This window comes from Mesocricetus auratus, unplaced genomic scaffold (genome assembly GCF_017639785.1).
Source record: "Mesocricetus auratus isolate SY011 unplaced genomic scaffold, BCM_Maur_2.0 Super-Scaffold_100014, whole genome shotgun sequence".
Classification (NCBI taxonomy): Eukaryota; Metazoa; Chordata; class Mammalia; order Rodentia; family Cricetidae; genus Mesocricetus; species Mesocricetus auratus.
In genome coordinates, this window is record NW_024429197.1 from 14,126,955 (window position 1) to 14,177,949 (window position 50,995).

At 49.0% G+C, this 50,995-nt stretch overlaps 1 protein-coding gene across 1 annotated transcript; it reads left to right on the forward strand.

The window, feature by feature from the left end:
- Positions 1–5,424: 5,424 nt before the first annotated feature.
- On the forward strand, positions 5,425–32,048 carry Azin2 (antizyme inhibitor 2). The gene is made up of 10 exons (XM_040756587.1): positions 5,425–5,627; positions 6,088–6,281; positions 7,627–7,800; positions 15,408–15,580; positions 16,375–16,509; positions 17,166–17,331; positions 19,157–19,319; positions 20,581–20,693; positions 28,398–28,612; positions 31,554–32,048. Exons 2-10 carry the CDS (start codon positions 6,177–6,179, stop codon positions 31,687–31,689), a joined length of 1,380 nt encoding a protein of 459 aa, XP_040612521.1. The 5' UTR covers positions 5,425–5,627; positions 6,088–6,176; the 3' UTR covers positions 31,690–32,048.
- The last annotated feature ends 18,947 nt before the right edge of the window (positions 32,049–50,995 follow it).

Here is a 50,995-nt window from a genome sequence, read left to right on the forward strand (position 1 = left end):
GGAGTGGGGGGGGGGTGTCTGTGAGCCCAATGCTGGCAAAGCAGAGACAGCAGGGTCCCTGGGGCTTTCCCTCTGGCCAGCCTAATCTTGTTGGATAACATTAGATTTAGTGAGAGTTCCTTTCTTAAAAATAAGATGGAACGTGATCGAGGTAGACACCAGGCCTTGACTTCTTGATTCCACATGTAACACCCCCCCAAATATGCGCATGAACATGCACTCACACACACAAAGTATGTTAAAGTTCTAAGTTTCAGTTGTGTGTTCTTGCCTGGAAAAAAGCACTTGACAGAGGTAGGCAAGTTAAACAGAACACATTATGGTATGTCCTAATCCAATGTAAGGCCAGAACCCATATGGTAAGTCCCAATCCAAAGCAAGGCATGTCCTAAAGGAGAAGTTGGACTTAGAGCCAGTGATGTGAAGACTGAGAGAGAGGAGACAGTAATGTACCGGAGCAGTGGTTCCGCAGGCTGGGAGCCGCTACACACTCTGACGCACCCACAGGCTAAGGAATGCCAAGGATGGCTGCAAACACCAGAAGCTGAGGAGCAAGGGGCGATTCTCTAACTTCTCGACCTGTCAGAGAGAGCCTGGCCCACCAACACCTCCAGAAATGGGGGCTGACACATTTCTGTTGTTTCAGACAACCAACTGCTGGGGCTTTGTTCCCACAGCCATAGGAAATGAACACAGGCACAAATTGGGGGGAAGCCCGAATAAATAAATAAATAAAGGTTTTGCCAGCTTGCTAGCTCTCAAGGGCTTGATGCCCAGCCATCAGGAAGGTCTGATGATTCAGGAAGGAGAGGCAGGCAGAGAGGAGCCCTCGGCTGGGATGCCAGCAGGATGACCAGGCCAGAATTCTCAAACACCACTCGTCATTCAAACAGAAAATTTAGAAGTTAAGGGTGAGGCCCTCTGGAGAAGTCTCCGTCAATAAAGTGCTGGCCTTGCAACATGGGGACCCAAATTAGAACCCCAGAGCCCATGTACAAAGCCAGACATAGCATGTGCTTCTAATCAGGCCTGGGGAGGAGGAGGCATGTAGATCCCTGCTGTTTGCTGACTAGCTGTTTGCTGACTAGCCAGACTAGCCAACTTGGGGGGTATAGACCAGGGAGAGACCCTGTCTCAGAAAAAAAAGATGATGGCTGAGAATTGACATTGGGGCACTCCTCTGCCCTCCATCAGTACATGTACTCATGAGCTTATGTATGTACACACAGTGTATCTGCACACATACCAACACACACATGCATACACACATAATTAAGGGTCGTGCATTTCCTTCTTTCTCCGTCCCTGACCTCCACACCAGATAGGGTTTCACTATGTAACCCTGGCTGTCCTGGAACTCTGTAGACCAAGCTGTCCTCAAACTAAGAGATCCACCTGCCTCTGTCTCCTGAGAGCTGGGATTAAAGGTGTGAGCCACCATCACCTGGCACAGCATTTCTTTTTGAGTGATGTTGGGGAGTGAATCCAGGGCCACTCATGTTTACCACTGAGCCATAATCCCCAGCCACTGGTTTTTTTTTTTTTTGTTGTTTTGTTTTGTTTTATGAGACAGGGTTTCTCTGTATTGTTTTGGAGGCTGTAGGTCCAGCCCAGCCTCGAACTCACAGAGATCTGCCTGCCTCTGCCTCCCGAGTGCTGGGATTAAAGGCGTGTGCCACCACCGCCCAGCTCCCAGCCACTGGTTTTAAAACTAGGCACCACCCTTACTTGCTCTGCTATTCTAGGCAAGTTGTTGAACTTCTCTGGGATTCAGATACCTTGTCTGCAAAATGGGAACAACTAAATAGCTCTCAAGACAATAAGACTGTCATATTGATTCAGTGATGTAATATTTACTTAATAGAGACCAAGAAAAAGACATAGCCTATCTGAACATAGTGCAGGGTGTTAGATTTCCCCCTTTCATTATTAACCCTTGACAGACTACAAAGGGATAGACTAGATTCTGGTTTGTTCATTCCCTGAGGTGCTAAATGTACCTACTAAGTGTCTACTAATGCCAGGCAGACTTAGGCCATGGTACCCAAATGCAGTCAGCTCAATGAGTGCTCAAAATATAGAGCCAAAGTATGATACTGTCAGATTATAAATTAATTTTTTAAAAGTTGGGTGTGCTAGCAGTTGGTGGGCAGGAGTTCAAAGCCATTCTTGGCCATCTGTCTAGTTTGAGGCTAGCATGGGTTACATGAGATCCTGTTGCAGACAAATAAAAAACCAAGACACTCCAAAAAACAAAAATCCAAACCAAACAAATAAATGCTATAATAACAAAAACAGTAGAAGCCAGGTGTGGTGATTGACACCTGTATTCCTGGTCCTTGGGAAGCTAAAAAGCACAAGGATTGCTATGAGTTTGGGGATAGCCTTGACAACATGTGAGTTCTAGGCCAGCCTGAGCTACTAGTGAGTTCTCTTTTCAGAAACAAAACGTAGAGCCCACATTGTTTGTCCCATCCCCCCTCCCGAGCCTCATCTTTTGAGGATTCTGCCATGGCATTCACAGTCTATCCTTTCTGATGCTTGTTCACAGGAGGAGGCCCCTGCAGGGAGGGAGGGAGGGAGGGAAGGAGGGAGGGAGGGAGGGAGGGAGGGAGGGAGAGAGAGGACAGAGATAACTGCTAATCTCTCAAAGCAGGAACTTATTTGTGTAAAGTGGATTCTTCTGTGCACGGAAAGCACAAGGCTTCCAGGCAGAAGGGCAGGAGAACTCATTCTGAAGCCGGATGGTTCACAGGGGTAAAGGAGGCCCAGGAAGGGTGACTCACCCAAGACTCTCAGCTCTCACGTGTGGCCCGGGTAAGGTGAAAATCAGAAAATGGCTTTCCTAGACTCCATGGCCCCGCCTCACTCGAGTACTATAATATGGTTAAGTTGTCAAATATCTCCTGGGGAGATATTGAGGCAGGACAGGAAGTGCCCCTCGCTTCAGAAAGCCTGCAGCCTGGCAGATGCATGGATCCGCATGATAGATCAAGTTCTTGGCTCCACCAATTTGAAATCTGCTTTCACTGTATAGCAAGCTCTCCCTTCCATATGATGATTCTCTTTGTCTTTTGCTGCCCCAGAACCACACCATTTTAAAGACTGTAACTAAATAAAATGTTTTGTGATATCTGGAGGAGGAAGTCCTTCTTTTGGGTGGATGGGGATGCAAATGGGGTCCCATCCTTGTAAGCACAGGCTTTACCATAATCTATACACCAGCTGATTGCTCTTTTCCCAGAGCATCTTGGCTGTTCTTAAACAACTGTTACATATGGGCTGGTGGTTTTGTTTTGCTTTCTTTATTCAGACAAGGTCTCCTGGAGCCCAGGTTGGCTCCAAACTCACCATGTAGCTGATGATGACCTTAAACTTCTGATCTTCCAGTCCCCACTCCCGCTCCTAAGTGCTGGGATTATAGGCATGTACCAACATACCCTGCTTATGTGGTGCACGCTAGGATGCACTTCATCAACTGAGCTACATCCCTGGTCCCAGATACACTTTAACTGAGTGTGAAAAATCAATTGAGATAGCTCACTACCTTTGGACCAGCCCCCAGATACACTTTAAACAATAATTAAAACACAGTTTGTTATTGAAACTACCTACAGATTTCTACCAAATAAAACTTTTAAATATTCTTGGCAAGTCAGTAGCATTTATAGGCCAAGAGTTTTCTTTATTTTATGTGTATGAATGTTTTCCTTGCATGCATATGTGCATATGTGCACCAGAGTGCCTGATGACAAGGGAACTCAGAAGAGAGTGTTAAATATCCTAGAACTGGAGTTATGTGAACAACCACGTAAGTACTGGGAACTGAACCTGGGTCCTCTGCAAGACCAACAAGTGCTCTTAACCTCTTGAGCCATCTCTCCAGCCCTACCAAGGGTTTTCTTAATTTTTTAAAAATTCTTTCTTGCTGCTTGTTAGTTTGCTTTTCGAAACAGTGTTTCTCTGTGTAACAATCTGGCTGTCTTGGAACTTGCTGGGTAGATCAGGCTGGCCTCCAACTCAGAGATTCCCTGGAATTAGAGGCATGTGCCACCATGCCTGGCTTAAAACTTTTTTTAATTTTTTATTTTTGAGACAGGGTTTCTCTGTTGTACCTTTGGAACCTATCCTGGAACTCACTCTGTAGACCAGACTGTCCTCGGACTCACAGAGATCCACCTGCCTCTGCCTCTCAAGAGCTGGAATTAAAGGTGAGCACCACCACCGCCCCACAAAACTTGTAAATTCTTAATGTAATATACATAAAGCATATACAAGGCACTAATCTTATTTGTATAAGTCAGAGGAGCACACACACTCTTCTGTAGCCATCACCAAGCATCCCAAAAGGTTCTGCTAATGTCCTTTCCCAGTCAGTAACTACATGCTCAGAGACAACCAGCATTCTGACTTCTCCCCAGGGAACTCTTGGATTAGCTTCCCAGCAGCACCCTATGCTAAGCACTCCGAGTGGCCCTGCTCTCAGTCTCTGTGCTCGGTGTTCACAAATCCGCTGAGAAGTTTCATCAGACAAAGAAATGGAAAATGGGACCAGGAATCTCAGCAAACGGTCAGAGGAGAGAGGCGTCAAAGACAAGGACTGTGCGTTTCCGAGTCGGAGGAGACTCGGCAGAGGAAGACATTACATTCATTACACTAGAATCTGATGGATGAACAGGAATATATCTATAGAAGAGGAGACACGCTTTGAGTTGAAGCCGCATTTCACCAGAATCTGGCGGATTCTGGAGTACAGGGAGGCATCGCTCTGTACTCGCGAAGCCACAAAAAAAAAACATCTCTCTGAACACATTTGGGCTGGCATTTGAGTTGGGAGCCTAAGACGCCTGGAAAAGGCGATTAAGTAAAACGGGTCGTAGGAAGAGGATATTTGACTGGGGCTCCAACGGAGGAGTCAGAACTTCACCAGGCGAGGAGCCGGGAGCCAACGACTTCAGACAGGGGCAGAAAAGTTTCCCAGAACCACTCTTTGAGACCCAGGACGCAGGACCTGCAGTTCTGACCGCGAAGATGCCTGGGACTCTAAGGATTTCCACGCGTAGACCTGCGCGGACACCGGCCAGGCAGCTGCCTAGTTGCGCAGCTTTGCGGAGCAGCCCCGCAGAGCAGAAGGCTTTATGTCCGAATCGACCAATGGGCCGGCGGCACCCGGTTGCCCGGGTTACGCAGCGGGCAGGGGCGGGGCCGGGGCACTGGGGGGGCGGGGCTCGGGCGGGGCTTATATAAGCGAGCGGCGAGCGCAAGGCGGGGCGTGGGGTCGGTGGCTGCTGGGCGCGCGGGGCGCAGGCCGCGGGGCCGGAGCCGGGGGGAGCGAGCGAGCGGAGGCGCCGAGGATCCGATTCACTCGCTGGGGAGACCTATGGGCCGAAGCCGTGTAAATGCGTTTTAAGGCGAGTGCAGGGGATGGCTGGGGGGAGCCTCGGGGAGCAGGCGCCCTCGGCTTTGGGCGCTGACCTGCTCCCCGGACCCCCTTGCCTCCTCTCAGCAGGGGCCTCGGCTCCGCAACTGCCACTCCTCCTCGGGGTGTTGCACAAGTTTCGAGGTCACCGGCGATCCCCCCTAGCAGCGCGCCTGGCTCTGGCCCCCGCGAAGGAGGACGGGGCTTGGTAAGGAGGCCGGGGCTGGGGTGCGGACCCTCGCCCTGCACTCGCGAGAGGGGTCACGCGGACAGAACCCACGGGTGGCACTTCGAGCATTCTCAGCGTGTCAGAGCCAACCACTTATAAATGGGGAAACTAACCCAAGGTCATGCGGCAGAGAGCAGACTTGAACTAGCTCTTGTTTTTGGCCCTTTAGGAAGGCATCAAGACCTCCCTACCTAGGTTCCTCAGCTCTGTTCCCACGCTCTTTCTTTTCCTTCGAATCTCAAATTTCAGAAAGGCACTCCAAAGCAATCCCATTTAACAGATGGGGTAACTGAGGCTCTAGCAGATGCAACATCACCGTTCCCAGTGAACTTCAGCTTCTTAGGCTTGTGTGACTGGACGGGGAACCCAGGCCTGGGGAGGTGAGGGGTGCAGCAGAGCCTGTTCCCCAGCTGTCTCCTCAACCTCTCTCTCCCCACAGTGTGTTGCATACTTTCTAAGGCGGTGGCCAAGGCAGCCAGCGGCGCTCCAAGGCAGCAGTTCCATCCAGCCCCTGGGCTCCTGCTCAGCATGGCTGGCTACCTGAGTGAATCGGACTTTGTGATGGTGGAGGAGGGCTTCAGCACCCGGGATCTGCTGGAGGAACTCACTCTGGGGGCCTCACAGGCCACCACGGTGAGGGAATGGGAATGGGGTGTGGCATGGCTGGGCTCCCTGTCCTCTCCTCTGGGAGGAAGCCCCCTTCTCTCATTTGGTATTGTGTATTGATATTTACGACACTGGCCCCTCTTATCCACAGTTCTAGGTCCTTGCCCCAACATCTGCCCTCCCTGTGTCCCCTGCCTTGAGAAAAGAACACCATCACCACATACATGGTCTCCTCCAGTTGGGAACCTAGGAGTTCCAACACCCTCGACTCTCCCCTCCTACATCCAGGTCTCCCCCAGGTCTGAAGTTACCCTCTTAGGGCTCTAGGATCTTCGTGGCAGAACCTCATTGGTAGTTAGTCCTCATGTCTCGGAAGCCCCCACGACCTTCTCCTCACCTCCTGCAACTCTCCTCCAAAGTGAATCCTACAGCAGCTCCCCACCCCCACAGGACCCAGCCTGCCTTCACAGCCACACTTCCGGCCTTATCCGCCCAAGCTTCACTCCGTTAGAGTGGGGTGATGCATGGTGCTGTGCCGTCTTGCTATGCCTTCGCTGGGCTTTGCCCTCTGGGGCATCTTTCTCCTCTTTACTCGTCTACTAGTTGCCTTTTTCCTAATCCGCTCCCGCAGGTTTTGTATTTTCTATCTCCATGGCCACTAACCTATTTTGTAGAAAGTCCCATCTAGCGTTTATTGAAGGGACTTGTTAATTACTTAAGGGTTATTTCTCTTCCAGAGCCAAGCCCTTTCAAGGTCCTTGACCTTCTCTGTCCCTTAATTATTGTGTTGGGCACCAAGTGGGTACCCGTTTTAAACAAAGAAGTTGCACGAAAAGGAAAACAAGTCCCAGGGAGGGTTCACCACAGACTCACCCATGTTTGTGAGGGACCAGCCATCTACAAGCATAACTTGCAGAGGGATGAGAACCTGTGTGTCCATGGCAGTGCGTTGTAAGCCTCGCTGTTTGCCTTTTGGGGAGCAGACAGTTGGGTATACAGTTCTGCTGCTTTAAAAGGCCAGAATGCAGCCAGGACGCTAAATGTTACGAATATATATGTGTGTGGGCAGCATTAGGCTGAATGGTGGTAGATTGGGAATTTGCCAAACCCAACAGAGGGCATGGTGGGAACCCAGGCTTGGAGGTGGGGAAGAGATAGTGTATAGAGATGACGTTAGCTGGGCTGAGGGGAGGCCTGGAGCTGGCCACACAGCTTTGAATGTCAGCCTGAGTTTGCCTTCCACCCTGGATGATGTGGGAGCCTTGGAAAGCTGCAGCAGGGTGGGTGTTGGTGGCAAGTCTGTGGAGGGACTGTGGACAGCGCTTACAGGGAGGGAGCCCGGCCTCACATCCATTTGCCTGTTGCTGTGCAGGGCAAGGTGGCTGCCTTCTTCGTGGCCGACCTGGGTGCTGTAGTGAGGAAGCACTTCTGCTTTCTGAAGTACCTGCCTCGCGTCCGGCCCTTTTACTCTGTCAAGTGCAACAGCAGCCTGGGCGTGCTGAAGGTCCTAGCTGAGCTGGGGCTGGGCTTCAGCTGTGCCAACAAGGTGAGCCCCTCCCCTCCGCCCCTACCTGTACTTAACCTTGCTGCTCACCAAAGGCGGCCCTACAGCTCTTGGTAACTCCAGGGACAGGCGTGACCTGTAATTGGCCATGGCCTTCTGGGAAGGTCTGTGAGGGAAGAGGGGGCTCCAGGGAGGAGGGAGGAAGACATGAGCACGGAACTCGTCAGCTCTGGAGTTCCAGATAGGGACCTGAGAGGTCTCTGGGCATATGGGTCACCTTTTCAATGGTTTTGTATTTACCTTTCTGTTTCACTACTTATATATTTTTTCTTTAAGATAGGGATTCATGTAGTCCAGGCTAGCCTCAAACTCCTGAGTCTTCTAGCTTCTACCCTAACAAGTTCTGTGATGTATCACTATACCAGTTTATTTTTCTCTTTTTTAAAAATACCCATATTTTAATTTTTTATTTAGGAAACAGTTTTTAAATTTAATAGCATTTTTTACAATGTCTTGCCTTAGAGTAGTAGGTACTAATCTTGTAATTAAACCAAACAAAAACCACTCTTATGCTGCTGGATTCAATTTTTTTCCTTTATAAGCCTAATGTGTGACTATGTTTTTCAGACTAATCCCCTCAGAGTTTTGCTGCTGTTGCTGCAGGCTGGCTTCCTAATTTGATTTCTGCTCTTTTAATTCCCTCCTGATGGCTTTTGATTGGCTTTGCTTAGAGCCGTCTGTAGTCACGAGCTACAATGGAGTACTGACTGGGTGTGGCTCTCAGTGTGTCACCTCGCTTAAGTCTGTCTCGTTCATTCACTCAGCAAAATGCTATTCTAGGTGGGGGTTCAGCTGTGAAGGAAACAAAGCCCCTGTGGTGCTCTCTAAGAAATTAATAGTGAAAATGTGTGATGTTGGAGGTGGCAGGGAAGTGGGCTGGGAAGGTTGTACTTGGTTTGTTTTGAAGCAGCGTCAGCCCATGGGACACAGGCAAGTCTAGAACTCACTGTTTACCATAGCCTAGCTTCGAACTCTGTCCTCCTCTCTCACCTCTCTGAAAGCTGGGATTCCAGGCAGAGTCACATCGCCACACCTGGTTGGATGGCTCTCTGCTGCCCAAGGAAGGCTTCTCTGCGATTTGAATTCACACCTGAATGAGGCAGGAGATTGAGCCAGATGATTAGAGGAAGGACATTCCAGGCAGAGGTTAGAGCCGGTGCCAAGCCCTGAGCTGAAAGCAAGCCTGCTGGACATCCCTTGTGATGTCAACACCATCATTTTCTTGATGATTGGTAATGACTGTCTTGAAGAGAACGACTGTAAGCCCTGCTCATGTGAATTGAGCCCTAGAAAGAATTCTTGGAGGAGAAAGGCAAGCTAGACTGTCCAAGACTAAGGGGATAGAGTGATTCCAGGAGATGGAGCGGGCAGGTTAACCTTTACTTGAAGGTTAACTCTTGTTCATTCTTTGTGGTTGAGGAGTCTTTGCTTGTTCTGTGTCTGACACGAAGCTCAGTGAGGCAGTAGGCTGTGCTCTCACGGCAGCCTCCGACAGTGTGGCGGCTCTCTATAGAGAAGGGCAGGGCAGGATCCTTTGAGTCCCTTGAGCTAGGGTTGAAAATAGGCCAAAAGCCCATTGACTAGGTCTCTCTGCTTCTAGAAACTTGGGTGAGGTGCTTGGTCCTCTAGCTTCAGGGGGCCTCCAAAGGACAGAGTTGTGGGGTACAGAGGCTTAGAACAATCTTAGAGACAGGAGAAAGGGTGTGCTAAAAGCATCTACCATTTGCGGAGTGCTTCTGTTGAGCCAGGCTCTCTGCCAGGCGTTTTCTGTACATGATGTCATTTTATTCTCGAAACAACTCCGTGAGGTCATGCTTGACTGTGAGGGCATTCTTTTACCGGGATTTTGAGGACAGAATACACATTTAATGTGAGGAAGTGAATCATAGAGGTTGAGCCACCTGGCCAGGATCATGCACTCGGAGGTGCCAGCTTGAGTCTGGCAGTGTGATCCCAGCCTCTACTCGAGTTGTCTTTTCCAAGATGCTTGGAGAGGGTTGTGTGTGTGTGACTGGTGAAAATGGCCTCTCCAGCAGTGGGGTCGCATAGATTGCTTGGTGCATTTCCTTGTGTGGTGGCTGCTGACACTTATAGCCCAGGCTCACCACATGCTAGCAAAAGCTTTATCACTGTTCCCCATCACTGACCACCTCTTCTAAGTGTTTTAAGGTGGAGGCTGCCCTCTCCTGGTGGGTCACAGTAGGTGTCCATGCCCAATGGAATCAGACCTTACTGGACTTAGGCCTGGCATGAAGGAGAGCTGGATGGATAGACAAGCAGTCAGGCCAGAGGCACAGACCACGGCTCCCTAGGTACTCTGACCCTCCTAGCTTCTTTCCCAAGGGACTTGTGTCTTTGATCTTGCCTCCTAGCTTCTTTCCGCATTAACACATCCTCCAGCCCACTCCCGTGCTCCCCCTTGTGGTTGAACTCAGCAGTTTGGATATGCCTAAGAATTTCCTCTAACAAGATACCCAGGGATCAGTGGTGATGCAGTGGCCATCTTATTTTTTATATTTAACAGGATCTTATGCAGCTGAGGCTGATCTTCTTCACTTTCTGAGTGCTGGGATTCCATTCATATACCACCACGTCCAATTAATTTGATTTGCTTCATTTTTATTGATTTATTTACTTTAACAGGGTCCTACTATGTAGCCCAGGCTGGCTTTACACTCGTGGCATCCTCCCTTCCTCAGCCTTCCCAGTGCTGAGATTATAGGCATGGACACCGCACCTAGACTCCTGTGACCGCCTGGTACTTGTTACTATTCAAATAGTGCATTGGTTCATTCACTCAAGGAGAAAATGAGATGTATAGCGTTTAGAAACATGCAAATGGTTGAGCGGAGGCACATTAAGCATCTTGTGGTACAGGAAGAACTCCCGTGGTGTAGGCTGTTCCAGTAGCTTTAGCACAGCAGGCTTCGGGAAGCTTTCAGTGTGAATGTGTTTGGATCTAGTCTGGGATGTCTCTTCTTGATCATCTCTCGCTCTCTTTTGTTTTGTTTTTTCGAGACAGGGATTCTTTGTATTGTTTTGGAGGCTGTCCTGGAACTCTCTCTTGTAGACCAGGCTGCACTTGAACTCACAGAGATCCGCCCGCCTCTGCCTCCCAAGTGCTGGGATTAAAGGCATGTGCCACCACGCCCAGCTCTTTATCATCTCTTAATAGCATTCAGCCCAGCAAGTATTCTTTCTTAGACTTCAAAAGTACACGGCGGGGGGGGGGGGGGGGACAGGGGAGAAGAGAGAATGCTGCTCTGGGCGTGCCTTCATCCTCAGGGTACATTTGATGATTTGTCCTGTGTGTTATCTTCCTCCCCTTCCCCCTCTGCAGGCCCTAGGTGCTGGCCCCTCTGTTGCTTGCTGCCAGGAGTGGTGCAGTCCTCTGCATTGGTCTTAAGCTCTCCACCACTTTAAACACTATCCACTCACGTTTCCTCCCTCCTCGTTTGAGTGGTCACCTTACCCCTGTCTACCCATTGTCCACCCCTCACCCATCATCTCACCAGAACACATCTGTCCTAGAGTGGCTTGGTCATTTCTGGATGGGCCAGTCTCCCCAGAATCCCATGAAGTGGCCAGATTCTTCAAGTGACCAGAATAAGCACTTAGACCTTTTACTTAAAATACAAAACAGACTCATTCCTTCCCTCCTTGCTTCCCTCCCTCCCCTCCTTCCCTTCCACAGGATCTGTAAACGCCTCAACCTCGGCAGTGCTAGTGTTGCAGGTCTGCAGGGGCACATTTGGCTGCCATGCCTCTTGGAACGCTAGAAGATGTTGTTTCTATCACGCAGGATACCCTGTAACCCCACACACTGCTTCCTGGTTCCTCGGCAGGTGGTTCTGCCAACGTCCTCAGCCCTTATCTTCCTCACAGCGCCAAACCCCACCCAGGCCACTCCAGCATCCTCAGCCCCTGGTGGGTCTGCTCCCTCTGCTCCCTCCTGTCATCCCTGACCCATCCAAGGCTCCAGTGGGGGTTCTGCTTTCCCTTCTGACTCCTCAGGCCGTTCTTTGTCCTTCACGCCCAGGGCTCCTCATTCTCTAGCATGCTGTACCTTAAATCCGCCGGCCATTCTGCCTTAGCCTGCACCCATTGTCTGTGCCTCTACGCCCCACCTCCCCTGAAAGCTCCACAGCGTGTGAGAACCTATCTGCTCTATTCACCACTTGTTTTCTTCAACGCTGTCACAGCCCGGCAAATTAATAGATGCTCAAGAGGTGCCTGTCAGTGTAGGTTTATCTCTGACAGTCAAGCTCTGTGACTTTGAATTAATGACTTAGGCTTCCAGACCACATTTCTACCTCATAAGGTGATTCTGGAGATTAAATGAGAATGTATATAAGATTGGAATGCAGTGTCTGACACAGAGCAAGCCTTTCCAGAATGACACTCGTTGTTTAAATATTTATAAGCACACTTGCTTAAACCACAGGTGCCCACAGGGCTACCGTTTCCTCTTTTCACCTTGTATAGGGAGGGACGGAACATTTTCGTATTCACCCAGACTTGGTGTGGTGACATATTTGCATCTGGAATGAGAGCTGTGACAGCCACAAGTCCAGCTCTGGAGTAGGATCTTTGTGTCCCTCAATGTCACTTACTGACCTTTACCATGGGTGGGTAGGCCTCTCTGAACTCAGCTTTCCCCTCTGTGAAATGTGCAGGTTGAATACTGATATTTGATGGTTATTGGTCTTACAGGAATTAATGCATGTAAACAGCTAGTGCTGAAAGCTACTGGGTCAGAGTTAGACTCACAGTGGCTATAAATAGCTCTTATTTCTCCTACCATGTCTCAAGTTGGCTGTCATTGAGAGGCATGACTCTGTTATTTGCTGCATAGCTCTTTAATTTTCCATAACATTTTATTTCTTTTATTTGCATGTGTATGTATGGGTATGTGTGTCGACTCATGTGCTGAGAAATCGCTGGCCTTGGCACAGCTTCTCGTACCCTCTGTGGTCTGGGCTGTAAAGACTGAACAAAACAGTGCCTCTGAGGCAGGTCAGAAAACTGGACAAGTCACCACCATGCTAATTCATTTACCAATTGTCAGTGGCTGCTTTGCTACCACGGTGGCAGTTAGGTAGTCTGTACAGACTCAAGAAACCGAAAACAGTGGCTATAGCAAATGTTTTCTAGCAATCAATGGAAAGCATCTCATTTGGGACCTGGTTGTGGAAGGTGCTCAGTGAACATGGGAACTTAGCTCCACACATTGTCTGCTCCATCATTGCTGCAGCAGGCGTGAGAGCCATGGAAGGAGAGAGCCAACTCCTGAAAGTTGTCTTCTAACCACCACACACGTTCCTCCAAATTAACGAATGTAATTAAAAATAAACGACAGTAACCAAGAAGTAAAGCGGGGAGAGAATGCATTCATTGGCACATCAGCGCAGCACAGGTCTTTGGGCTGGGTGATGTGTGTCAGAAAAACCCATGGCCTTGATGACTATTCTCATGTGTCAGATAACATATGTATGTGTATCACACACACACACATACCACACCACACCAGACAGTGGAATGGCTAAACCAAACTAACTAATTTTTTCTGTGATAAGAATACCTGTGGTCCTATCTCTTGGCAATGTCTAAGTACACAACACATGGTTATTCCACATAGTCATCCTAATGTCCTGTAGACCACCTGAACTTACTCCTTTTAAGTGGAACAGCATCCTTTGACCAACATCCCACTGCTTCTCATCTCCTCAGCCCCTGTATCTTAACTATTCTATCCTCTGCTTTTCTGCCTTTGCCATTTGTAGATTCTGCATAGTTAATGCAGGGTCTGGGGCGATGGCTCATTTGATGCAGTGTTTGCCATGCAAACATGGAGTGGTTGCTATACAAGCGTGAGGACCTGGGTTTGTAAAATGCCAGGTGAATAGCCTATGCTGTGATTTCCCCAGGAAGGCAGAAGACCAGGATATACTGGGACTTGCTCAGTAGACAGTCTAACCCAATCAGTGAGTTTCCAGGTTTCGTGAGGGACTCTGGATAAAAAAGAGAGAGTGGCTCAGGAAGATACCTGATGTAGACCTGTGGCCTCCACATACATGTGCACACACATGCATCTGCACACACACACACACACATTCACCACACATATACCCTACATGAAGTGAATTTATGTATTTTTCTTCTTGTATCTGATTCACTTCACTTGCCACAATGTCCCCCATGTTCATTTATGTTACAAATGCTAGGATTTCCTGCTCTTAAGGGAAAGAATTGTATTCTACCATATCCTCTTTATCTTATCTAGGAACAGATGTTTAAAGCTGATTTTGTGTCCTGTCTGTTGTGACTGATGCTGCATTGAACAGGGGATCATGGCTGTCTCTCTGACTTGAAGTCCTCTGGATGTTACCCATACTGGATTTCTGTATCATATAGTGGGTTTCATGATGACGTTTCATCCATAGCTATAAAGTATTTGATCACATTCATCCTGTTGCCCTCTCTTTCCCCTCTCTCTCTTCCACAGGTCCTTTTCCTCTTTTCAATTAGTCCCTCTTCTACTGTCATTTTTTTTTTGTGAGGGGAGGGCTCACTATGTAGCCCTGACTGGCCTGGCCTCACTATGACCATGCTGGTCTCAGAGATCTGCTGGCCTCTGCTGGGACTAAAGGCTTGTGCCACCACACCTAGCTTTATGTCATTAACTGCCTCAGGCTGGGCGTGGGGCTTCCTAAGCTCCTCCCCACTTCAGAGTAAGATGTTTGTAGTCTCAGGCTTGTAGGTCTCGTGCAGGTAATCACAGTTGCTGTGTGCTTTTCATTATTTGAGGATTCTTCATACTGTTTTCCAAGCAACAGTCATTAAACATCTCAGTTTGTCCAAAGCCTGTGTGCGCTTTTATGCATATGGATGTTTACCTACATATATGTATGTCACCACATGCATGCCTAGTGCATGCTGAGGATCCTCTCTAACCAGAGTTATGGATGGGTGTGATCTGCTACATGGCTGCTGGGAACTGAATCCAGGTCCTCTGCAAAAGCAACAAGTGTGCTAACCACTGAGCCATCTTCAGCCCAGCATGCCTCCCTTTAAAGGCATTTAAGTTTTGGAGTAAATGTATTGATTGCCTTAGAATGAGAGATTTTCCCGCTGACAGGAAGTTAGAATAAATACTCGAGTATGCCTGTCTTTGCTATGAATGGGACCTCCCCCTCCCCAGGATTGTGCAGTGTGCCACCCATGTGTCTGTACGTGACAGCCCTGCCATCAGATGTCTTAAAGAGCTGGCCCACTAGCTTTGGAAAGTGGTGGCGCACACCTTTAATCCCAGCACTCGAGAGGCAGAGGCAGGTGGATCTCTGAGTTCAAGGCCAGCCTGGTTTACAGAGTGAGTTCCAGGACAGCCATAGAGAAACTCTGTCTTGGGAAAGAAACACACACACACACACACACACACACACACACACACACACACACACACAGAGAGAGAGAGAGAGAGAGGAGAAAGGACAGGGCCCAGTGTATAGCTGAGTTTGCCCCTCCTCCCTGGGCTCCACAGGCCAGCAGGCCCTGGGGCCTCCTCACCAATGACCTTTGGAACTTCACAGGCAGAAATGGAGTTGGTCCAGCATATCGGTGTCCCTGCCAGTAAGATCATCTGTGCCAACCCCTGTAAGCAAATTGCACAGATCAAGTATGCTGCCAAGCATGGGGTGAGGCTGCTGAGCTTCGACAATGAAGTGGAGCTGGCCAAGGTGGTCAAGAGCCACCCCAGTGCCAAGTAAGCCAAGGACCACTTCTGCAGGGAGGCTGGGCTGATGGGTGAGGGTGGAGGGGGAAGGAATGGGAGACAGGGGAGAGGTCTCCATCCTGGATCCCACCACACTTATGGGAGGATGGGGTGGTACTCCTGGACAGGACCCAGACTCAGGGCAGAGCTGTTACAGCCCTAGGTAGAAAGGCCCAAGATCTCAACTTCAGGAAAGATGGCATTTGAAGTGGGCCTTGAGGGATGAGTGAAATTCAGGGAGGCAGAAACAGTCAAGGCAAGCAAATATGTTGGTGTTGGGAACAGCGTGGACCATCTGAGGGATGTCCAGAAGTGTTGCTTGAATATACCTAATACAACGGGTGAGGGACACAATAGTATTGGTCATGGCACAGGGGGTCAGTGCACATGGTTTCTGGGAGGGAGCAGGGATAGATGTTCTGCTCTGACTGACTGTTAATAGTCCTTGACACTCAGGGGATCCAGAGTGGTGTCCAAGGGAATAATAGGGGATCCAGGAACCATTCTGGTTCATCCAAAGCACAGCACCCCTCATGTTTCAGGACTGTCCTTAGGAATTTGTTTGACACATGGTTCCCTCTTGCGTGATGTGTCTGCAAACACAGGAAAACTGCCTGGTTGATTGGGAAAACCTGAGTTGCCTGGGTGAGGGCAGGTGACTTAGAGGCCCATTGGCAGTGCAGGGTGACCTAGGAAGGCTGTGAGCTCTGGCCTCTCAGCTATGTGATTCTCTGCTGGTCGTGGCAGGCAGGGTCACTCAGCAGGGATGCTCCGTCTCTCCACAGGATGGTTCTGTGCATTGCTACCCAGGACTCCCACTCTCTGAATCACCTGAGCCTGAGGTTTGGAGCGTCGCTGAAATCCTGCAGACATCTGCTTGAAAACGCCAAGAAGAGCCACGTGGAGGTGGTGGGTGTGAGGTGTGCACTGGGAGCCAGCCATCCTGCCCACCCCAGACCTTTCCGCAGGGAGTAATCACGGGCATCCTGGGCCTCTGTCAGGACTTGCCCCTGGGCCTGGAGTTCTGCCGCTAGTGTCTTCTCTTTAGAAGGAAGAGTTATCAGCACCCCTTCCACAGTCCCCAGAAGGTCTGATCTCAGGAGGTTCCTCCCACAGACAAGGCTTTGAGAATCCTGAATGCTTGTCAGCCGGAGGTTGTAGCCACGCTCTGGAGCTGTTTCTTTCCATGCAGAGATAGGGTACAGTTATGGCCACTTCTCCAGCTGCGCCTATACAGAGCCTCGTGTTTCATGCTGAGTACCTCAGGTTTTATTCCACACCCCGTCAGTAAGGACTTTTCCCCAGTCTTTAGATAGCCAGATTTAACTAGGCAAGCCTAGTAACGCACCCTGGCCACATGATCACTGACAGGTGTATCCTGATCTGGGTACCTTGGGACCTCAACTCTCATCTCAGAAGGTTCCTCTCCAGAGAAGCATCAAGGGGTGGGAGGAGTGCCTAGCTTACCATGTAACCCTGTGTAATCCATTTGATCTTGTGGGTCTCAGTCATTGCATCTGTAGCATGGACACACCTGGACCTTGTGTGTAAGCTGAGGCTCTTCTTCCCTTCCCAGTTTTCACATTGGCGGTGGCTGTCCTGACCCTCGGGCCTACGCCCAGTCCATTGCAGATGCCCGGCTCGTGTTTCAAATGGGTGCCGAGCTGGGCCACACGATGAACATTCTGGACCTTGGTGGCGGTTTTCCTGGCTTAGAGGGAGCCAAAGTGAGATTTGAAGAGGTAATTGTGTGTGGTCAAGGATGGCTTAGAGGCCATTTTGTGGTGGGGGAGGGGCATAGGGAGCCCGCTGTACAGTACATCTGGCCTGTGTGTCACACTGGGCTTAGTGCTTTCCTGGATTTTATTGCTACATATTAACTGTGTTGTGGTTCAGCTGGGCTTGTAGAGTTTATGTCACTTCCGGAGTCCACTGGAACCCTCACTTTGCTTGACGCAAGCCCATGCACTTAGCTAGGCCCCTTAGAGGCTCAGTCAAGGCATATTTACATGCTATGAGCCCTTTGAGTATGTGCGTCTTAGTCACCCTCCAATGGGCTGGTAAGAAACCTGGGGGAAGGAAAACCAGCCTTTGCTCTGCTGTCACTGTATGAGTCAGTCCTTCCACCCGTGAGCCAAGGACAATGCAAACGTGTCACAGTGATTCCCACTCTGATCCCCAGGCCCTCCTCTCTCTCTCTCTCTCTCTCTCTATCTCTATCTCTCATTTGTTTGCTTGTTCATTAATTCATCCAACCATTTATTTATTTATTTATTTATTTTTATTTTTTTTAAAGATTTATTTATCTTTACAGTGTTCTGTCTACATGCCAGAAGAGGGCGCCAGATTGAATTGCAGATGGTTGTGAGCCACCATGTGGTTGCTGGGAATTGAACTCAGGACCTCTGGAAGAGCAGCCAGTGCTCTTAACCTCTGAGCCATCTCTCCAGCCCCTATTTATTTATTTTTGATACAGGGTTTCTCTGCTTAGCCCTGGCTGTCCTGGAACTCACTTCTGTAGACCAGGCTGGCTTCAAACTCAGAGATCTGCCTGCCTCTGCCTCCTGAGTGTTTGGATTAAAGCCATGCACCACATCCACTTGGTTGGGGTGCATCTCTTCAGTAGTACTATACTTCTGTAGCCTCTATCTGTAGGAAGTGACCCTGAGAAGGCTCCAGATGCCCCAGGAATTAGTCTCAAATTGAGAATTGCAGCCTTGCACATAGCAGAAGTCTAGTGGACTTCCTGGTGCTTAGACTGTCTGGAGTGTGTTGAAGACATGTATTCTCATAGGAGGATGTTCAGAGTCTGTTGAGTGTGACAGGTATAAAGCATACATGTGCTGGAGATGGTATTGCATGTCTGTAATCCCAGCACCTGGAAGATGGATGTAGGGAGATCAGAAGTTCAAGGCCAGCCTGGGCCACATGAGGTCCTAGCTCAAATAACCAGTCCTTCTCCATAAAGACAAAACAGCAATGACAAACCCCAAACCCACATAACTGATTTATATGTCATTAAGAATAGTGTTTGCAGGCGGGGCGGTGGTGGTGCACGACTTTAATCCCAGCACTCGGGAGGCAGAGGCAGGCGGATCTCTGTGAGTTCGAGGCCGGGCTGGACCGATAGCTTCCAAAACAATACAGAGAAACCCTGTCTCATAAAAACCAAAAAAAAAAAAATAGTGTTTGCATAAGAATGAAAGGGGCCACTCTAAAAGATCTCAGTGACCAGGCTCACCCATCCCGGATGACAGAGCCAACTCTGCATGCTTGTTTCTTTCTGGGACCTTACCTGCTCTTTAACAAGCTGGTTGTTTATGAAGGGACGATCATGCCAGGGAATCTGGAATCTGAGCAGCAAGCATTACAGGAAAGAATACCCCTCTATGTTGGATTATCTGGGCGAGTAAGCTACAATCACTAGGTCCTCACTCCAGTGTCCTGTGTTACCCCCACCCCAAATGGGCCTTCCTGGCCAACTGTTCACAATTACCAGCTGGGATCTTAGCAACTGCCAAGCTATTCCTGAGATTTCATGGTCCTGCATGAACCCCTCTCTACCAGATTGCCTCTGTGATCAACTCTGCCTTAGACCTGTACTTCCCTGAGGGCTGCGGTGTGGACATCCTTGCTGAGCTGGGACGCTACTATGTGACTTCTGCCTTCACTGTGGCTGTCAGCATTGTTGCCAAGAAGGAGGTTCTTCTGGACCAGCCCAGCAGGGAGGGTAGGTGCCAGGTGGGCAACGGAGCCCAGATCTTCTCTGAAGCTGAGACAGTGGCTGGCTAAGAGGGGTGGGACCTTCTGGAGAATGGGTGTTTGCTGTAGGGAAAGTTGCAGTCAGTTCTCTGACCCCAAAGACAATTTTATTCCTTTATTTCAGTGGCTCTAAACTTTTCTATTGCTTCAACTCATCAATACAGTTCCTCATGTTGGGGGAGGTCTCCAACCATAAATTATTTTCATTGCTATTTCATAACGGTCATTTTGCTACCATTACGAATTGTAGTGTAAATATCTGATATTTGTTATGGTCTTAGGTGACCCCTGTGACACCCAGGTTGAGAACCACTGCTCCAGTCCCTAGTGAGCTTGTATTTTATGTAGATGGAACACAAAGCAACCTCAGGTGAATAGGTATTTAATTGGCCCCACTTTATGGATGAGCAATGGAGTTAAAGAGAATGTAAGTGAATTGCTTAATAGTTAGCTAGAGGTGAGCTTGTGTTTGACCCCATGTCTGTCTCCTCTTCAAAGTATAGGCCCTTGCTCATCCTTCTTACGACTTCATAACTATGTATTTGTTCACGTCTGCTTTACAGGGGACAGGACATAGCCAGGGGTCAGTTAAGTCATTGGTTCATGGGCACAGGGTTGATGAAGGGCGGTGCTGGATTTCAAGTTCAGCTCAGAATGCCTCGGAGCCCCCGTGCCCACACCACCAGCATCGGTACCCTTCTTTGCCCTTCCAGATAGATTAAGCTTCCCAGGTGTCAGTGAATCTGATTTGGGGCTTTGGCCCCTGCTCCAGGAGCCTCAGAGAGAGTTTATTGGCAGCTCGGGGCCCCAGGCAGCAGGGGAAGTTGGTGTGAGTGTTTTCATGTACTCTCCTGGCCTCTTACAGACTTGGGGGAATAGTCTGTCTAGCCCACCTGGTTTCTTACTGTGACGTACCTCCTTCCTGTCGTGTGCATCTGAGCAAGTAGCTCTGAGTTTGGGTGAGCTGCTCTTCTGCTTTTACTTGGGCCTCTAGGGGCTCAGATGCAAACAGGGAAATATGTTCTGGCATTGTGACTCAGCTGCAAGGGGATTCTTCCCAACATGGAAGTGAATCCAATCCACATCACCAGAAAGATGGCTTTCAGTGGTTTCTGTTGCAGGGTCTACCCCTTTACCCCACCCCTTCCTGAGCCCACTGTAGTGCCAGCTTCTGACTCCAGGCCCCTTAAATCCTGCTTGTGTGGCCCTGTTCTCTCCCTTCCTCACAGAGGAAACCAGTTCGGCCCCTAAGACCATCGTGTACCACCTTGATGAGGGAGTTTATGGGATCTTCAACTCACTCCTGTTTGACAACACCTGCCCCACCCCCATCCTGCAGAAGGTGAGTCCATCCCCTGCGAATGTGCCTTCATCCTGTGCCTGTGCTTTTATCTAACTCTTATTTATTTAGCTAGTCTTTGTGGTGCCTGCTGGGGCTCAAACCCAAGGCCTCAGACATCTGAGCCATGCTCTATCACTGAACTGTGTTCTCAGCGGGTAGTGTAGCTCAGTGGTGGAGAACTTGCTAATATGTGGGAAGTCCTGGGTTCAATGCACACTAAAAAATGGTTTTAAAAATAGACAAAAGATCTAGGCATGGTGTGCACTTGGAATCTCAATCCTTGTGATGCTGAGGCAGAAGGATCATGAGTTCAAGGTCAGCCTAGGCTACAGAGAGGGAACCTGTCCAAAAACAGAAAGAAAGAAAGCAAGAAAGAGAGAAAGAAAAGAAAGGAGAAAGAAAAGAAAGGAAGGAAGAAAGAAAGGAAAAGAAAGCAATGGTGAAGAGTGAAGATATTGTTCACAGTCTCGCCATGTGGAATGCTGTATTTCTTTCATTCTTTTAGAAAATGCAAAGTACTCATTTTTGTAACCCTGGGGTCGTGTTGTCTCGTCATCTTCTTCTCATTTATAAGGGTGTAGCTGTTGCTGCACCATCAACTCATCTCACAGTATTTGTGGGTTTTTTTTTTGTGGCTACAAAGTACTTGAACCAATGTTTCCAGCACCGCGTGTCTTGACAGATATCTGTGACTCCCACTCTGCAGTTTGTCTGTCATGGGCTTTCATATGAGCAGGGAATAAGCAATAAAGCACACCCGATCCTCCAGCAGCTCTAGGGGGCGTAGCTGAGTGGGGAAAGAGACAGACATGCTTGCTGGTCTATCCTCACACCTCAGCATCATCTGCCTCCCCACGGTCCTTCCTTCTCCTTATCCCATGGCAGGCAGGGAGAGCCCATCCCGCCTCATTCAGGGACACACACATTGTGTGAGGTCTTGTTCCAAAGTTAAATATGGTTCCCACTTACATCTGCTTATCTGAGGAAGCCTCCCCTGGTTTGTAGAAGAACTCAGATATCCTATTATACAGATTTAGGAACCGGGCTGACCACCTCCAGTTACCATTTTGTACTTTTAAAAATGTTTTATTTATTCTTTGACAATTTCATACATGTAAATCACATGTTGTGATCATGTCTGTTCCTGTTCCCCTACTCTTAACTCTCCCCCTGTCCCCACATCCTACTCCCACTTTCAGATGTCCCCCCCTTTTTATAACCCACTTGTATATACTGCTGGAATCAAACAGACTTTGGAAATGTGTTTAGGCAACTTAAAGTTGAAAGAAAGTTTTCAGACAGGAAAAAAAACTCTGCCCTAATGACCTCTGCTCACCACCCAGGCTCTTCCTATGTTCAAGCTCCTCTTCCACTAAATGCATACAGAGCTCCATTGCTGCCAGAGTCACGCATGCAGTTGAGACCATGTACTTACGACAGTGGGTTCTGTGTTGAGCCTTTTATGTGTCATTACTCTCCTAATTTTTCTAAGAATCCTTTAAGGTGCAAGTCATTGATCTCATTTTATAGAGGAAAAACTGGCCTTGGAGGGGTGGAGTGTCCTAAGATGGGCCCATTCTCTGCAGACTGAGCCCTTGTGGGAAGGGGTCATGGTTTTTTGATTTTTTGTTTTATTTGAGACAGGGTTTCTCTGTGGCTTTGGAGGCTGTCCTGGAACTAGCTCTTGAAGACCAGGCTGGTCTCGAACTCACAGAGATCCACCTGCCTCTGCCTCCCGAGTGTAGGAATTAGAGGTGTGCGTCACCACCGCTCGTCGAGGGGTCATGTTTTATTCATCTGCCTCACGTCGGAAAAAGAGCTCCTGTAAAATGACCGCCTCCCTTCACGATCTCTGCATCACGGCCACTCAGGCACTGAGGAGCTTTTGATACTCCTATTCATGCTTCCTTCTGTGCACAGTCTCTCTGATAGAACGACTCCTGCACGGCTGGCTCATTTGACACTGTTAAGATGGAAGCTCTTTTCAGAATGATATGCTAATGAGTCCCTAAACTCTTACAGGGTTAAAAGACAGGAGCCTTTTTAGGCCCCTTGCTTACATGTTTCCAGGTTCTTTCCCACTATCTTACATGCTGTTGCCATGTATGCCCTTTTCACAGCAAGCGTAGTGGCCTTCTCATCCAAAATGGCATACTTTACTATTGCTCTTATATAAGTATTTTTATTGTGTTTGTTGTTTTATCTCCTTTGGTGCCAGTGCTTTTACAAAGATCTATTTTTATTTTATATGTATGAGTGTTTTCCTATAAGGGTGCCATATGTATGCAGTGCCTGCAGAGGCCAGAAGAGGGCACTGCTTTCCCAGGAACTGGAGTTACAGACTGTTGTGAGCTGCCACAGGGGTGGTAGGAACCAAACCTGGGTCCTCTGGAAGCCTCCAGCTCTGTCAATGACTTTTTAAAAGGAAATGCAAGATTCTCATAAAATCACCATGTACTCCCTCCTCCCACCCAATTGTACTTAGGAAGTACTAGAATAGATGCTATTTTAGACAACTCAATGAATATTTAAGATGTTTATTGTAACAAGCACATCTAGGTATTGTGGGAATAGCTCAGTTGGCAAGCTGCTTGTTACACATGCATGGGACCCTGACCCATTTGAAAAGAAACAACACAAAAGAGGCGTGGTGGTGCACACTTGTAATCCCAGCACTGGGGGCAGTGGAAAGTGGAGTTCTGGGAGCTAATAGCCAGTAAAACTTAGTCTAATTATCAAGCTCCAGTTCCCAGTGAGATACTGCCCTAGTCACTGTTCTGTTGCTGCGAGGAGACCCCATGACCAAGGCAACTCTTACAAAATAAAGCATTTAATTGGGGACTTGTTTACTGTTTCAGAGGGGAAGGAGATGGACATGGTGTTGGAGCAGCAGCTGAGAACTTTAATCCTGACCCCCAGGTGGTGGTGGGGGGAGGCAAGAGACTGGACTTGCCATGGGTTTTTGAAGCCACAAAGCCCACTCTCAGTGACATACCTCCTCCAATAAGGCCACACCACCTAATCCTTCCCAAACAGTTGTACTAACTAGAACCCAAGCATTCAAACATATGAGCCCATGGGGACATTCTCATTCAGACCACCACAGAGACCATGTCTCAAAATTCAAGGTAGATGACTCCTGAGGAATGACACCAGAGGTTGACCCCTGGACTCCATGTGCACACACACACACACACACACACACACACACACACACGAATATGCATAAATCAAAAGCCTTCAGATCAGGGCTTGGTGGCACACACCTATAATCCCAGCACAGGAAGCTGAGGAAGAAGGGTTGTGAATTTGAGGCTAGCCTGGTCTATATAGTAAGACTCTGTCTCAAAACAACAACAAAAACTTGTTTAACATATCACTATTTAAATAAAACTGTATGTTCATGGTATGTCAGTGTTAGATCTTAGCATGTTTGAGACATGGAATCAAGTCCCAGCACACACACACACACACACACACACACACACACACACACACACAGAGAGAGAGAGAGAGAGAGGGAGGGAGAGAGAGAGAGGAGAGAGAGAGGGGGGAGAGGAAGAGAGGCAAGTGGGACATGGAGTCAGGAGGATGAGGAGTTCAAGGTCCTCTTCAGTTATATAGTGAGTTTGAGGCCAGCCTGACTACATGAGAGACTCTCTCTCTCTCTCTCTCTCTCTCTCTCTCTCTCTCTCTCTCTCTCTCTCACACACACACACAAATAAAAAGTAAAACAAGATAAAATAAATTTAATAAGCATATTTTAAAGGGACTAAGTGTTGCTGACTATGGGGGGTCCAGCCCCCCACCCCAGATCCACTCCAGGGTAATAAAGAGAAAGCCTCAGATTTTTCTATCTGAGGCAAAAAATAAGGAAACACACATGGTTTCCTAAGCAGAAAGGAACAAGCACACACTTTCCTGGTGGTGACCCTCTCCTTTACTTCAAGTTGAAGGGACTCTTTGTAGACAATCTCCTTACATACACACATCTCTGCCCTGCCCAGTTACATATTTCTATATTCAGTTACAGGTACAAATCTCCCCACAGCCATAGCTATCCAGCTCATTCACATAGCTCATTCACCATACAACACTTTAGACAGTTTCTAGGCGTAGCTGTCCTGTGTAGCAAGTTCCTTCACACGTACTCACATGTACGCACTTTTTACTTATCATTCATTCTTTACTCTCACTCATTATTCTCATACCTTTCTCATGCTTCTGCTTTCAACTCTTCCACTTCTCTCTCCCACAGCAGCCTTCTCTGCCTTCTCTGTCTTCTCCGTCTTCTCCGTCTTCTCCGTCTTCTCCGCCTTCTCTGTCTTCTCTGCCTTCTCCTGTCTTCTCTGCCTTCTCCTGTCTTCTCTGCCTTTTCTGCCTCTCTGTCTTCTCTGCCTTCTCCGTCTTCTCCGCCTTCTCCGTCTTCTCCGTCTTCTCCGTCTTCTCTGTCTTCTCTGCCTTCTCCTGTCTTCTCTGCCTTCTCCTGTCTTCTCTGCCTTTTCTGCCTCTCTGTCTTCTCTGCCTTCTCCTGTCTTCTCCGCCTTCTCTGTCTTCTCCGACTTCTCTGCCTTCTGTCTTCTCTGTCTTCTGCCTCTGCTGCCCTTCATCCCTGTTCCTTCGTTCTCTGCCTCCGCGCCCCTCCCTCACCTCTCCTCATCCCTCCCTCACCTCTCCTCACCCCTCCTCAGCTCTTACTCTGCCTTTTGCCTCTGCTTCTCTCACAGCCAGACTCGAGTTATTTTTCAGGGTCCGACCCATAGTCTTAACATGTTAAGTTTGCAGGTAGCTTTAAGATGGTGTTTCCAGATAGTAAACAGTTGGTTGAACCTTGAGGTTGGGAGTACATGCAGACTAAAGTGGCTTCAAACTCTGGCCTTGAATTAGCAAAACAATACCTGTGAAAATGACCTCGTGTACTTGTCTCTTATCTACTTTGAATTTACTTTGAAATCTAAAGAAAGCTGTCTTTGTCACTGAGAATCCTTTGTCAGTCTGAGTAATGTAAAAATATCCTAGTGTTTCTATTCATCAAAATTATGTGGATAGTAGAGATTATCCTTCTGACCATTCACAGCTATGTTTGTGCCCAACAAGTATAAAACACACCCCTAAAGGGCTGTGGAAAGAACCCCACAGCTGTTCCTATTAGGGAGGCAGAGCATGATACCCGAGAAAGTTACAGAAACAACCAGTCATCCAGTCAACAACCCCACAGTTTGCCAAGTGGGGGTCCCCAGTGACATTGGTGAGTTGGCTTTGCCAAGCAGGACTCCCCAACAACATCTAGTGTTACATGCTAGTTGTCACTGCTGCACAGTCCCATGGTCCTCCACAACTAAGGATTTCTAGAAATGAAAAAACGTGAGCATTACTCTTATGGTCAGCGTTGAAGAAGCATAGTGAAAACAGGGAAGAGTTAGACAATGGTAAAGCAAGGGGAGGAGCCAGCCAACAGCACAAGGAGACGGGTGTGGAGCAGGACAGGCTAAGCAAATGGCAGGGGAGAAGAAAGGTGTCCAGCCTGGCTCCAAGCACTGGCCTCACCACTAATTGTTTGAACAGAGGAATTTTAACATAAGGAACGATTAACTTAAAGTTAGTCATTGCTGGGAGTGGTGAGGCTCAGAGGGTAAAGGCACTCACTGCTATGCTTGTTGACTTGGGTTCCGTCTCCAGAACCCACATGGTGGAAGAACTGACTCTTTCAAATGATGACAGAAAGCCTTGGACTTAGAGTCACAAAACACAGGTTCAAGACCCAGCCTTAGCAGAGTATAGTCCTACAGGTCTATAGCTCGGAAACCGCCACTCTGGTTTCTTCTTTGGAAAGTGAGGAGGCAGACCTTTCACTCCTGAAGTCACTTTTGGTTCCAAGTGAGGCTATTCTAGCATATCTCCACAGAGTTAGAGCCTCTCGTGGAGGTGCTAGAATGTGTAGTGAGCAGCTGAGTGCCAGCTTGGCATGTCCTGGACCTTGAGTTTGAGTTGTAGATGTGCATTTTCTGTGTGATGATAAAGACAGAGATGGACTTTGTGTCTCACCCCCGCCTTCCCTTTCAGGGGTAAATTTCTCAACGGTGATTCTTGGCCTGTAAAGATTAACTTGATTAGCTGAGATTTGTGGCGGGATCTCTGGCTGTGTCCACACATGGGACTCTGATCACGGGTCTCTTTCTGGTCCACTCTACTTTCATGTGCTGACCCGCCAACTTGTTTTATTCCCTTTGAAAGTTTTTGAATATGGTTTTTCTATATGGTGTGGGAATTATTTACTTTAAAGAGTGACAAGGTTCCGTCGAGGCCGTGTACCCCACCTTTCATGTATCCTATTCCATTTGTAAGATAAGGGGTCTCACTGAGCCAGACACTCACTGATTCAGCAAGAGTAGCTGGCTACGCCGGGCGGTGGGGGCGCACGCCTTTAATCCCAGCACTCGGGAGGCAGAGGCAGGCGAATCTCTGTGAGTTCGAGGCTGGGCTGGACCGACAGCCTCCAAAACAATACAGAGAAACCCTGTCTCCTAAAAACCAAAAAAAAAAAGTAGCTGGCTATGGACCTCCCATCCCTGTCTTCCCAGCACTGGGTTTACAGGCATGTAATGCCATGCTTTGTACATGTGTGTTGAAGATCTGAACTCAGGTCCTCATCCCCACCATCCCCTACCATCTCATTTATTCTTATTTTTGAGACAGTCTTGCTCACACATCAAGTTCAAGGCCCATGTAGGCTACAGAGTGAGTTCAAGGCCAGCTGGGATAATTGAGGGAGACCTCATCTCAAATACACAGAATGAAGAGAGCTGTGGATACAGTTTAGTGGTAGAGCACTTAGGGCAGCATGTTCCAGGCTTAGATTCAAGGCCTAGTCCAATAAAAAGATGAATGAATAGAATAGAATAGAGTGAGAGACAAGAGAACAATCATGAGCTGCCTATTTAAAAATAAAAAGGGCTGGATGTGTGACTCAGTGGTACTGTGCCTAGCGTACATGGAGTCCTGCCTTTGACCCAGCTTCGCACACACAGCTATTTTCTTGTCTGTTTTTAAGCTTGTACCATTAATTAGCAAGAGGATGCTAACTTATCCAGATGGTGTCTTTTCTGTTTGTTGTGGAGGAGCTTTTAAAGCCTGCTTTCACAAAGGTCCTGTGGGTGCATTCACAGAGCACCCATCCTCAGGACTTAGCTCGTCAACTTCATTTTTTCTGGAGACTGGGGCTACTGGAAAGAGTTCAGAGCAATCAAGACTACGTTCTCTTATTACAAAGGCTTGTAAATAAGAATACAGAGCTAAGCAGGGTGGTGGCTGCGGTGGCGACGGTGGTGGCGGCAGCACACGCCTATAATCCCAGCACTCAGAGGCAGGCGATCTCTGTGAGTTTGAGACCAGCCTGGTCTACAGTTCAAGGCAGCCTTCAAAGCTACACAGGGAAACCCTGTCTCGAAAAATCAAAAACCCAAAACCCAAACAACAACAACAACAACAAAAACAACCAAAAGCAAACACGTGTGCAGAGTCACGCAGCTAGTGTTGAAATCTGAGTTGGAGTGTAAAAGGCACCCGTGCAGAGAAGTCAGATAGTCCTTTCATACCACGCAGTCCATCCTGCTGGCTTTGGGAGCTATGGCAGATGCTTGAGGGAGGAAGTGCTGAGGGTGTGGTATGTCTGTGGGGCTTAGGCGTCCTCCTTCTCTGTTACAGAAATCATCTGCGGACCAACCCCTGTACAGCAGCAGCCTGTGGGGGCCAGCAGTTGATGGTTCTGACCGTGTGGCTGAGGGCCTGTGGCTGCCGCAACTACACGTAGGGGATTGGCTGGTCTTTGACAACATGGGTGCCTACACCATGGACACAAAGTCCCTCCTCGGGGGGACCCAGGCCTACAGAATCACTTATGCCATGTCCCGGCTAGCCTGGTAAGGGGGTCCCCTTGAAGTGGGGTGAGGGAGCCAAGTTGGGCAGAAGCAGTAGGGAGACCGCGTTGAGAAGCTGCTGGTTTGGAATCCAGTTTGACGAGGAAGGAGCTGCCGGCTGCCCAGGTGAGGCCTGTGCTGGGCACTTGGCTGCGGTCACAGGTGAGACTGGGCCCCAGAGGGGCCCACAGTCCTATGACTGGCACTGGGCTGGCAGAGGCTCCAGTCTGCTCCCTGAGGGGCAGCAGGCAAGTGAGGAACAAATGGGGTGTATTCCTCAATGGAGGTTGCTTGTGACTATGTGGAGAGGCAGGGCCAGACCTGGGGAGGCTTTGGAGGCGAAACGAAGGATGCAGAAGGCAAGGGCAGGCTTGAAGCATGGTCTGGTCTAGTCCAGTCAGTATTTTATTTTTTAATGATTCATTTATTCTTATTTTATGTGCATTGGTGTTTTGCCTTCATGTATATCTGTGTGAGGCTGTCAGATCCCCTGGAACTAGAGTCACAGACAGTTGTGAGCTGCCATGTGGGTGCTGGGAATTGAACCTGGGTCTTCTGAAAGAAAACCCGTGCTCTTAACCACTGAGCCATCTCTCCAGTCCCCCTCCCCACAGTCTGTGGGTGCAGGAGGGAGGGTGTGAGCAGATGTGGGGTGGAGGTGGCAGCTCTGTGGCCTAGGAAAATCCGCCGGGTCAGTGGCCTCAGTCTTTTCCTCTAGGAGGGGCAGTCATGCCAACCCTGTGTCTCCTGCGAGGTGAGAGGTGTGTGAGCTGGAGACACCCGTGAGCCCCCACGTCAGGCCTTGACGTTCTTTCCTTTCACCCCACAAAGCTCTGCGGGCCGGTGTCTCTTCCAGAGAGGTCACACAGTGGCTGTCAGTCTACAGCAGGGCTCAGAGGGTGGGGCAGCAGGGAGGGGCTTTTATGCAAGCCCCCCCAGACTAAGTGGGTCTATATCCCAAGAGCCCCCAGGTCTGACAGGGCACCAGGAGACTCACACTTCACTCATCCACTCAACACACTTGTTTCTACCCTGTGTGGGGCACAGGGCAGGCCCATACAGTCATTTTGCCATTGGGGTCTATTTTGACAAAGCCACAAAAAAAAAAAAAACACCAAAAACCAAAAACTAAAAACAACATGCAGGTTTTCTTGTGAGTCCCCAGCTGTCACCAGCAACTACAGGCAGATGAGGTGGCAGAGAGTCACCTGCATTTATTACCTGGAACAAGAACACTGACATAGAGAAGTGGGCCTGTGTAGCTCCCGTGTCAAAGGCGTGTTTTGCTTTGAGGCCTGGTCTGTATCAGGCCCTGAGGGCACGGGGTTGTCTGATGTTGGCGAGCCAAGGTGTAGATCTGTATCCAAAGAACCTGGCATAGAGCAGGAAGGACCTGGGGAGGGAGAGCTGTGGGTTGAGAAGGGGTGTTCATGTAAGTGTCTCAGAAGCCAGCTAGGCCTTGGAAGCCCAAGTGCCCAGGACAGCCAAGATGGTGGCTGAAGAGTGAGAAGGCCTGAGCGACCCAGTTCTTTCACAGAATCGCCAGGAGCTCTATCCATCTTCAAGCAGCAGCATGTAGGGTAGACCGAGTTGAGAGCCCTGAGGGCTAGCCTGGACTTAGTCTTGAAGGGGGCCATTGAAGGGTTTTAAGAAACTGGGCCAACCTCCATTTACAAACAAGGAGTTGAGGGCGCAGAGTCTCCCATCTATCTCTGACCATGTGAAGCAGCCAAGAGAGATGTCTTCCTACCTATGGGAGACTAGAATGTGCTGGAAGTGTGGAGAATGAATGGGGAGTCTGGGTGGAGAGGGAGGGTAGAGCCCAGAGGTAAAGGGTAAGATGGCATGGTCTTTGTACCATTTCCCCACCGGTGTCCCCTCAGCGTCTACCTGTCTGTCCAGTGCTATTGGGTGCTAGCCTCCTGCAGCACGAGGGATTCAGCCATATCCCCTGCCCTAGTGTTAGTGAAGCAATGCCAGGGAGCAGGCACTGGCCCCTTGGTGTCAAGGAGAGGGGCTCTGTGATATGAATAGGGCTCCACAGTGTCCCAGTGCGTTGAACCAGTGCTGAGGAGGAATCAGTGAGGGCAGATAACACATGGGACAGCATGGCCCTAGGAAGGGATGTGTGAGAGCTGCTACGGTGTCCGCTGGGGACGTCACAGTGAACACTGGGGATGCACAGAGGCCAATCTTGTGGACTATGAGTGTGCCAAGGCATGCTGGAGGTGCTGGAGGACAGTCTTTGGAAAGATGAGCTTGTCCATGCTGTGTCTGGGGTAGGGTTAGTGCAGGTCAGTGATGATGGTGGATCCCAGCGAGAGACAGGGATGAGTGGGCTGTTTAGGAACTGGGCTTGGCAGGGCTGGAATGGGTGTGGGCTGGAGCAGCTGGTCAGATGATGGGCCTGCTCATCCCATGGGGGCAGAGGATAACAACCAGTTTGTGGAGTTGGGGAGGGGCAGGCAATGGGACTATTTTTAAGCCCTAAACCAGGGTGGGGTGTGGCAAGAAGAACTGGGTTCAGTCCTAGTCTCCCCGCCTGTTAGGGAGGAGTCTTGAGCAGGCCGTTCCTTCCTGGGTCTGTTTCCTCTGGGAGAATAGAGATGTTTTGGTTTTCCTGCAGTACTTTTGGGAGAGAGAAGCTAGGTAACGGGGCAGGTGGGGAGTGGGGGGTGGGGGTTAAGTGGCCGGCGCAATGTCAGATGCACAGAAAATCTCAATAAACGTGGGCCCCTTTCCTTTATTTGGTGGTGGGAACCACAGGGAGAAACAGGAGGAACAAGGGCCACAGGCCTCCATTGTCCTTGCCCTTGTATGGGCTCGGGGCTCAGGTGAGAATCCTGTGTGTAAGGAGGTCAGGGCTGTAGAAGCAGGGGCCACAGGAAACCCTGCGCCTCTGTCCCCATGCTGGCTTCCTTCACCATCTGTCTCTGGCTCTCAGGGAAGCGCTTCGAGGGCAACTGCTGCCTGCAGAAGACCAGGATGCTGAGGATGTGTGCAAACCTCTGTCCTGCGGCTGGGAGATCACAGACACCTTGTGTGTGGGCCCTGTCTTCACCCCAGCAAGCATCATGTGAGCGGGCCTGTTTTCCCGGAGAACCCCAGCGGGGCCACGGAGATGCCTCGGGAGAGGTGGGCAAGGCGGCAAGCTGGTACCCTCTGGCCAGGACTCTGGTGCTCGCTCTGCCACCCCCACGCTCCACCTGTAGTGTTTCTGCCCTGTAAATAGGACCAGTCTTACACTCGCTGTAGTTCAAGTATGCAACATAAATCCTGTCCCTTCCAGCCGTGTCTGCCTCTGCAGCGTGAGGGGCCTGGCCAGCCAGGCATGGTGTGTATGCAGGGGAGGGGGTGGAGGGAGTGCTTGGAGTCTCTCTTAAGCTCCTCCCCACCTTTGTAAATATGAAGCAAATAAATATTTAATTTTTTAAAAAGATTCTTCAGTGTAATCATTCACAAAGCAGCCTAGGCAAGACTGAGAGGCTGGCCCACCTGGCATGTAGAAACCATTCCTCACCCCGTCCTGTCTCCTCTTCTGAGCCCTAGCATCACCTGCTGGCATTTGCTTCTCTGACTCAATCCTGTTTTCCTCACAGGCCTCAATGCCTGGTGACATGAGGCAGGGTGAGTTGCCTGGTTGAGGTGGGGTCAGAGCTGTGACCTTTCCTAAATTCATGACTGGCCGTGGCCTCTGTGTGAGACACCATGAAGGCTAAGGCCTGGCCCAGAGAAGCTCCAGATGGAGAACAAGGAATGGGAGTTGTTTGGTTTTGCTCTACAAGGGCTTGAACCCAGGGCCCTGTGCCAGGCCAGTGCTAAGCTACTGAGCTGTGATTTCCACTCCATTTCCCTGCCCCCAGGAGGTTTTGAGTAGACTACACCCTTACTCTCCTTCTAGGCTGGCAGAGTAACCCTCGCGCTTGGCTTGTGCAGGCAGCGACTGTTAGAACCAGGCTTCCACAGAGTATTGTTATGTCTAGTACAGACTATTGTTATGTCCAGTACCACGGGTCCTGATGTCTCCTCAGACTGGCGATTCTTACCAAGACACAGGCAACTTCGTACTCTCATGGTCTTAAGCTGTGGTGCGTGTGCTGAGCAAAGGTGTTCAAATTTAGACTTCCCCCAGCTCCTGTAGGGGTCCTAAAGCCTCTTCTTCCTGAGTTAAGGGAAACTGAGACAGGGTCAAACGCCGTATATCTACCTTTACTTTTTTGAAAAATTATTATTATGTATTGTGTGACGTGTACAGGCAGGCACACATTGTCATGGCACATGCGTGCGTGTGTGCATGCGTGTGTGTGTGTGTGTGTGTGTGTGTGTGTGTGTGTGTGTGTGTGTGTGTGTGTGTGTGGTTGGTCGGTCAGAGGACAACTTTTGGGAGTTGTTTCTTTTCTTCCGCCATGTGGGTCCTGAGGATTGAACTCGGGTTCTCAGCTTGGCAGAAAGCTCCTTTACTGCTGAGCCATCTCATTGGCCCAAGTTCATTCACCCTTTAAAATGTAAAATTCCTCGTGTATTCCTAGCATTGAGCCACACCCTCCATTGCTTCTCCGTAACTTTGGCAGCATTGCTCTTGCCCTCTCTGTGCCTTGCCCGTCTGGGACGTCAGTGTGACAATGTTTGCCTTTATGGAACATTTCTTGGGCTAAGCCTGGCTACCAGACTTGAGAGTTTCAGTCAGTGTGGGGCTCGTACATGGTTTCGAGTCAGTGTGCCATGTGCTCTCCAAAGCCAAAGCTGTCTCCCTCTCTAAGACTGGGGTCTAGCCTCTGTATTTGGAAAGTAAACAGGTTGAAAGCTTAGGACATTAACTCAGGAACATCACTAGGAGCTACTCCCTTGCTCCCATCAGCCACCCAGAGCCACGCTTTACAGGGACTCCCAGGCTGGTCTCGGCATCTGTGAGGCCATTTCTGAGATGACCACATCAGCTATCTGAGCACACCTGGACACACTCATGCTCCATTTTTGAGGGGAGCTGGGGACACACAGGCCGTTTTCCTTCTGGAACAAGCACCTGTTCCCAAAGGTGGAGGGTTCCTGTGGAGCCATGGCTGTTGGGGTGTAGCTCAGGACTAACTGTTGCCTTGGAGGGCCTTGGTGGCTTTTGAAGTGACTTCCAGCTTGGTATGTAGCTTGAGTAGCTGTCTCTTTTGCTGGCATCTTTTGTACATTTATGTCCTATTTCCTTTTCTGAGGACTAATCTTAATGATATGACATAATTGAGAATACTAATTCATATTCATTTTTCTTTAAAAATATTTATTATTTTTGTTTCGTATGTGTGAATGTTTTGCCTGAATACATGTAAATGTACCACATGCACACAGTGCCCACAGGGGCCTAAAGAGGATGCCAAATCCCTTGAGACAGTGGTTATGAGCCGCCATGTGGGGTACTGAGAACTGAACCTTGGTCCCCTGCAAGGACTGAGCTATCTCTCCAATCCCAGGAATCATTTCTTTTCCATTGTTTCAAGCCTCCTTTTCCAAAGATAAAGAAGAAGCAAACATTAAATGTAAAGAATGGTAAGGGGCTTTGGGTCCTGTTGAGGAAATTGACCATAGACATTGAATTCCTTGGGTCTTGGCCACATATGCATTTGTCCCCTTGGGGCACCATCCCAAGTAGTCTACTGCCAGTGGCCCTCACAGACACATTCTGTTCTAGGACCTCACTGAGGGACATATTCCTTCTAACACTTTTGACACCTAGTCCTGCCTTTTCCTCGTGATCATTTGCCCCTGAGAAGTCAGTAGACCTCCTGCTACTGCCCCAAACAGACACGCAAGCTTTCCCTCTAAAGGCTGGTTTCTTCCCTTTCCCTCTCACTCAGAAGCCAGATCCTGTCACCCTGTGGCTTCATTTCCCTAAGCATGGCCCCTAAAGCCCTCACTATCTCTGACTTCTATACTAACCCCCTCTTGCTAGTCCCAGCCTCCTCTCTATTGCCCGTAGCAGAGTTGGTATCTACTGATGCCTCTCCCCAGAACAATCCCTCTGCAGCTCACGCTCTTCATTCAGGAGCTTGTATTGGAATGTTCTCTTTGGGTGAAGACTTCTAAGATCAACCTTTGAAAAACAGCACTTACCAGGGAAACTTGGTTGGTTTTCCTTTCTTCAGAGCAGCTGTCCGTACACCAGGCATGAGCATGCCCATCTGTGTATTATCTCGCAGGTTGCCTAGCAGGAGAGCCCTCTGACAGCAGGAACTCCCTTGTTCACTGTGTTCTCATCACCCAGATCAGAGCAAGTGCTCAAAAGTATTTTATGGCAAATGAACAGATGGCTTCTCACCTGTCTGAATCTATTAATTCGCATGTAGAACAATGACCACTGAGTATCTTTTTGAGGATCATTCAGAGGAAGCAAATGGCTGAGTCCCCAGACCAAGGCCTAGCATTTACATTGAAGACGATTCTTTAAGCATTTATTCAACACTTAATGTACCTGTGTTCTGTGGTGGAGCCTAGCAATGCAGAGATAAGTCCCTGTGTGTCCCCTAGCAGCATACCACCCAATAGGGAATGGCAGAGTAGGGAGTCCTACACACTTCTGAAACACATATGTGCCAGGAAGGACTCTGGGTAGACGGTTTTTAAAAAGAACAGCAGGAGGAGACCTGATGGGAGCTTTTCCCACCTTTATGTCTTCCTCTAGCCTGGGAGCCTCACGAGGTCACAGGGAGATAGGCTGTCCTGAGAGCCCTACTCCAATCCCAGGAAAACCACCTGTTCAAGCTAGCCTACTTCTTGCAGTAAAGGGACCATGGGGAGACAAGGGTATGGGGATTCTCTGACTCCTTTGGTGCATTTTAAACCCTCTTTCAGTGTAAAATCATGAGCTCTGACATCCTGGCCATCAGAGAAATGAAACACGAGTTCTATTTTCCCTTCCGGTGATTTCCCAGTTCTGCTGAAAACCTTTAGCTGATTCCCATTGAGATGCCAATAAAGGATACATTACCACTTCTCTGTGCAGCTCTCTAGCCTCTTCTCAGGCTACTTTTCACACACAAGTTCCTTAGTGTCTTTGGAATACACTAGTCTTAGAAATGGAGGATACCTTTGAAGTCTGAGAGGGTGTTTGATTTCTTAGCTCCCAAGTAGTCTTAGATTGTGCAGTCACCATTTGGATAAACTGGGAGCCCTACAAATAACCTCAGAGTTACACTTGGGCAGGACAGAACTAGAAACACTTAGTGAGCACTAGCTACTGTGAGAGACTTGTAGGCATATAGAAAGCCAGAAAAAGGCTGGAGAGATGGCTCAGTGGTTAAGAGCACTGGCTGCTCTTCCAGAGGACCCGAGTTCAACTCTCAGCACACACATGGCGGCTCACAGCTGTCTGTAACTCCAGTTCCAGCAGATCTGGCATCCTCACACAGACATATACGTAGGCATCAATGCACATAAAATGAGTAAGTTATTTTAAAATTTTTATTAAAAAAAAGAGAGCCAGAAAAAAGGGGAGGGGGAGGGAGAATCTTAGAACGGCTGCCTAGGTGGCATTAGGGGTAGGATGCCAGGTAAAACATGGAAAGACCAGTTAAATTTGAATGCACATTGTGTGTGTGTGTCCCTCTGTGCAATATTTGAGGCATTTTTTAGGCCAAGTCATTCCTCTTATTTATCTGCAATTCAGGTTTAACAGGGCGTTCTGCGTTTTATTTGCTAACTCGGGCAACCCTAACGTAGCAAACCACTCCTTGGACTCTGAAATGCCCCGCTCCCGGAGTCTGGATAGCGTTGAGGCTCCTGGCCCGGGCCCCTTTAGGCCCAGCACTGCCCACTTCTCGGGGTTCTCCTTCTGCTTGGAGGGGACGCAGGGGAAGCACTGAGTGAATATGAGAGGTCCCTTTATCTAGGACACTGACTTTTCTAATCGGAAAGCATAAACCAACATTGTCAGAGCTGGAAAGCACATTTTTATATCATTTTTTATTTTAATTTTAAATAGCTTGTTTTACATGTCAATCCCAGTTCCCTCTCCCTCCACTCCTCCCGCACTCCTCTTCCCCCCCAGCCTCCCACCCTATTGCCAATTCCTTCCACATAGGGGATATCTAGAGTCTGTCATTTCACTCCGGGTAGGGTCCAGGCATTCCCCTAAGAGTCCAGGCTGAGAGAGCATCCCTCTTTGTGCTATGGACACACAATGACTGTTTGTATTCCAGGGATAGACACTGATCTACTGCTCAAGGCCCCATAGGTTGCCCAGGCCTTCTCACTGACACTCACATTTGGGGGGGTCCAGATCAGTCCCATGCTGGCCTCCCCGCTGTCAGTCTGAGGTCCAAGAGCTCTCCCCTGTTCAGATCAGCTGTCTCTGCTGGTTTTGCCAGCCCATTCTTTGCCAATTTGCTCATCACTCCTCTCTCTCTGCCACTGGGTTCCTTGGGTTCAGTTCAGTGTTTAACTGTGTGTTTGCCTCTGCTTCCATCAGCCACTGGATGAAGGCTCCCAGATGGTTATAGACATCTGGAAAGCTCATTTAAGTAGCGCCTCGCGGAACCAAAAGTGCGAGGGAAGTCAGCTTCGGGGAAACATTTCTACATTACTCCCAAGCCCGGCAGAGTTCGGTTTTCGTGAGGTCACTTCCGTAACCAAGAGATTTGGCTTCGATCATTGTCCTCTTGCGCCCTCTGCCGGCTGGGAGGAGAAATCGACTTTACCCGATTATACCGACCTGAAAAACTGCGGGATCCATAGGTTGAGAACCAGAGACAAGGCTCTGTCCCCCAACTTCCACTAATGGAAACCTGAGCCTTCGTCCAGGGCAGGGCTCCCACGGGACAACTGTCAACCCGGGGCGGAAGCGGTGTGGGGCAGGGCGGACCTGGTTTCTGCCGGCCCAGAGATGCCTGGAACCCAAGCCTTGCTGGGAGCGCCTTCTAGTCCATCAGTTGTAATTGCTTCCGACTAAGTAGGGGCCTTCCATAGAACCTCAAAACAGTGTGGATGTCTCTGCTGAGTGCCTGCAGAAAACCGGAGGCTTTGAACGAATTCTCCATTTCCAGGCCAAGACACTTGGCATTTAAAAATAAGAATGCCTACTTGTCAACCCTGCCTTGCTTTAATTCGCATTATTTCATTTTTACCTACACAACCCGTGTCGCTTAGTCTTACCATTTATTAGCAGCATTTTGCGGTGTAAGCTACTCTGTGCCATGATTTCTGTGTCTGTAAAATGGGATTATATAGTACCTACTTTATATACTGCTTAATTAACATATTTAAAACATACAGAACAGTTCTTGGTGTATGGTAACCATTAGTGACTACCTAAGTTGTTTACATTTACAAATGAGGAAGCAGAAGCTTACATATGAAGTAACTTGTCTAAGAATAGACAGTAACTAGAGGAGCAGGTTAGGGAGCATCTTTGCCTAATCCTAGAAACTCGCCCGGTTTCTTCCTGTGATGGGCAGCTGGTGATGAGCACACTTGCATGTGTATTGACGCAGTAGCGCCCTACACAAACGACTACTCTCTGGACACTTCAACCACACCAGTGGAGCTGGTGAGGTATAACCAGACCAGACTGGGGGCCAGGTTTCTGTAAGAAATGGGAATGGGTGGCTCCAAGATGCAACTGGGGCTAAATCCCAGGGAAGAAATAGATGGGCTCAGGAACATGTTAAATTTGTGACCCCATGACAGTCACGTGGAGAGAGCCGTGCTGAGGGCTGGCTTAGAGAAAAGCAAGACCTCTGACGGATGTCTACCTGGAGGTAGACATGACTGCCTGCTCATCCCAGAGCTGGCTTGCTAAGAAGCAGTGGCATTTCAAGGAAATGGCTTGACACAGGAACAGTGGCTTGATAATACAAAGTCCTTGGGAATTCAAGTGCAGGATGGATGGCGTGAACCAGCTGTTGGCTGCCGGGGGTGGGGGGTGGGGGACATGTTATGAAAGAGTATCCTCTGGGTGTTCCAGTGAGTCATCAGGATTTCTGGGCAGGGAGAGAAGGTGTCATTAGATGATGAGGTAGAAGCCCTGTAAAGAGTGTGGCAGGCAGTCTCTAAGATTGTCATCAATGACCCTGCACCCCATGTCCATACCCTGCTTCAGTTCTCTCTCTCAGAGTAGGGGCAGAGCTTAAGATCTCATCTTTTTTTCTTTTGTTTGTTTTTATTTTTGTTTTTCGAGATGGGGTTTCTCTGTATTGCTTTGGAGCCTGTCCTGGAACTAGCTCTGTAGACCAGGCTGGTCTCAAACTCACAGAGATCTGCCTGCCTCTGCTTCCCGAGTGCTGGGATTAAAGGCGTGCTTGGCTTAAGATCTCATCTTAAAGAACAGTTATGTTAGAGTATGTTAGAAGTGATGACATCATGACTGAGACTAGATTTTTCCCTTAGGTGCCTACTCTTGCTCAGGCGGAAGACATCAACCATGTTATGGGCTGTGCTGTGGGGCAGGTCTATCTGTATAGGAACTGATGACTCTGACCAATGGCCATATTTGAAGTCTTCTAACAGTCATATGAGTGAACATGACAGTGAATTTGCCACCAGGCTGGGTTTGGGATCATGGCAGCATATACTATAGCCATGTGAGAGGCCCCGTGTCAATGGCACCTAGCCAAGCCATATCTAGGCTCCTGACTCACAGAAACTGGGGTTTTGTGTTGCCTAGTTTCCAGGTAAAATCTCATACACTAGATGGTAAAAACTTGAATGAGGCAATGGTTGTGAGGGTAAAAAGCAGGAGATGACAATAAGGTACACTTGGAAAAAGGACAGGAGACATTTGTCGATGGAATTAGATGGGAACCAAAAGGCAAAGACGGGAGAGAATGACATCCGTGGTTAGTGGCGTGCGGGATGGGATCTGAAGTGTTCCCAGCATACAGGTCACTGGGGAGGAGTTTTAAAAATCACTCCTTGAGATCTCCTGCAACAACAAGATGAAGACACAGGGACAGGCGAAGAGAAAACAACCACTGTGGTCCATCCAGAGAAGACAGAGTGCAGGAAACTAGAACAGAGAAGCTAAATGCTGGAGAGAACTCTTTTTCCCCAGTGAGACTTACTTACCCAAGTGTTTGGTGTGGTGCACTCTGCTTCATCGATCACACATTCAGCGTGTATTGACCAGGTGTCCTCTGGAACAGGCACTGTCTCAGGTGCTGGGGGACACAGAAGTGGACACAAAAATCCTTTCCCTCATTGCATTCATCACTTAGTGTCTGGTAGAAACAATACAACTTTTAGCTTGTGCGTGCCACTCCAAGGTTGCATAACAGTTTTAAACTTTGAGGATTTTGGTAATCACGCAGGAGAGCCTTCCAATGCTGTCATCCCATTTCTAGACCTCTTTTTGAAGATCTTGTCTTCTCTGCCATTCACGACAGCATCATGTGTTAGACAGTGCCATAAATTTAATTCCCCGAGCAGTGTTTGCTGTATTTCCAGTTATTCTCTCTTGTAATATGACTCCAACTTTTCAACACCAGGCACTGCAATGAATTCTACATTTTGTGTTAACACTCACTATGTTAATATCTTTTCTTCCAGTCCTGTAAGTCTGGATAGGCGAAGTGGTCCTGCAGTAATAAATGGCCCCTACATTTCAGTGGTTTAAATGGTAAGATTTTAAAAGGGGCTTTTATTTCTTGTTTACACTACTTAAAGCCTGTGGGCCTTTGGAGAGCCCTTTAGAGACTCACGTGATGAAGGAAGCCAGCACTTCAAATAAAGCTGGCCACTACGTCAGGATTAATGAACTTGGGAGTGTCTTGTTGGCAATTGTTCCATCTAGGACTTATCACCAACAAACTGACCCAAACCAGGCACATGGCCACAGCCAACCTTAAGTGGGCAGAAAGTGTTTTTCTACTCAGTGTTTACAAGTAGGGGAAAGAGGTTAGATGGGAGAGCTGGCCTAGTTACAAACAGCACGGAAAGGTTCTTATGCCAGCCTCAATTCCACGGGTTGTCGTTGTAATCACTCCATCGCATTAACCCTCATCTCCCTCGCTGTCGGTCATTCACTGACCTGACTTAGTCGAACCACAACCCAGTGAGGTACAGCCCTGCCCACATCCATGCAACTGAAAGGGCTTCCTACAGCCTAGGTATTTTGGAGGGGGCACTAGAATTGTTCCCGACTCTTACATTTCTGGATTGGGGATTAAATGTGGGATGGCACCGAGAAGACTGACTGTGCGTATCTACCAAGGAGCTTGGGAAGGACTTGCCCTTTTCATTTGCAGAGAGGGCAAAGGAAGATAACTGGGGAGGGGGAAGAGGAGAGGTGTCTAAAGGTGGACAGGGGAGAGACAGCTTCAGTATGTGATGGCCATATCACAACAATGTCTGCTGCCTCAGCTTCCCTAGTGAGTTCCTGAACTTATCACCCCACTGTCAAGTCCCAGACAGCACCACCTCATTTGGAGTTCTTCAGCTGCCTTGTGGCCTGTCTCCCAAGCTCAACTCTTCTCAGAGTCTTGCCTTTGAGTAGAAGTCAGATTTGACCTTGTGAATTCCTGGTTTGTATCTCCTTAAGGGTTACCCTTGCTTCAGAGAGAAAGACTTAAGTCCCACCCAGTCCTCAGGGTCAGAATCTATGTCATCCATTGTGTCCATCACGTCTGTGGCGGTGGAGCACTTGAAGCGTGTCTCGTCTGAGGTGAGAGATGTGTAAGCACAGAATACATAACAATCGCAAAGAAACAGTTTAAAAGGAGATTGCAAAAAATATATAATAATTTTAAAGTATCAGTTACCCACTGAAATAGAATTGTATGTATATATTGGGTTAAATGCATTGCTAAACTAATTTTATCTATAAAAGTCTTAACTGTGGCAGTTAAGTGTTTTTTTAGTTAAGTGTTTAGAAGGTCTAAAATTATATATGTGTCTCATATGTATGTGCTATGCTGACAAAGACTCTGCTCACCAGTTTCATTTCTCTCCTTTAATTTTAACTAATAAAAGTTTTTTCCCCAACTTGGACTAGGCCTGTAGTCCTAGATGCTTGGGCAGTTGAGGCAGAGGGATTGTTGTGCCAGGTTCGCAGAGCCCAGAGACTAACTCAAGGAGTCGACACTCTGATGCAAAAGCAAAAGGCTTCTTTTTATTGTTCAAGCTGGCCAGCTTGGATCTCACTCCATTGGGGGGGGGGTGAGATGCCAATCAGCCAAAAAGAGAAGCTTTTAAAGGGGCAGAAGACCATAAAACTCTAGGCCACAAATTTCAGAGTTTCCATGGTTACTTAAGGTCGTACAAAGTACAGAGTAAAGCAGTAACTATGTATTTTAAGCAAGACATGTTTGAATGAGATGAGACAGGGCATGGACTTGCAGGGTTATGGGATCACAGGGTCTGTCACTTATCCCCTGGGCCTGGGGGATCTTTACAACCTGCAGGGGACATTTACAACCAGCAATTAGCAAAGGAATGTTAACAGGGGTGATGGACAGTCACCTCCCCTTCTCTGAGAGCAGGGGCTCAGGTGTCAGCCATGGCACTCCTAATTTAAGGAGTTAAAATTTCCTTTACCATTAGAAATTCCCTTTCTCTGTATAGATTTAGAGCCCAAGTTTTTAAACTCTTATTAATTTTAATTTTTGGTCCTTCAGGATCACAAACTGAAAAAGCTATAGCATGAATTCAAGGTCAGCCTGGACAATTTGGTCTTAGGAACAAAAAGCCTAAAGCCCAAAGTTGTGTCCCTAATATCCCTAGTACTGGTGTGTATGTGTGTGTGTGTGTGTGTGTGTGTGTGTGTGTGTGTGTGTTCATTCTTCACTGAAAGTAAAAAAACTTAGGGCCCGCGATATGGCTCTGCACACAGAACACACAGAAAGATGGTAAGAAAAAGGGGTTAGGAGACAGGCCAATCCAGGGCTTTCCCTTTCCCCAAGGCCCTGATGGATAGAGAGAGACCATAGTTCCTTGTCTAAAGCCAGGAACATGCCTGGCAGAGCCAGTAATATCCTGGGGCTAGAGCCTTAGGGAAGCTTTTTCCTGAGGCTCTGATGTATGGAGTAGAAGCATAGCTTCTTGTCTAAAGCCTGGAACATTCTTGGCAAGGCCAGTAATGGCCTGGGGCCAGGGCCCTGTGGGGAGCTGTGACTTCACTCTGATATCTCAATTGTCCCGTCCTAAGCCATAGTTCTCAGTCCCAAGGCAGCTGTGTGCTCTAGTGACACATTTGAGATCTCTTCTGTTCCGTTTGTGCTCATTGCTTGATTAGCTTCTGTGTTTTCCCCTGAAGATTGTATATAAGATGCTGTCCTTTTCCCCAAGGGTTTCTCCGTGTAACCCTGGCTGTCCTGGAACTCGCTCTGTAGACCAGGCTGGCCTCGAACTCACAGAGATCCGCCTGCCTCTGCCTCCCGAGTGCTGGGATTAAAGGCATGCGCCACCAATGCCACCAGGTGATGCTGTACTTCTTAATAAACTTGCTTAGCATGAGACAGCTTGTACAAGAAAGACTTCCTGACCCCAACTTTCCTATATCCTTTATTTTCTGACTGTCACTGAAGAACGACTGTTGGTACAGGTCAGAGAGCCAACTCCACCGCGTCTTCCTCCGCATGTGTGCTGTGGTACGTGGGTCCACACTCACACACCTCCCTCTCCTTCCCTCTTCTCTGTCTCTCTCTGTCTCTCTGTCTCTGTCTCTCTGTCTCTGTCTCTGTCTCTGTCATATACACACATACAAGGGGCTACCGGGAGGCAGCATATGGCTCACAGTCATCAAGGCAAAAGTAAACAAATGTGACTAAATATACTCCTCGCGATCTAAGGAGCTGTTGAGGAATGTCCAGTAGAACATGGGCGGGGCAGGGAAATCCAAGAGGCATGTACCCTAGTTGGGACCTCTGAGACTCAAGGTAGTGAGTGGAGCACATCATCACTCATTGCCTTGAGAAGGCAAGGAGAGGTTCTTTTCTGGTTTTTTTTTTTTTTTTTTGGTTTTTACCAGACAGGGTTTCTCTGTATTGTTTCGGAGGCTATCGGTCCAGCCTGGCCTCGAACTCACAGAGATCCGCCTGCCTCTGCCTCCCGAGTGCTGGGATTAAAGGCGTGCGCCACCACCGCCCGGCCGAGGTTCTTTTCTTTATGTCACATCTAAGTGTCACGGGTGTGCCGACATGGCAGCGCTTTTATTGGGCATTTTTCACGATGAAATTAAATAAAAGAGAAATAGGTGCCCTTGTAATAGTGGACCTCTTTTCCCGACAGGCTCTTTCTGTGCATCCAAGGCTGGCTTTGAACCCACCATCCTCCTCCTCCCTCCTCCCAAGGGCTGGGGCTATCTGTACGCATCACCATGCCCATCATGGTCCTGGAGTGGCTTACCTGGGTCCTTCATGGGGATGGTGGGCTGGGACAGGTGAGTCGGGACCTCCGTCGGCAAGTCTTCCATACGATGCAGCTGATGATCAGCAGTGTGGACAAGGAATTCAGTGCTGGGATGATGATCACCGCAGCCTGCAGACTGCCCTTATCTGGACAAAGAGATGTGGCATCAGGCGGATTGCTCTCCCAGGGCAGGCTGTGTCCCTGACCTCTGCAGCCATGCCCACATGACATTAGGCTTCCATGTCATGGAGGGGGCATGGTACAGGGCAACATAGGCAAAGATGGGAGGCAAATATTGTGGCACCTGGGGCCAATGTTTAGGCACCTAGCAGAGGCTGTGAACTGAAACAGGGAGACCTGTAATACCCCATGCTTTCCATGCCTTGTCTTTCTCAACCCAGCAAGCCATCTCCACCAGTGCAGTTCACCAGCCGGGGAAGCTGCAGGGCAGAGGGGGGACCCTAACTCAGATCTTCAAGCTTCTGTGCCTTCACGTTCTCCGTGTGCTTTCCCCCAAGCACGCTCTGAGCACTGACTAGGAGCTAGGCATGTGGCCCAGACCAGTAAGAATTCACTGGCTCCCAAAGGTCCCTCAGAAAACTCTAGCTATCACTAAGTGTTATTATTATGTAGATAGGCACAGTCTACATGGAAACCCCATGAAAGTAGACATTTGAAAAAAGTATTGGCCAGGTGTGATGGTGCATACCTTTAATCTCAGAACTAGAGGCAGAGGCAGAGGCAGAGAAATCTGTGAGTTCAGGGCTAGCCTGGTCTACAGAGTTCCAAGAAAGCCAAGGCTGCACAAGAGGCCCTGTCTCAAAAAACAACAAAAAAATTGTAAAAAAAAATTTTTAGGGGGTGGCATATGCGTGTGTTTGTGCATATGCGTGTGTGCATGCGTGCGTGTGTGTGTGCACGTGTGTGTGTGTGTGTGTGTGTGTGTGTGTGTGTGTGTGTGTGTGTGTAGACAATTAATTTCTGGGAGCTTATTCTTCTGCCTCTGGGTCCCCAGGATTGACCTCTGGCCATTGGCAGCAAGTGCCTTTCTTTACCTGCTGAGATCACTCATGGGCACCAGGGCAGATGAGAAAACTGGGTTGGGGAAGGGAAGTCTCACAAGGTCACCCAGCTGGAAAGTAGCAAGGCCGGATTCAAACACAGGCTGGCTGCACCATTTCCGCTCTGTTCTGCCTCGGATCACTCCACAAAGGAGCCAGAGGGAGTCCTAGAGAAAAGAACTAACAGAGGGCCTCACAAGCCTTCTCTCATGGAAAGGAGGCCATGTTGGTCGGGGCTCAGAGAACAGGGCTAGGGCCAGTGGGCACAGGCGCAGACTAGTAACTTGCATTCAGTAGTGGGCCGTAGTTGTGAACTCCACCATCACACACGCTTACCCAGGGACACTGGTGCAGGAGACTGACCACAAGTATCAAAGAAGCTAGGTGGGGCCAGGAAGATATGAGGGTCTCTGCTGTCCCACAGCAGGTGTCAGGTACTGTGCCTGCTCTGCCTGTGAGCCGGGATTGAGGAGGAGCGATCCAACTTTAAAACGGTCCCAGAGCTCCCAGGAGAAATCCTGGCTGCCTCCTTCCTTCCTCTCTCATTCTACCCCATGCTTCTGCCTCCCAAGCGTTGCTGCCCTCTCTCGGGTCTTCCTGTCTCCAGGTTTGCTGCATCCTGAACAGTAGGACTACACAAAGCTATCTCTGCTTAAAACCCTGCCATGGCTCCCTGTTGTCCAGGATGGCTCATGGCGTGGCACAACCCATGCCTGTTTTCCTCTCCAGCTTCCTCGCTCTGACCTTCCCTCTCTGTACTGGCTAGGCTTGTTGTCAACTTGACATAACCTAGAATCGCCTGGGACAAGAGACCCTCAATTGAGGAACTGTCCAGATCGGCTCCTGGCCTTGTCTGTGAGAGATTGTCTTGATTGGTGGTTGATGTGGGAGGGCCCAGCCCACTGTGAGTGACATCATACCGGCCAACCTGGGCTGTATAAGAAGCTAGCTAAGTGTGAGCTAGAGGCTGAGCCAGTAAGCAGCCTTCCTCCATAGTTTCTGCCTCAGTTCCTGCCCTGGCTTCCCCTGGAAGTGTAAACCACATAAAAGCTTTTGTTGTGGAATATTCTGGGAAGAAAAAAGACAGAGTCACCAGCCAGGTGTGGGATAACCTGCATGGGCATAATTGAGATGAGGTAACGAGCACGTGGGAGGACATAGATTAAAATATGTGGGTTAATTTAAGTTGTAAGAGCTAATTAGAAACAAGCCTAAGCTAAGGCTGAACTTCTGTAATTAATAAGAAGTCTCCATGCCATTTTTTTTTGTGAGCTGGTAGCTCCAAAAGATAAGTCTGTCTCCACCCTTTCCCTCAGTTGCTTCCTGTCAGAGTGCTACAGCAACAGAAAAGCAAACAAGAACACCCTCACACTCAGTCCTTAGCATAGAGCTCCTTTCCCGCTTCCTGTCCCTGAAGAGGCTGCCATTTTCCAGAAACACTTTGCCTAGCTCCTCCTCATCCTCTGGGCCTCAGCTTCCAAGAGGCACCTCTTGTCTGAGTTCCAGTAAGCCTGCTTTCTCCTAAGCCTCAGCATATGCACTGTGGTGGTCTGGTCACCATGCACTCTCTGACAGAACCCAGAGCCTCCCCTCTGGGGCTGCACATCTCAGTGATTAGCACATAGTAGGTACGAGATAGGGAACTGTGGGATGAGTGATTGAGGGGGGAGGCCATTGTGGGCTGTCAGAAGAAGGGAGAGAAGAGAGAAGCTGCCAGGCCCAGCCCTTGCCCATCCCACAGGCAATCTTGGGACTTGGCCAAAGTCAACACTTCTCTGAAGTGATCTTGGGCTAAACAACCAACCTTTCTCAGCTGACAGCTCCCCCACCTCCTACCCCTCGTTCAGCCCTGGTCATTTGACTGAGTCCAAGGCTGCTTCTGGTTTCCCACCACTAAGTTCTGGTCAACAGATAAGGGTGGATTCTCCCAGCTCTGCCAAAACCTTGCTGTGTGCTCAGGAGGAGGTCTTCTCCCCTTTCTGGCCTCTGTTCCATCAACTGCAGCCAGGAAAAATTTCTCTGCATATGCTTCACCAAGCGATGAGCTTAGGATCTGGACCCTTCTGTTGAGCGGCAAAGATCTGAACTCCGTGTTTTCTTCTGTAATGAGGGGATAAAAATGGCACCTCCTGTTTTAGGCTTATTGTGAGAGTTGAATGGGGTGACAGCTAATAATTAGTGTGTTAAAAATGTCTCAAGATCTGGTGCGTGACTGGGTTAAACCAATCACAAGATATGCTGGGACTTTGAGAAGAAAGAAAACATGTATTTGAATTGAGCCTTGCATTCGAGAGTGGGGGTTGTGTCTTAGGAACCACGTGGCCCATGGTTCCCATTATATAACTATGAGGAGCTTGAGATCATGGGGGCAGAGAAGAGTTGCTTGCCCCAAATCACACTCAGTTCAACACTATTTGGATCATCGCTTTCTCTGTCCCATATTTGGTAATCACTCATCCTTCCCTCTGCCCACCAGGCTTTGAGAAAGCTTGCCAAGGTACCTAAGCAAGCAACGCTTCCCCCTACCAAGCCTGAGTCCAGAGACCCTTCTGCCTCAAAGTCAGCCCTCTTCCCATGATGAGTCTTGGGTTGGCAGCAAAGTTCAAGGAGCCCACGTCCAGGATGCAGCAGGGGAAGGGCCGGCATTTACTTACTGCACAGCTGGGCAGCTGTGGAGAAGTTGCAGGAGGACTCCATGACCATCAGGAGGATGGTGGTATTTCCGCTCAGGAGGGCTGGACGTGGCAGGTACTCAGGATCTCTGAGGGCGTCTCATTCCTGTGAGGGAGTGGGCAGGAGGTGTTGCACCAGGACCAACAGGCTTTAGCCTCCTGCTACAGTGCACTCCCTGCTCAGAATGGGACAGGGTAGATGCAGGTCAAACACCATAGTAAATGGATGCTATAGAACTGGTTCTTTCCTTCCAACACATGGGCTTCAGTAAGGGGTTGACAGCGAGTGCCCCTATCTGTTGAGCTATCTCATTGGCTCCTCCTCCACCTTAATGTTTGAGACAGTGTCTCTACCGATTGTTTAGGCTGGCTAGACAGTGAGGTCCAGGGACACACCTGCCTCTGTCCTCCCAGCTCTGGAGTCTGGATGACTAGACAGTGAGGTCCAGGGACACCTGCCTCTGTCCTCCCAGCTCTGGAGTCTGGATGACTAGACAGTGAGGTCCAGGGACACCTGCCTCTGTCCTCCCAGCTCTGGAGTCTGGATGGCTCCATCACACTGGGCTTCTTACATAGACACAGAAGATCAGAACTAAGCTCCTTATGTGTGAGCAACACTAACTGAACCTTCTTCCCAGCACTCTGATTTTTTGTAAAATATATAATCACTTGGGGGAAAAGACTAAACCCTATTTTGCCAAAATGCTCTATCAGTGTTTGAACAGTGGCCAATAATGGGTGAGTTTCACCTTGGGCATCTTGACTGTACTTTCCATATTATTTACTTAGGAAAGAAATGGGCAAACCTCTTGACCCACAGCTCCATTAGAAGGAATCTACTACAGGATATGTAGAAAGAGTAGTAATGAAAAGAATGATCATACTTTTGTAGAAGAAATAACATTTTTGTTAATGTGCAGGCAAAAATGCCTGGGAGAATGCAACGGAGTATTAGTAGCTGACAGTTTCTAAATGCAGGATGAAGAAAATTATGTTCTTCTTTTTGTCTGATAGTTTTTATTATTTATTATTTGTTTTTATTTCATGTGCATTAGTGTTTTGCCTGCAAGTATGTCTGTATGAGGGGAGGGTGTTGGATCCCTTGGAACTGGAGTCACAGAGAATTGTGAGCTGCTGTGTGGGTGCTGGGAATTGAACCTGGGTCCTCTGGAAGAGCAGCCAGTGCTCTTAGCCCCTGAGTCATCTCTCCAGCTCCCAGATTGTTTAAAAAAATGAATGCAAGTTACTTTATAACTTGTTTCAAATGCAGACAAACCACTCACTGAGCCACTTCTCCCTGAGCAGTCTGGCTGGGGTGACAGAGTTGGGGTGACCAGTGAGGTACTTCCAGGTAAGCTTCTCTGGGGTAGAGTTCTGTTTCTGGTCCCTAAAGTTTCTCCACACTTGGAGACATGGTGATTACATGACCCCAGCCAGCACCTTTTTCTGCCCCCCCGCCCCGTTTGCAGCCTGCAGAAGTGGTCTCCATCTTAAGACACACAACCGTTGGATACCAAAAGTGCTCCAGCTCCAGGACTCTGCTAGCCTAGGATGATCTAGACATGGCAAGTTAGCCAGGAGGGGGAGAGTCTTGCCCAAGCAGAGGCGTGAAGAATGGAAGCACACTGTCCATTGCATAAGGGACCTTAATTGTGGCCCCGAGTGCTGGGATTGCCATTGTATGCACAGCATCTTTCCCCTCAGGAGGAGGCGCCTGGGAACTGCTGGGCTGTAGTGTGTGAGCGTCATCCCAGACTGGGATGCCGGTAGGAGTAAGGGTGAGGGTTAGGCTGGCTTGGCTGACAAAAGCTCTGGTATTTCCGGCCTGCCTGTGACAAGAGTGGAAGCTGCCGCTACCTGCGCGGTGTTATAGGCAACCCCGGTGTCATCTTTACCCCACATGCTTGTCACAGTGCCTGAAATCCCATCTTCAGCTGTCAATCTTCTGGGAGATGTCTCCACTCTAAATATGAATGGGTCGGGGATGGACACCTCTCAAGCCGTATGCCAGTTGTCCCCAGAGTGCCCATCCATGCTCAGTATCCACCCAGAGGACTTTCTAATACTGTCACTCCCATGTCTTTCTTCATCCTTGGGGTGCTGCGGTCCGACATCCTGACCTCTTTACATGAGGTCCCCCCTTATCCCTGCCCCTACCGTGCTGGGCTCCCCCTCTGCTTGTGTGGGCTGGGACCCTCTTAGCTGGCTGTGTGGGATTACGGTCTCCCCTCTTCTCCATGCTTCAAGCCTTGAGCTGTTAACTAACCCTCTCCGGGATTCAGGTGGGTCAGAGGATCACTCAGGCTCCTTCAGGATCCAGACACAGTCACACCTAGGCCCATTGTTTTGGGGGACTGCACTGGGACCTGACCCTTTGTGCCTTTAATGTCAGCTGTCATGACAGGCTATGCTTGTTGTGACATCAGGGCAGGACTCCCCCAGGCATATGGTCAATGCTTTCCTCGTTTCACCTGATTCCTAGGGTAAGGGAGGAACACTTTACAATAATAAGAAAGATGACAGAACTGTTAAAAACTTGGGAGCAGATAAAAACTGTTTGTGTATGTTGTAAGAATGTGTATGTTTGCCCATGTGTATGGGCACCAGAGGCCAAGGCTACGGGTGTATTCCTCTATTGTTCACCATCTGAGTTTTGTGATAGGGTCTAATAAACCCAGATCTGTTTGTCTTCACCCACTCTCGGCTCCCTCCCCCCTCCCCGCCCCCCCGTGCTGGGCCTGCCAAGTGGTGCGGAGGCACCCAGCTTCGTATGTGTGTCCTGTGGATCTAAATTCACTTCCTCATGCTTGCACAAGTTCTTTACCCACGGAATCATCTCCCCAACCCCTGGAAGACTTCTGTATTTAGGGTAAAGAACCATTTGTATAAATTTGTATAAAGGTAGAAGATAAAACCAGGAAGATAAGCACATTTAAAAAGAAAGGCATTGCTCTGTCTCCTGATATTCCTGTGTACCCCACCTGTGTTCTGCTCTCGGTGGTTCCTCCTCCAAGTGGTCCAGGGTTCACAGAATAAGGACCTGGTGGACAGCCAGGATCCAAATTCAGCACCTTGGCCAGCGCTGCATTGCCCACCCCCCACCCCCCACCCCCGTCTGCTCCTCCCCGCCCCCCAGCCTTCAAGCAGCCCCCAGCATTTAAGCCTGTATCCAGGCTTCTGCAACTGACCTCCTGGGGTGATGACCCGGTTCTGAGCTGAGCTGGTGGTGAGCTTGGGGTCACTGAGCAGAGTCGAGACTCGGGCAGGAGAGGAATCTGTCCAAGTGTGAGCAGCCAGCCTCGTGGGATGGCCTCCCTGGCAAGAGGGAA

Bases quoted from the DNA above. Each gene is read 5' to 3' on its own strand.
- Azin2 (XM_040756587.1), top strand. From the start codon at position 6,177: ATGGCTGGCTACCTGAGTGAATCGGACTTTGTGATGGTGGAGGAGGGC. The intron at 6,282-7,626 runs GTGAGGGAATGG...GTTGCTGTGCAG, and splicing joins GGGCCTCACAGGCCACCACG to GGCAAGGTGGCTGCCTTCTT. The intron at 17,332-19,156 runs GTAATTGTGTGT...CCTCTCTACCAG, and splicing joins CCAAAGTGAGATTTGAAGAG to ATTGCCTCTGTGATCAACTC.